The 72,089-nt window shown below is 33.3% G+C and overlaps 5 protein-coding genes and 6 long non-coding RNA genes across 18 annotated transcripts in view; 5 read left to right on the top strand and 6 right to left on the bottom strand.

The window, feature by feature from the left end:
• Positions 1 to 9,537: 9,537 nt before the first annotated feature.
• LOC121131295 (uncharacterized) lies at positions 9,538 to 23,250 on the bottom strand. 2 transcript variants are annotated; one of them, XR_011784018.1, is made up of 4 exons: positions 23,109 to 23,250; positions 10,782 to 23,040; positions 10,306 to 10,719; positions 9,538 to 10,242 (listed from the first exon to the last, which is right to left on the bottom strand). It is a non-coding gene; the product is annotated as an uncharacterized lncRNA (long non-coding RNA). The 2 variants fall into 2 exon arrangements; XR_005869003.2 differs by having other exon boundaries at positions 10,782 to 23,043; positions 23,109 to 23,249.
• LOC121131294 (uncharacterized) lies at positions 23,039 to 23,913 on the top strand. 2 transcript variants are annotated; one of them, XR_005869002.2, is made up of 3 exons: positions 23,039 to 23,175; positions 23,245 to 23,707; positions 23,776 to 23,913. It is a non-coding gene; the product is annotated as an uncharacterized lncRNA (long non-coding RNA). The 2 variants fall into 2 exon arrangements; XR_011784019.1 differs by lacking the exon at positions 23,039 to 23,175 and having other exon boundaries at positions 23,260 to 23,400; positions 23,461 to 23,707.
• Positions 23,914 to 24,408: 495 nt separating this feature from the next.
• LOC121131291 (proteasome subunit beta type-2) lies at positions 24,409 to 32,868 on the bottom strand. Of its 2 annotated transcripts, XM_040726787.2 has the most exons (5): positions 32,192 to 32,635; positions 27,936 to 32,135; positions 27,672 to 27,865; positions 27,448 to 27,613; positions 24,409 to 24,658 (listed from the first exon to the last, which is right to left on the bottom strand). In XM_040726787.2, the coding sequence occupies exons 2-5, from the start codon at positions 28,024 to 28,026 to the stop codon at positions 24,477 to 24,479; spliced, it is 633 nt and encodes a 210-aa protein (XP_040582721.1). In that variant the 5' UTR covers positions 28,027 to 32,135; positions 32,192 to 32,635; the 3' UTR covers positions 24,409 to 24,476. The 2 variants fall into 2 exon arrangements, with proteins under 2 accessions (XP_040582721.1, XP_071749951.1); XM_071893850.1 differs by lacking the exons at positions 24,409 to 24,658; positions 27,448 to 27,613; positions 27,672 to 27,865 and having other exon boundaries at positions 28,609 to 32,135; positions 32,192 to 32,868.
• On the top strand, positions 28,719 to 29,198 carry LOC121131292 (cilia- and flagella-associated protein 20). The gene is made up of 2 exons (XM_040726788.2): positions 28,719 to 28,994; positions 29,058 to 29,198. The coding sequence occupies exons 1-2, from the start codon at positions 28,719 to 28,721 to the stop codon at positions 29,196 to 29,198; spliced, it is 417 nt and encodes a 138-aa protein (XP_040582722.1).
• Positions 32,869 to 34,977: 2,109 nt separating the features above from the next.
• LOC139907418 (uncharacterized) lies at positions 34,978 to 36,635 on the top strand. The gene is made up of 3 exons (XR_011784015.1): positions 34,978 to 36,057; positions 36,110 to 36,248; positions 36,311 to 36,635. It is a non-coding gene; the product is annotated as an uncharacterized lncRNA (long non-coding RNA).
• A 3,170-nt stretch (positions 36,636 to 39,805) lies between these two features.
• Positions 39,806 to 41,853, top strand: LOC121131298 (uncharacterized). Its single transcript, XR_005869006.2, has 2 exons — positions 39,806 to 39,973; positions 40,072 to 41,853. It is a non-coding gene; the product is annotated as an uncharacterized lncRNA (long non-coding RNA).
• LOC121131297 (PHD finger protein 14) lies at positions 40,274 to 43,929 on the bottom strand. The gene is made up of 2 exons (XM_071893836.1): positions 42,322 to 43,929; positions 40,274 to 41,738 (listed from the first exon to the last, which is right to left on the bottom strand). Exons 1-2 carry the CDS (start codon positions 43,408 to 43,410, stop codon positions 40,545 to 40,547), a joined length of 2,283 nt encoding a protein of 760 aa, XP_071749937.1. The 5' UTR covers positions 43,411 to 43,929; the 3' UTR covers positions 40,274 to 40,544.
• Positions 43,930 to 45,485: 1,556 nt separating this feature from the next.
• On the bottom strand, positions 45,486 to 46,502 carry LOC139907409 (uncharacterized). Its single transcript, XR_011783996.1, has 2 exons — positions 46,335 to 46,502; positions 45,486 to 46,275 (listed from the first exon to the last, which is right to left on the bottom strand). It is a non-coding gene; the product is annotated as an uncharacterized lncRNA (long non-coding RNA).
• Positions 46,503 to 46,629: 127 nt separating this feature from the next.
• On the top strand, positions 46,630 to 49,138 carry LOC139907408 (uncharacterized). Its single transcript, XR_011783995.1, has 3 exons — positions 46,630 to 48,221; positions 48,275 to 48,410; positions 48,473 to 49,138. It is a non-coding gene; the product is annotated as an uncharacterized lncRNA (long non-coding RNA).
• A 13,835-nt stretch (positions 49,139 to 62,973) lies between these two features.
• Positions 62,974 to 66,876, bottom strand: LOC121131305 (uncharacterized). 3 transcript variants are annotated; one of them, XM_071893848.1, is made up of 4 exons: positions 65,910 to 66,876; positions 65,649 to 65,839; positions 63,842 to 64,105; positions 62,974 to 63,735 (listed from the first exon to the last, which is right to left on the bottom strand). In XM_071893848.1, the coding sequence occupies exons 1-2, from the start codon at positions 66,529 to 66,531 to the stop codon at positions 65,778 to 65,780; spliced, it is 684 nt and encodes a 227-aa protein (XP_071749949.1). In that variant the 5' UTR covers positions 66,532 to 66,876; the 3' UTR covers positions 62,974 to 63,735; positions 63,842 to 64,105; positions 65,649 to 65,777. The 3 variants fall into 3 exon arrangements, with proteins under 3 accessions (XP_071749949.1, XP_071749948.1, XP_071749947.1); XM_071893847.1 differs by having other exon boundaries at positions 63,842 to 65,077; XM_071893846.1 differs by having other exon boundaries at positions 63,842 to 65,839; positions 65,910 to 66,875.
• A 4,816-nt stretch (positions 66,877 to 71,692) lies between these two features.
• LOC121131300 (two pore potassium channel protein sup-9-like) overlaps positions 71,693 to 72,089 on the bottom strand; it is a 194,708-nt gene continuing 194,311 nt past the window's right edge. The window contains exons 3-4 of one of the 3 annotated variants that reach the window (XR_011784001.1): positions 71,923 to 72,089; positions 71,693 to 71,853 (exon numbers count right to left, since the gene is read on the bottom strand). The exon at positions 71,923 to 72,089 is cut by the window's right edge and continues 2,947 nt beyond it. The gene's annotated coding sequence lies outside the window, so the exon portion shown is untranslated. Of the gene's footprint in view, positions 71,872 to 71,922 lie in introns of all 3 variants that reach the window. The other 2 variants (XR_011784000.1, XR_011783999.1) reach the window with 2 other exon arrangements.

Here is a 72,089-nt window from a genome sequence, read left to right on the forward strand (position 1 = left end):
AAAGAGATTTTTTCTCTTTTTAAAATTCTAGAATGTTTTTATGCTGATATCATATTACAACATAAACACTTCACATACCACCTTCTTTTCTCTACAAGTTCAATTTCTTGTTTGTCAATTGTGAGCCCTTTTGCAAGACGGACATCCATGTCCTTCCTTGTTGTCATGTTAGCATTATGCTCCTGGCTATCCTCATGGACCTTCATTTGCATAAAAAAGAAGCCATTGAAGTGTTTTAACGAGAGAAAAATCCACTTTTTATCCACTTCATTCTGTACTGGCTGCTACTGACTCTGATGCAGGTCAGTTCCAGAAATTATATTGGTAAAATTATATTTTAAATAATTAATCTCTTATCTAGGGAGGGGTACAGTTCAATTGAATTTTTCTGGATTCAATTTATTTAATGTGCCAATTTAAAAAAATATTTACAAATTATTTTTATAAATCCAAATTAACATTTATTGATACTGATGTGGGTTTGTTTGAATAGAAATGTGATTCGTGTCATATCTGGGAAAAGGGTCCAGTTCATTTAATTTATCTGTGTTCAATTGACTAAATTTGAATATTTACACTAAATATTTGCAAATCAATTGTATACAATCCTAATTGACTGCTATTGACTCTGATTTTTCTCTTTTTAAATAGAAATGTGAGTCGAGTATTATCTCAGGAAGGGTCCAGTTAATTTAATTTTTCTGGGTGCAATTTATTTCATTTGCGTATTTTATTAAATATTTGCAAATTATTTTTGACTATGTTTAGGTCAGTTCGTGGAGTTATATATGGTTAACTTAACTTTTGAATAATAAATTGTACACTAAATTAATTTAGTAAAATATTGCTAATATTTGTAAACTATATGGCAATTTAATTAAAGATGACTGTATAATATTGGTACAATTTACATATATACTTTTGACTAAATTAATTTAGGATGCCTAATTATTGGCATGAAGGCCCTTATTGGCTGCTAGTCCTATATAAAATAAAAATAGTTTTGTTTCGTTAACCAAAGTTTGTTGTCGATAGACTCCAAAACCGGCAGAGTTACACCTATAGAGTGGACCATAAACAGGAGTATAGTCTGGGCTATGTATTTTTCCAGAAACCTTATACCAAGGTCTGGAGAGACACTTTCTAAAAAAACAGATACAGCCAAATTGAAATAAATCAAACTTCGCATTCATCGATTTCAAAAATTCCAAAAATGATAAAAGTTGGTATATGTGTTGGCTAACTTTTGTTATAAGCATATGTTTGATCAAACCCGCCATTCAACCCCACCTTTTGGGGTTTAAAGGTAAAAAAAGCAGAGTCATTTTTGACCCAAAATCCGGGTATCTCAAAAAAAATACTAACAATTTGGAATTCTTATTAATTTATTCTAACTTTAGTCTTCTAAAAAAATGATTTATTTTCCGTATATCTTATGCTAGGGTCTGGATATATCTGTTACAAAAAAAATGATACAATTTCCTCCACACATTTTTTTAATCAGCAAATTCATACATCAATCCTAAACTTACTAAAATTTTCAAAAAAAGACCACAAGGAGATGTTTATTGGACAAAAAAAATGCAAAAAAAAAGACTTGAGCTATTTTCAAGCCAGCCCACTACTTTTTTAATTTTACAGAATGCTATGAGTCTACAGATGAGCCTATACAAGATGCATTTCCAAAAATGGAAACTGCATTTTTTAATGTTATCGTGGAGACTGTAATGTCGTCACTTGATGAGAGATTTCAGAGGCTTGGAGAGGTGAATAACACTTGCTTTACTCCACGAATTCACCAACTTAGGAAGAGAGGACCTGCTACAGAAGTGCCAAACCCTAAGTGCTGCTTTTATCAATGATAGTCAACTGGACATTGATGGCATTGCACTAACCAAGTCATTGAGTATTTCCCATCATTGCTATCAAACAACATGACGAGCTTGGAAATCTTGGCCTCCCTGCATGCAAACAAGCTCACAGAAATTTAACCAAACATGTGAGTTGCTTTACGAATCTTAGCCACCCTTCCCATTACAGTGGCTGCTGAGAGAAACTTCTCAAAGCTCTAGTTAATAAAAACATACTTGAGATCAACAATTCATCAGAACCCTAACCTGGATACTAAATAAAGGCGATCTGTTCCACAAAACAAGAGATTGACATTTTTAAGCATAGTTTCTATTACAGATCTATTATTATTTGGATCCAAATACATTTTTGCTTTCGCCAGGGAAGTGAAGCTGACCTCAAGCGATTTTTAGTAAATTCTTTTTTTTGTGTGACACTTGTTTTTGTTTTTTTCCTCTGCACAGTCACGTTTTTTTATGTTTTTGTCTTTTATATTTTGATATTTGTATTATAAATGCATCACTATTATTAAGTATGATAATTTTTATATTTTATAAAATAAGTAGACCTTTATATGCTTTGTTTATCGCCGCTGGTCGAAATAAATAAATAAATTAGACAATTGTTCACATATTGTGTAAAACAAATATAACAACAAATTTTCTATAATTTTTGATATTATTAATGTATTTAAACAAGTAATCAAATAAAATTAAATTATGAAAATATTGAATTACAAAACGTACACTAAGAAAAGTAAGCACTAAACGGATTTTTTTTAAAGACTTAAATGCCTTGTGAACAAAGTATTAATGAGCGGCACTCTTTTGAGCGCCGCTCTTGAGCCAGAGCAGGAGTGCACTCATTGTTTTGAATAACGAACGAGAGTGAGCGCGCACTCACCATTTTAAAAGAGCGAAAATATCGCTCGATTTTTCGCTCATTTATATAAATTTGTATTACTTTTTCATTTTTCTTCATCTTATGCGATAAACACACACGTAACACATTACGTTAGAAGATAAATCTTTCTTTTTTTGTAAACGAATTTTCCTAACTGAAATACGATTTTCTAATATTTTTATGTTGTAAAGTAACATAACATCTCAAAATCTCACGCAAGCCTTACTTAAAAACCTTGAGAACCCTTTGTTTAATCTCAAACTAATTATCAGCCTTAACTGGAGGAAAATGCACTTTGGGAATAAAAGAGACAATTAATTAAAATGGCTGTACACCAATTCATCAGAAAGAACAAATACAATATTATCCTTTCCCAAAGACGGCAAAAAAATCATCAAGACTGTTCTATTGTACAAATGAAGTACTTTTTAAAAAGGGAAGAATAATTACCAATAAATATGCTAAAATTCAACTAAAGCCGTAAAAGAAAAAACACAATAATAAATTATGGATAATTATTCTTCCCTGTTACAAAATACTTCATTAATGGAACAGATCAATCTAGAACAAAATTAAACGAGGGTGTGATCGATTTTAACATTAATAACACGCCCTTAGCGAAAAAAAACTAATGTTTCACTTCTGAAAGTACACTCGTCTATATAGTTAAATTTTGGTATTAATTAGAAATAATTAGAGGACATTTTGAAAAAATTGTGATAAAATCTATTGAAAATGGAAGCAGAAAAATAATGTTTTTAATGTGATTGGAACTTGGAACCCTGTTTTTCTTTTTTACGCGTTGAAAAAAAAAAAAGTTTAAAAAGTGGTAACTGCGACTGAAAGATCGAAATTCAATTTACTACGTCATTTAGAGTCTCGCCATGGTACAGAAGTACTTGAAAAATTCGAAAAAATCATTCAATCTGTAATGTTCTACGAACACCACCACACAGACGGAAGCAACGGACCGGAGTAAAGTCAATAAGAACACCTTCGGATTGGGGATACAATCATACACTAAAACATATATTCTGTAAGGGATTACATTTAAAAGGATGTACATACATTTGACTATTAAAATATACAAACTCGTAAAACACAAGGTACCTACCTATCTATTTAAAACAAATCCCTACGTCATGATTTAAAAGTAAATAAAAGACAATACATAACACAATCTGATAAAGTGAAGAAATAGTTGAAAGTATATTCACAATCTCAAGCCTGAATCCAATCTGGTTTTGAAACTAAATGTTCATGTTCTGGAGCTCACATTTCTCTATTTAAATTTGTTCATATCAGAATTTATCATTAAATATAAGTAGTCTCAGCCGTCAATTTTGGTGAGGCATGAACATTTCAAAAGACTCATTCAAGAAATTTGTTTAGGCTTAAAGGTCCTTTCTTATCATGCACTCATGAAAAATATTGATCATCAATTTATTAACATGAAGGAAAAATGAAACAAACTTTCTCAAATATTAACTGTTTCTGTTTGACAGCAGATTGTTGGTCAGCTGCAATGCGTTGCTATATTGGATTGCCATTGGATAAAACCGGATTTTTCTCGTGGCTAAGCAGTATTAGCATGCTCTAGAATAAAAGGCAGCCACACTCACGATAAAATTGTCGAAGCCATAAAAACCATTATTTTCGACTGTGGCTTGCAAAATAAATGTGATGGAGGAATCATTACCGAATTTAATTAAGTGTTTTGAAAATTATGGAATCCAAGATGATGAAAAAGAAGAAGAAGAAAAGGATTTTCTGGATGAAGATATTCAATTTTTTGAATTGATACCTCTCTTTATAAAAGATTCAGAATTTCGCCCACCAAATCATTTCAGATATCCTGCTCACTCTATGAATTTGATTGCACGGAAAGATATAGATGCAGCTTTCCAAGATTCTGTGTTTAAAGGATTATTTTACAAAACTTTTGGAAAATGTAAATCACTTTAGAACAAGCAAAGTCTTAGTATTATTGCAGCTGAAACTATTAAAGATATTGTTGGGAAACTTCTGAGAGTCCCAAATGAGACGAGGCGGAATGGAAAATTTGATGGTGTTTTGGACATTTCCAGAGCTCTTGAAAAAAGTAGTGATGAACTTCATGAGTTATTTGACAATCTTGGATTGATGTATTTAACCTAAGCATAGATTAAATTAAAATGCAGACTTAATTAATGAATACATTTTGTGTTTTAAGGATTTTGCAGTTGCCCTAGATGTCTTGCAAGGTGAGATGAATATGTTTCTTGGCTACATTTTGCCTTCACTTTTACTGCTAAAGAAAAAACTCAAAATTGTAATGCCCAGTCTTAAAAGTCTTAAGGCTCTAGTAGAGGTTTTATTAGCTGGAATCGAAAAAAGATTTGGGCACCTTTTTAAACATAAGATCCACTTGTTAGCTACAGCTCCACATCCCTTATTTAAAGATTTTGAATGTTTTAGTGACTCTCCAGAATTACAAGAATATATGAAAAAAGTCTTAGTGGATGAAGTTAGCCTTCTTGATCAAACTGAGATTGTTTCTGACAATCCTGAAGATTTGGTAGCAATTGAGTCAACATCAAGCTTTTTTCCAATGAAGAAAAAATTCAAAAGAAATCAAAACACCGCTGAAATTGAAGAAAATATTATTAATTTAGAAGACACCTCTTTAGATCTTTTAAAATCTTTCACAAAAACTCAAAAAATATTTCAACAAAATAATACAACACTTCCGTCGTCAGCGGCCGTTGAGAGAGTGCTTTCAAAAGGTGGTCAAATATTTAAACGTGTAATATAAAAACGAGCATGTGTATTTTATAAGAACTAAGTGATATTCATTTCCTTATTAGTAGTTACTAATATAATTTATTTCTATATTACTTGATGCTAAATGTATACCTATTCTATTCATTAATTATTGTCATTATCCATTCACTGTTCATAAACCAGAATTTTGTTCGTATTGATCACCAAATAAACTGAATAATATTTTCTTCACTTCACTTAAATGTATTGAATGTAACTAAAGATAACAGCACACTCTCTCAATAGGTTGTGTGTATTTGCTACATAAAGAGTTGTCAAGCTGAAATACGAGCGAAAAAATGAGTGCCACTCATTTTTCATTGAGCGAGTGCGGGCTCATTGCTTTAAAAAACGAGCGGGAGCGCGCTCAGGATTTTTTGAGCGGATTAACGCTCTGCTTGTAAATACTTGTCTATAGCATTCTCGAACGAACCTTTGAACACAATATCGATGGATTGCAATACAAAGACACCTTTCACCAATGGGAATAGTAAAAAAAAAATCTTACATTTTTACTACATACCAAGATATTTAGAAGTATATCATTGTAATAATCTTAAATCGTGGTTAATTAATTATGAAATATATTATAAATCTAAACAATTAATACAAAATAAAATAAAAACGTAAATCTATGAAGCACATATATAAATATATATTTATATATGTGTATTATATCAGTATTTACAATTAATAAATAAGAAAATAATTTTAAGTGTTAATGTTATATTAATATGCTTAATAATTGTCAAGGATTTATAATAGATGATGCAGAAATAATTGTTCTTATATACAGTTTTGTCACATTGTAAGTATTTAGTGTAACCCGTAATTTATTTATTAAATATTGATGGGAAGATTCTAAATCCCCACGAGAGTGATATTTAAGTATGATGACAAGTAATTTAGTATGTAATTCAGAAAATGACTCCCGACTCAATAACTTTTGAAATATGTTAAGCAAAATTCAAATTTTTCAATATAAGTTTACTGAAGTTAAAAATATCTTTTATTAAATATGAGTTACCATGAACAATTTAAAAATATATGTGCGTAATAGGAGAGTTAAATATGTTTGGCCGCTTTGCTGATAAAGATATCTGGAAAAGAAGACCAAATAAATTCATTGTGCAGGATCGTCTTCTACTTTTTTGAAATGGCAGAAGAGACCCACAAGTGATAATGGAATCGGAAACGAGGATGAAGCGTTAATAATTAGGGGGAGAGTGTTACAAAAAATCAATTTTTTTTTAACTGTCATAAGTTTTACAATTTTAAAGATAATTCAACGCCCGGGCAACATGACCTAAGACAAATAATTCCAAAGTATTTTTGATGTAGTGCAATAATTATAGCCATTTATTGGTGTTTACAAAACTAACCAAAAGTAGGATACTTGATACACCAGGAGGAGCCATGAAACATGATTATAGTTGATAATATTGTAGAGAAAAACGCGTGCAAGGAGGAGGGGGGAAAAAAGACATACGGTATCATTGTTTAAAATACTGATGTGATTATCATCTGCCTGCTTTATTATGATTTTTGAGGGTATAACGAATGTATTTATTAGCAAAATGTTTAATGAAGATATACTACGTATAATTGACTTCGACGTTTTTTATCCGTTACAGTAGATTTGAAAACGTCACACTACATGAAATTATAATTCATTATTAACCTTATTCTCAGAATAATAGCTAATGAAACGACAAAGTAGAGTATTTGAAATATATTTTAAGCTCAAAGTTTAAAAAAGAAGGCTTTAATTAAATATAATCTACATACTAAAAAATAAACCATTAAACATTTAAGTTAAATATACAAAATTAAACAATTAAAATCATATAACTATTAATAATAATAAATTATAAATACAGAATATTGAAATAATAGATTGATCCAGATAATTTTTTCTTGTTTTAACATCGGAATTCAGTTAAATATGTCATAACTTTAGGTTGCAATACACAAGCGAGACGTGGAGTTTAATCAAAAAGATAATCACCCCTCTTCTTCATGTGGAAGTTGCTATATACAATTGTGCACAGGATAGATATATCTCTACTGATGAGATCTAACTAATTATTAATAATAAAGTAAATGTCAAAATCATAAAATTAGACAATAAATATATTAATAAAAAAATGTTAGAAATAAATTCATCGTAAAGATTTAGAGCAAAAGCTAATTATGTAGTAATGTCCGGCGATATTACTCCCTATTAAGAGCATCAAAAAAGATTTCCTCCCGTTATTTAGGTATGCTTATATAAGAACATACTATTATCATGAAGGATATACACAATTGTTAATTATAATTCATGATATAGAGGAGACAAAGGTACAGGGTGAGATTAGATATGTTACCACAGGAGGAAACATGTTAAAACTGCAATTTGTTATATTGAAGCATATATTTTACTTTTTATGTTTGTCAGCATTAAGTAAATACTTACAATTACATAGGTATATAAGATAATAAAATATAACATTTACAGAAATAAAGCATAGTTAATAATAAAATTTAAGATTTTTTTTTTAATATTTACTGTGATTGATAATTAAAGCAGGACATGAAATTACACAAATAAAATATAACTAAAATCTCATGTTTTATTATAGAAATATATCTCAAGAAACACTTACCTAAAATGTTTACTTTTTGTGTCAAAAATTTCAATGTCGAAATTTTCTATAACTGTAAGCATTAGGCAACCCGGGTTTTATGTTGATTTGATAAACAAAGGATATTGATACTTTTTGTATAAGAACATGATTGTTAGATAACTTTACATTTTAAAGTTATTGGCTATGTAACATGTTTCCTCCGTAACTAGTATCCTCACTCTCCCCTACATATCTAAATAATACAACCTTATATATGGATTCAGTGTCATAGATATGAGTTATTTGTTTGTTATGTACATCAATGACACTTAATGACTCGAATCAATGAAAGAGTTTTCCGAGAATATTAGAAGTTTCAATGGAAGAGCTGCAGATGAAGGATGAGAGTTCCTCTCTGTACATTTCATTCCAGTATTATTCATCTTTATTAAACAGATCCTCAGTTTTTAGAGAAGTATACAATGATTCCATAAGATCTAGTGTACCTATTTGAAGCAATGGGTGATGAAGTAACAAATTTTGACGATAAAGGGCATCTACACAATCAATGATACTTCCATTAAATTAGATGTCATCCACCGAGTCAGGCACAAAAACCAATTAACGTAGTATATTTTTTATAAAAAATTAAAAATGATTTTTTTATAGGTATTGCCTTTGCCTTTATTAGGAGCTCAAAAGAAATTATTCCTCCATTGAAATTATCTGACTTTCACCCAATCCAATCCTCATTTAAAACGATAAGACTTATTCACTTTATTCATGAGTAATTCCTTGGTCACTATGGAAACATATTCCGAGGGTTGAACTTCTTTTACATTACCATTTAAGTGAAGATAGCCAGTCGAATCTCATTCCCTTATATAAATTATCTTACTTTCGTCCAATCCAATCCTCATTCAAAACGATAAAACTAATTCCTCGGTCACTAAGGAAACATATTCCGAGGGTTGAACTTCTTTTACAATATCATTTATGTGAAGATGAGAAGAGCCAGTCGAAACTCATCAGGGAACTCTTTCGGAAGTAACAGGAAAACTAAAGCAAGCACATAAATAGATGAAGTCCTCGTCCTACCTCATCATCATCAAGAGTTAAAGAAACGTGCTTCAATTGTATTGGGTTTTCCTTTTATAAATGATATTTAAATAAAAATTGGAAAATGTAGAGGTTGTAAATTTTGCATAAACAAACATTTAAAACAGTCGCGTAAAAAATAATCTGTAAAAACATTAATAAATAGTTGAATCACTGTTATCTTGATCCTGATGTTTTTTTATTTCTAAAAATTTCTAAATTGTATTTCATTATGAACCTTATTCGCAGAATAATACCTAATGAAACGACAAAGTAGAATATTTCGAAATATATTTGAAGTTCCAAGTTTAAAAAAGAAGGCTTTAATTAAATATAATCTACATAATAAAAAATATACCATCATACATTTATGTTAAATATACAAAATTAAACAATTGGAATCATATAACTAATAACAATAACATATATTAGAATATATATAAATAATAACATATAATATACAGAATATTGAAATAATAGATTGATCCAAATAATATTTTCTTGTTCTGACACCGGAATCCAGTTAAATATGTCATAACTTTAGGTTGCAAAACACAAGCGAGACGTGGAGTTTAATCAAAAAGATAATCACCCCTCTTCTTCATGTGGAAGTTGATATATACAATTGTGCACATGATCGATATATCTCAACGGATGAGATCTAAATAATTATTAATAATAAAATAAATGTCAAAATAATAAAATTAGACAATAAATATACTAATGATAAAAATGTTAGAAATAAATCCATCTTAAAGATTTAGAGCAAAAGCTAATTATGTAGTAATGTCCGGCGATATTACTTCTTATTAAGGGCATCAAAAAAGATCCCCCCCCCGTTATTTATGCTTGTATAAGAGTATACTATTATCATGAAGGATACGCACAATTGCTACACCTAATGGAACTACCCCTGTTGTTGTGACCATTTAAGCAGTTGTTTTTGCCTTTTCTTGGAGCTTATCAACCATAGCTAAGCCTTAAAAGATAAAAAAAGTAATATTTATTGACTATGTAATATTGGAAAACCTAATGATCATACCCAAGTCTTTAAGTGAAGAAACTAGTCTCAGACAAGCTAGTTGCGAACCATCCAAAGCTACTACCCCCGTTGTTGTGACCATTTAAGCACTTTTTTTTGCCATTGAATGAGTTGTGTATCATAATTCTTGATAAAATCATATTTTAGGGTTAGATTTAAAAAAAAATTGAATACTTAATGTTAGAGAGTACAAAATTCAGAGTTCCATTTCGAAATTAGTAAATATTTTATACTTTTTACTGATAACTTGATCGTCATTTGGTGTGGATGACTCAAAACATTTTTATATGTATTTCTATAAATGACATCAGTACCAACATCCTCCATTAATTTAATGATGGTTCCTCGGGAAGGGATAGGTTTACCCGTGTATTTCTCCATAAATTTCTTGGAGCCTATCAACCATAGCTAAGCCTTAAGTGATAAAAAAGTAATATTTATTGACTATGTAATATTGGAAACCCTAATGATCATACCCAAGTCTTTAAGTGAAGAAACTAATGTCAGACAAACTAGTTGCGAACCATCCAAATATACTAATTTACTACTCCCGTTGTTGTGACCATTTAAGCACTTGTTTTTGCCATTTAATGAGTTGTGTATCATAATTCTTGATAATTTTAGCTAAAATAGAATCATCTTTTATGAATAGATTTAAAAAAATGAATACTTTCTGTTAGATGGTACAAAATTCAGAGTTCCATTTTGTAATTTGGTGTGGATGCCTCTATACATGCTGAAAACTATCTTAAATTCACAATTTACAATGGGGGTATTTCTATAAATGAGATCATTACCAGTATCCTCCATTAATTAATGATGGTTCCTCGGGAAAGGAATTTACCCGTGTATTTCTCAATAAATGTTTTGAACGTAGGATGATTAGCAATGGATAAGGTTATATTACATGCAATAAGCAAATTTGTGATATCAAAGTTAAAGTCTGACTTGATGACATCGTTAACTTGATTTTATAGACGAATATCCATACTCATGATATGAGGATAATGAGTGGCGTGTTATTATAGAGAGGGGACTAAAGGCACATTTATATCGACAAATCCGACAAGCCATCTGTTTCTCATCCGGTAAGTATTTTCCAAATTCCTGGGCCTCCATTTTCAGAAATCCAGACAGAAGACGACGTTATTTTAGGCATTTTATTCAGTTCTCTATCCACTGTCGGCATCTAATATTATATTAATATTGAATAATAAAAGTGGGAATGATAACGTTCTTGATACAAGAAGATGTATGTTATTTAATCAATGATGCCATTAGTATTTCTTCCCTTCTCTTCACACGCTTTCGTATTCTTACCTAAATTATCAACCTTGTCTATATTTCAAATTGGAAATTCTAGCAATAGTGACGTCATAGTGCTTGGCGTGTTTTGTCAAAATCAGCCTATTTTGTCAAGCAATTGGTGTAAATTATAGTACCGACTGCCGGGGAAAAAAAACAGATTTTGTCAAAACACATAACCACTCATCTACTATGACTTCAATATTAAAAGCGTAGTGGAAGTCAAACATCAGTCGTATACGCGTTATGGACCATAAGGTTATACCATAACTTATGGTATAACCTTGCTTCAAGCGTCATTTCTAGCAAAGAACTAGAAAGGGTTGGAATTGAGAGAGGCCTTAAAACCTCTCAGAAGGAAAACGTGTCTGCCGAATGAAAGGAGAGAACAACATAAAAAAAGTAATTTATTACTTATTTAAAAAATATAATTTATTCTATAATTTATTGCAGTAGTAAAGGGTTGAAATTTATGTATTCAACTTTTTTTTATTTCGTTATAAATTTTGAGAAAGAGGACGTATTAACATTTTTATTAATTATTGTTTTGTAATCTATGATATTATTATTCAATGATTATGTACTGCTTTTAATTTATAATATTTATTTTACGTAAATAAAATTTAAGTTTTTAATCTGATTAATGAAATTATTATAATTATTGTCCTCGGAGGACAATGTGGGATTTACAGGGTCCACAAAAAGTTATGTTTAATGTTTATTAAAGTACTAATGATATAACTAATTACATAATTTGCATATAATTATAGACATAGGTCGACTCAAGTAGTAGTGGAGCCTATCCGAGTCGAAGAAATCAGAGCTATTCTGATTGCAGCCGTAGCTTAATATTCTGCCTTCTCCGTTAGGATTCCAAGGGCGCATCAGTCTTCATGGAACTATACTGTGGACATAGTACACTCATTGTCAGATAAAACTTCGAATTCTTGCACTGCTTAATCCACAATTATAGAAAATTTAGGAGCTATTCTGGATCTACAGAATAATTATTGTTTTATCCTTTTATTTAAATATTATGTAACTATTGCTTTATCTTTTTATGAAATTTTTAGCTATTTGGTGGCTTTGGATTGTTTATTTATTTACTGCCGAATTTTATATAAGGAATCTTTTGTTGAAAATGGATTGTTAACAAACATCATCTATAGCAATTTTTCAGGATATCTGACATTTGTTTAGGGAATTAACTTTAAACTAAAATGTTTAGTTACATATATATATATATTTGCATGTAACTTCTCTAAATAAATAATGTAATAAAAAAAATAAAAAACTACTCTGACAAGTCCCATGCAGCCACTATGGAGGACTTCAGTGAGTCCACATTTGAGTGTGAGGTCCAGTTGGTTTCCCTCTCCAATGTGCCACATATAGAAAAGTCCAGTGGATTCAAACCTGGTGAGGAAGGGGCCATATCTCTTTGGACCAGAATCGAGCCACGTTATCTGTGCAGAACTTTTGGTACTTGGCGTACGTTTGAGAGAGGGCACCGTCCTGAGTCCACAAGTAGTTACTCTCCGGGTAGTTGGTCTTCAGCCATGGCAAGATGGTGTACCTAAGCACCTTATAGTAGGCCTCCTGGCTCACTAGCACTGCCAGAGAGATCCAATGGCTTCGGAGGAGATAGGCTATTACTATTTGAAACCATATTCGATAGAATAATAGATATATATAGAACAATTCCAATACACCGTTAATTCGCTATTTTTTTATTTTTTTTTCGTTTTACTCCCGACACTATGTGTAGTCTTGTTTTACTTAATACTAACTAACTTTATTATATAATTTACACGTGTACTACAAACATTTGAGACGCCGATAAACAAACAGCAAAAGCATAAACAGACATAAATAAATACATACATAACATTATAAGTTATAGAGTGTTTTCGCTAACGTAATAAATGGTATCAGAATTAGAGTGAGACGCTATCTTTGGGATATAGTTGATATGTTTATTACATAAAAATGGATATTTGAATGAAATCAAAATAATATGTAGAGTCCCTAAAAATGGCTGGATTTTACAATTATTATTTTTCGATCGATTAGGGACGAAAAAAGTAGGATATAATTAAGAGAAAATATCTTATTCTATCCATTGTAAAAGTTAATTTTTATCTAGAACGATGTAACTTTTCATATACATTTTAGAGTCTGATATATAATAAAACTAGGTGATTGAGGGATAGAGAGTAAAGGTTTAAGTCCTTTTATTTGTTGGTTCTATTTTTACATTCACAGCTTTCCTTAATATTAATGAAAAGAGGGATTTTAGTGTTATAAGTTTGGTTGTTTAGGCTTCCCAAGTGGCCAACATCAACAATGCTCACTTCACATGAAAGCTCTCTATAAACAATGTTCTCTAAAAGTCCACGTTATGTACAGGGTTCGGAAGCAAAACATGGACTGTTAATAAATGCAAATTATGTAATTAACTAGAGAGGTTTTGTGATTTTTTCATGCATGTTTCGAATCACCTGTCGTTTCTACACAAGTAAACAATAATAAACATTTCTCAAATCTTTAATCATGAGTGAGCAAGAAGCAAAAAGGCAAAGGATCTCAGACCTTCTGTATGCCAAAATTGAGGTGACAGAGATTATGGACATTTTAAAGTGCTCCAGTAGCCTCATTTTCATGGTGGCCAAGATGAAAAAGGATGGAAAAGACCTCTCAACGAAAGAAGGAAGTGGGGGACACAACTTGAACAGGGATTCTGAGTTTCTGGGCGACCTAAAGAAGACGATCAAGGAGGACCCCAAGAAATCCATGAGTCGCCTCTCTAACGAGTTTGACGTGGACATGGGGACAATCAGGAGGGTTGTGAAGGAGGACTTGGAGTTGTCCTCTTACACAAGGACCCCACGCCACCTGTTGACGGACACTCTGAAGGAAAGGACTGTTGAGGTGCAAGAAAGTTGGTGCATGGATCAACACAAATGTATCCACAGTAAAAATTTTCTCTGACGAGAAGATTTTCATCGTGGACCAGGTCTACAACCGTCAGAATGACCGTTGGCTAGGGGGATCACCATAGGAGGTCAAGGGAGTGTTCCGTACAAAACATCCGGCCCAAAAATGGTCTGGGGGGGTCGTGGCGTCCGACAGAAAGAAGATGCCTCCCTTCTTTTTAAGGCTGGGAAGAAAATCGGCCAGTAGGCCTACTACAAGGTGTTGAGATTCACCATACTACCATAGCTCAAGGCCACCTACCCAGAGGACAACTATGTGTGGACCCAAGATGGATGGTGCACCCTCACACATATCGGCCAAATGTCAGAAGTTCTGCGCCGACAACATAGCTAATTTTTGGTTCAAGGACATGTGGCCATCATCTTTGCCGGATTTGAACCCGTTGGACTTTGGAGAGGGGGACTAACCGGACATTTCACCCGAACGTGAACTCCCTGAAGGCTGCCATTGTGAAGGAGTGGAACAACTTGTCCGAGAAGTTCATCATCAGCTCCTGCAAGGCTTTCTGCCGCCGTGTGGAGGCTGTGATTGCTGCTGAGGCGGCCATATTGAGTGAAAATGTTCACAAAGTTTTGTTAAAAAAAATTTCAAAATTATTTATCAAAAAATAAAATTATTGACATTTTCCTAAAATAAGTAATTCAGTCCATGTTTTGCTTCGAACCCTGTATGTACATATACTATATTTAAAGTTATGTCAAACATTTTAGACTCTGTGTAGAATGTAGACATTGATGGGAGCTATGCTATATATTGTATGAAGTGAGGAATTTGTTTGTTTTTACCATATATTATTCTCGGTTTCAATATTTTGTAAAACTTTTAGGTTCATTATACAATACATAAAAACTAAATAGAAATAATGAGGAAATATTTGAGAAATTGCATTTGTGGGTTGATGTTGCTTCAATTCTTTTAAAACGCACTATTCATTGTTTTCTTATTTGATTTTGGAATATATGCCTTTTTGTTCAAACTTCTGTCAAATTCGGTTGATTGCTGGTTCATCCGTTTATCAATGAAAAATTTCCTTTGATACGTTTATTTAAAAAAATGTCGATCATATGATCATATTTTTTTCAAAAAATCGTTGGCTACGAAAATAAAATATTCCTTGATAGCAGATAGCAATTTAGAGGTGTTACAGCTGACGGCACTTATTCATTTGAATTTTTTCTTCCCATGACTGGATTCACTTTGTTAATTCAATGGGGGCATGCGTGTTGTTTACTTATATTCATTTCTATACAAAGCGACACAGAGTGGCGTTTCTTGTGGCAAAATAATAAAACTCCCTGAATGATAATAAAAATTTAATATAAAATATGGGTGTATGTACATGCAGGGTGCTGTGAATATTCTTCCGGGCATGCGCCAACAACAAGCTTGGTGGGGATAATATAAATGCATATTTTAGTTTCCTTATGCTCGAAGTATTGTGTTGATCCCTATTTAATACTGCAGTCCTGTCCCAAACAGTTCAGTCCCACATTTCAGTCCTTAAAGAAGGTAAATGGGAAATGGTACCCTAATTGCAGGTGATCTCAACGTCACCTTCAAACCAGATAGAGATGCTCGTGGATAAAAGGGGTCAAATAATAAAGCCAATACCTAAAATCCGGAAAAGATAATTAAAACTCTGAATTTGTACCATCTGGGTTCGACCACGGAAACAGACTCTCCTCTAATGACGTTCCACAAAAAGACCGACCAAGTCTGGAAGGGATATATATGGACGACTTGATTATATTTTTTCATCATATAGAGCATCAAAACTTCTTTAAAATTTTAAAGTTCTTCCATCCTACATTTGGGGACACCACCCAGTGTCTATATCATTTGGTTACCCACCTGGATCCTATCAATCTATTATTTCAATATTCTGTATTTATAATTTATTGTTATTATTAGTTATATGATACTAATTGTTTAATTTTGTATATTTAACTTAAATGTATGGTGGTTTATTTTTTAGTATGTAGATTATATTTAATTTAAGCCTTCTATTTTAAACTTGGAACTTCAAATATATTTCGAAATACTCTTACTTTTTCTTTTTATTAATTATTTTTCTGATAATATAGTTCTTCATGAATTACAATTTCATGGAGTGTGACGTTTTCAAATCTACTGTAACGGATAAAAACCGTCTAAGTTAATTATACGTAGTATATCTTTATTTAACATTTTGCCAATAAATACTTACGTTATACCCTCAAAAATCATAATAAAGCAGGCAACTGATAAATACTGATGTGATTATCAGTAAGAATCACTTCAGTATTTTTAACAATACCGCACACGTTTTTCTCTACAATATTATCAATTATATGTATCATATTAATATCTCTTATTTTATTCATTTAGAATTGTAGTGTCTGGAAAAGGAAGTATGACTTGAATTCACTAATTCAACATTTATATTTTATCTACTAAAAATATATATTATTACAGTTGTATGTTTGTATGTCACGCGGATTAGTAAGTATTTTTAGTATCTACTATAATATAATATTATTGTACGTGATAGTATATCCACAGATTAGCAAGTATTCTTAGTATGTGCATAATAAAATAATATGGCCAAGTCGTTTAGTTTATATATACAGTTATCTTACTTCAACTGACTTTATTGGAGTCCTTCTATGAGACATATTATTGGTATAAACAAGACGAGCTCTAAGAGGTCCTTCAGTGCTCTTGGAAGATTCTACGCCAAACTAAAATCAACCAATCAATTATAAGCATTAATAAATGAGAACATGCAAAAAAATAAAAATATAAATGAGTGCATTTAAATAAAATCATAAATTGAGAAAATAGAAATAAAAGCGTAAAATGAATGATAAAATCCTTGGTGCAGGATCTAAAATAAGTTTTAAAAAGCAGGGAGAATGCTCTAAACACCAAAAGCAGGCTTCAAACGGTCGACCAATACAATGTCGCACCGATGACCCAAGTCAATTTTGAAAGTCCTGTCGGATTTAGACAATACATTGAATGGACCAAGGTACGTAGAAGATGAAGCTGGCTTGATCGGCCTGTTTTTAATAAAAATTTGACTCGCCTTTTTGAGTGCATCTAGAGAAAACTGGACTCGGCTTGAAGGTTGAGAAATAATTCGCGGCAGAATATGTTTCCGATTTATCACTGCCGAAAAGGTTCCTGTCCTTCGGAGCATCAGATGAATCTGCCAACGACATAGGTAAGCGGGGAGCTGATCCCAACAAATGGTGCAATAGCGAAAATGAGGCTCCCGGTAAAGATAGGATGGATGCCTTGCATAAATCCACCTTACTGAACACTTTGGATCCTCCAAGGCCTTAAGAGTCCCTCATATTGGGAAGGGAATAGTGATCCAGCTCAGACATGCGACCGAAGTAATTATCAAGTGTTTCACCGAGTACCGAACAGTTGTGTGAGAATCCCAGGAAGAGAAGAGCAAAGGGAACTGTTCCATGAACTCGTCCTCACGTGTGATTTTGTTGAGGTGAAGGCATGTCGGTCTTTTAAAAAGAGAGCTACTCATGACGTCAGTGCTTAAATTGTGACGTCGTAAAAAATCAACTCCCAAAATTGGAGGAACCTTGTCTACTACATAAAAAATCCAAGATAAGTTCTTCCCGTCAAGGACGATATCCAGGGACGACGTCCCCAAAGGAACAACTCTTTGTCCTCCGAAGGCGACCAAGGACCGTACCTTAGTCTTTCTAAAACCTTAAAGTGCCAATTTTTTGGGTAAAACAGAGACTTGAGCTCCTGAATCCATAAGGAACTTAATTTTGTTTTTAGTGTCGATCGTGTAAATTAGATACTTGTCTGGGTTTAATACTCCAAAGAGCTGAGGACTACTTAGTTTTTGGAGATGAGAGAAAAGAGGGGACAGGGGTGCGGAGCACGTCTTTGCCTCAGCGCCGTATGTCCTGTGCTTATAGCAAATGGAAATTTGCTTCTTCTTTTCTTTCCAATTCACATCTCTTTTCCTTCTCGCCATAGACGTTTAAATATTTCACGCGGGCTTGAGTAAGGAGAATAAAAGACGGTATCCCAACCGTAGCGGATTTCTTTAAACCATCACAAATTCTTCGGACTTTGTTTGTCTGTGCATGGGCCATGGGTCTGTGTGAGTCCGGGACGGATCGTATCACCATCTCCCTGCATAAGGAATCCCTCAAGTCATGTACGAATGCCGGGTCGAGGAGTTGGCGAACCTTCGCCATTATCTAGCTCAGGGAAAGAGATTCGTCCTTTAGAACATCCAGGACACTCCGAATCCGTTATTGGGGAGAAGTGCCGTACTTCTTAATAAAGCAATCCTTGATCTCCGCGTAAGAACCCCCCAAATCTTCGGGTGGAAAGTTTCTGAGGATATGGCAGGGTAGCTATTTGTCTTCTCTTCGTCTTCTACAATCCCGTATCTCCTGAAGATTGAATCCACTCTAGCGAACCAGATTTCAAAGTCCTCTTCATCGAAGTGAGGAAGTCGTACCTCTGTGATTCGAGATCGTACCGACACCGGTACATCTGGGACGGACCGCGTTGGAGGATTTGAAGCATTTGCCTCCTCCACAGTAGAGAGCTCTGAAGGAGGTTCCTTTGACCTAGTGATTGGCATTGTGTTCAAATGTTGGGGGGTCACCAAAGAAGAAGCCTACACATGTTGGTTATCTTACTTCACTGACTTTATTAGAGTCTTTCTATGAGACATATTATTGGTATAAACAAGAAGAGCTCTAAGAGGTCCTTCATATTTAATAAAAGTAAAATTTGTGGATCTGGTAGTAACTTTGTGGCTAATGAACGCCGATACTAGTAGGTGTACGCATATAGTCCATAAAATAAAAGTTGTAGATCATGAAAAGGTGTAATTTATCGGCCAGTTGTTTTTTTTTTTGGTTTTTTCAATAACCTATATGCCAAGGAATAGAGAAATCTGTTATAAAAAAACAGGGATGGCAAGAACGAAATAAATCCAACTTTATAAAATTAATTCGTAAACTTTACAACGTTAAAAAAGTTTCCTCTATGTATTACCTAACTTTTTGTATAGAAAAAAGTTTGCACAATTTCCCCGTATAATCCATTTTTTACTTTTGAAGGTAAAAATAAACGGTCAACATTTTGGTCGAAATTAGGGTTTCTCCGAATAATCACTAACAATTTCGAAGTTTGCATGGAAAAGAAAAGTTATGCCCTGTCCTTAAATTTTTTTTAAGCTTTTAAAACATGCAAATATTTTGAAAACTATGAATTTTCTTGATGATACAAAAATCCAGGGGAAAAAAAAGAAAATGTAGCTCTCCTGTGCGTCATCCTTTTATTTTTTTTCCCGTCTCTAGCAAATAAAATATTTTTAGGCTTAATAAAATTGTATTTTTTCTACTTTCTTTAAAAATGACCTTGCAACGAAAATTTGTAATGAAGTAAAAAATTGTAGACAAGGATTTAAAGTTTTTGTTGCATGCAAATTTGTAACATAAAATTTTATGTGTCACTGAAATATACTTCATTTTCTGAATAATTTTTTTTTCCATATTTTTTTTCAAACGTCAATTTTCAGTTTTTTAAGAAAAAATACCATAAGAAGATGCTTTTTGCACAAATAAATGCCGTCGCAATTTATTAAGCAGAGTATTTTCCATTTCCAGACACTTTTCTAAATAATATTTGCAAAACTGAACCAGTTAAAGCGGCTTATAATTTTCGACAGCATTATCCACCAAGCTTTTTTTGTTTTTGCAGGTTAGAAAAAAACAGAGGTAGGAAATTGTTTTTCTTTTAAATGCAAATAAATGGTACTGATTTTTTTGGAAAATTTGCAAATTTATGTTTTTTTTAAAATTTTCTTTGCGAATTTCGATATGGGAATTTTTTTGTAAAAAAAAGAGAATTATCTTCCAGACAATTATTCTGATTTATATATGTTAGTATGCTATTTGAAGTTTAAAACACAATATAATTTTTAAAAACATTGAAATCCCTTTTTCTCGGAAAAATGAACAACAATTGGTAAATTCAGCATAAATATAAAAGTTGACTCATGTCCTAAATATTTTATATAGTTTTAAAAAATTCAAATATCTTTAGAAATAATAATTTTATGGCAGATACAAATATCAAATTCCCCCCTTCCACCAATTCTCTTCTTCCCCCTCCTCTATATATATGTGGCGATATCATTAAAACAAGCTGGGATACTTTTTCTCAATATTGCGACAGTATGATTAACATATCCGTAGATATGAATGATTAGGAGCCGCGGTTTTTAAGGTTAACTGAACCTGATAAAAATCGGCTATTTGGTAACATTGACCATAAAAGATGCTGAGACGTAATGACGTGAAAATTATTTTTAAAGACGAGTGTTAAAAAAACAAGAAAAGGATTAGCTGGTTAAGCCTCACCAACTGAAATTGATAATATGAAAATTTGATTTAAAGTTCAAATACTGCGCGAACAAATTGATTGAACTTGTATATAATATGTTCATGTAAAAATTGAAACAAATATCTATAATATTAATAACTTGCTGGATAACTTTTCAGTGCTTAAATATTGTATTTGACACTTTAAAAAACCCTTTTCCATTTTTCATTGAAGTAAAAAAACTTATTATGCTTTTTTCTCTGTTTCATCATAAAAATCATAGCTTGCTTTTATCTTATCGCCACAAATATATGTATTTTAATGTATTATTATAATAGAATAAATAACAACGCAAATATCAAGGTAATTCAAAAATTTCTTCACAAAACATCATCAAATGTTCCCTACTACATTTCATATAATTAAAACATTTTTCCAATTTTTTTTTTTTTTTATGACAAAAAAATACCCGTGGTTTTTTTTTAAACATTTTTTTCGCATATTTCTTAAAACTTCTAAATACAGACATTTTAAATGGAATACAATAAGGTGATAACCTTGTTTATATATTTTATTAAATTTTTTACCTCCTAAATTTAATGGAAACCAAAATATTTACACATTTTGGTCCAAACTTCAAAGCATAAAACATTAAAAACTAAAATTGTATAATATAACTAATATTTGCAAATTATTTGTATAAAATCCTTAATCGCTGCTATTGACTCTGATGTGGGGAAGGTGTCAGTTCGTTTAATTTTTTTAGCTTAAATGACTTAATTTACATATTTTGGTTAAATATTTGGAAATTGGCTAATATTGACTCTAATGTGTGTCATGTTTTGAAATGATATCTGGTTAAATAAATTGTTAACTAAATTAATTTAGGATTGCAAGTTATTTTGCGATTTAATTAAAGATGGCGCCACTTATTAGCTACTAGTCATATATATAATAAAAGTAAAATCTGTTTCTGTGTTAGAAAACGTAACTGAAAATATGTTGTTACTAGACTCTGAAACCGGCAGAGTAACGCCTATGGACCATAAAATAAAAGTTGTAGACAATGGGAAGGAGTATCCAATGGAATGGATTGTCTTCCGGTAACCGTATGCCAAGGTGTGGAGAAACCCGTTCCAACAAAAAATTGGCAAAAACGAAATAAATCAAACTTCGTAGTTATCCATTCGAAAAAATTTTAACCATAAGTTTCCTCTATGTTTTGGCTAACTTTTTGCATAAAAAAGAGCATGCAAAATTTTGCCGTTTAACCCACTTTTTTACATTTGAAGCTAAAAAAAAAAGGTCACAATTTCGGGTTTCTCGGAATAATCACTAACAATTTGTAAATTTGCATTAATATGAAAAGTTGCGCCCTGTCCATTAGTTTTTTTTAAGCTTTAAAAAAATATCAAATATCTTTAAAACCAAGAATTTCATAGATGTTACAAAAATCCAGGTAAAAAATTATTCTTCAAGGATTAGTTTTGCTCTTACTCTCCACCAATCTATTAATTGTACGTAATTGAACATCCTTGAAGCGGTCTTCAATAACAAAAATACATTGTCGAGTTAACAACTCTTTCTCACGGATTGCATCTAGAATTTCGTTCAACAGAAATGTAGCTGCAGCTACCTTCAACTTTGCCTGACGAAGTTCCCAATTTTTTTTTTCACGGTCATGGCTTTTGTCTAATAGTGATTGCAAATTATCACATTTGATTTTCGCCAAATTTATATCAGATGGTCTATGCTTATTATTCTATTGTAATCGATCTCATTTTTGGTTTCCATTGGAATAATGAGAATATTACTATCAACCAAATGATCCTCATCCTCAGTTCGGCAAGTTGAAAGTCGACGCTTTATCCCCCGGTGTTGATTAGTAGTATTTGAACCGTCATTAAATTTGGTAGTAACGCTGTTGTATTTTAATTTCCTTATGGCTCTCAGAGACATGGTTGCTTAAATAGTCCTCCAGCAAATAGTGATCAGAGCATTATACAGAATGAGAGGATTGTGTGAAGTCTTTTCGACGGACAGCCTTAACCCATTTATCCCGAATCTCTACTATCATACAGGAAAACGAAATGTAAAATTGAATCGGGAGATATGATTTTCAATCTAAGCTTTACCTGGATCTCTAAGAAACCTATGGAATCTACGTCCAGATGAAGGACCCTTATCCAAATTGGAGCAACCGTAAGCAGAACAATATTTAACCATTTTTGTAAAATTTTCCTCTACAACTATCTTTTTTACGAATTACAGAATATGTCTTAGAAATTACACTCACATGAATCAATTAATAATTCTAATCTATAAGTTATAACTATGGCATTAAAAATGAATTACATTTGAATAAAATAATTCTTAGATTAAGAGGTTAAGAATCTCATTTTTTTTAAATCTACAATACCAACTTGAGTAATTATATTCAAATCTGACGACATAAAAAAAGTTGACCTATCAGTTTATTTCTTTTAGCTGACGTTGAAAATAACATACCCCCCCCCCCTCATTCATTCCTGAAAACCGAAGATTTTAATCTACTACTGCCTTACTATGCCAAACTGCCAATAGAAATTCCTTGTCGCCTCTATGTATTTCTTTCTCTATGGAGTTACCCATTTGAAGCCATAAATGGCCTTCGTTTTTGTGTGGATGCCGTAAAGTCATTAATTATTTTTATTATCTGTTTTAGAGAAGAGGGTGTCAATAGATCAAACTATAGGTCTAGCCAAACTAGAACTTTAATATCTAAAATAAATAGTATCTTTAAATTATATTTTATTTTTGCAGATTAAACATTGGAGCAACGTCGAATGGGCCCACGGTATCGAATTACATGACTCAACGTATCGATTAGCTGCTGCTGCGATTTTTGTCAATATACATGTTATAGTTATTCGTCTCAAAATAAAAGATAATTTTAATTAATTAATCTCTTTTTTAAGTTCCGGTACTATAATTTTGATATACCTATCGAATACGACGCTAGATGATTACTACTAGAATTGTATTTATGTAATCAGGGAACACCACCCTCCCTCAATTATCCCTACAACGATAAATAATGTGCCCCCTTCTCCAATGTATTTGAGCTTACGAAGTCAAAGCATTCGTTAGATTTAGAGGAATAGAAATTGTAAGAACAGGGTCTTTCTTATACTGGATCCCTCAAATTCTGAAACCAGCACAGCTCAAAAAAATCAATGATCGTACGATAGTGACTAATTTTGTTATCAACATAACCGCTATTTTTAATAAAATATAATCCACTGTGATCGTTTATAAGCTACCCTATTTATATTATTACAATATACATCTTTCAATAATGTGCATATGATACCAATAATTAATTAATCGCTGTTTCGACATAAAAATGAGCTAGTCATTTTTATATGCTCTTGACAAAGCAAAAAGAAAAAAAAATCAAACTCATAACATTGTATTTTTTAAATATTATAAATATTCTTAAGGGACAATTTAATTAAAAGTATTCAAAATGATAATTTATTTCCCTTTTGGAAAGACACTCTTTCGAGCATAATGGGTTTTAGACTTTTTGTACCCTCCTTGTTGATGATTTGGACGCTAAAGTTGGGTAAATTAATAATCAAACGCTTTTGAACTTCAGCAACGCAGGTCGTAATAAGATCATAGCCTTCTTCAACTGTCATATCTGGAAGTGAACCAAAAAGATAATGGGTGAGTAAAATGTATAAGTATAAGAGTCTATTCAATTGAATATATCTATGTGGTACGTCAAAATAAAAACAATCTTGCACAAACATCAAGAAAAGGAAAAAAAACCAAAATAATTATTACAACTGCATGAATTATGCTTGATTAAGTGCCCAACCCGTTAAAGCACAGAGCATTTTTTTTACCATAGTGCAGCTGACGATATGCAATTTATAAATTTCCGCTCTGCACTGCCATATGCTTATGTTAAAAATTTGTCTTGAAAATTACTGCTAGCTATTTTTTGAGGGGTTTATATAATAGGTTGTGGGGAAAGTAATTTCACATTTCCTGGCCCTTTTTTTAACTAAGTATATCTTGATCATTATTGGTAACATTGGATCATACGACAAGGCGTTGTAAAGGTATGAGCCTATACTACAAACTACAATATTGCACTTGGCGGGTTCAGTCGTAAATTATCGTGAGTCGAAGATAGAGTTCTTAAAGAAAGAAATTCGCCATATTTTACATTTTTACTACCTGAAAGGAAAAAACACGTCAAAAGCGATCAAGAAAATTTGCGATGTATACGGGGCCGATACTCTTTTGGTTCGTGTTACACAACAGTAGTTCGAACGATTCCCCCCTCAATTCTGTCCTCTACAGTGAACAACTCGACCGTTTGAAGCTGGCGATCGAACAGAAGCGGCCAGCATTAGTGACAACGCCGGACCACAAATATATTTAATGACGCGTCAGAAGCTCGGATGATAAGTTCTTATGTATTCTCACTACAGTCCGGACCTACAACCTGTTCCTGCCTATGACCAACGCGCTTGGGGGTTCAAATTTGGCCTCAATAGAGACCTGTGAAAATTGGTTGTGAGTTATTTGTCAATAGGGACAAGGGCATTAAGAAGTTGGATTTTCGTTGGTAAAAAATTATCGAACAGAACTCATCATAAATCGGATGAGTGTAACACTTCTTATAAAACATTGAAATGAAGCGAAAAATATGAAATCACTTTATCCACAACCAAATATTAAACACTTCATGTAATAGGCATAAAATTAACATTTTTGGAATTAATGTTTTAGTTCATCCTTACACGAATTTTGAAAATATTTGGATAAAAGTGGACCAAGCTGTTGATATTTAAGTGAGAATATAGTCAAATTTCGGATTTTTATAAATATAATTGATTTTGCCAAATTTAGACACCCATATCTCTAGAACCAATTTATCTCAAATTTTTTCATACCCAATGGTATTTACATTCAGGTAAAAAATTAGCTAATTCTGAACATGTGGCACCTCTCGTTGTCGTTTTAGCGTGGAATGGTCCGTTTGATCAATTGTCGCTTTTATATTAAATTCTTTTGAATGGCTTGAGGTACCCCAAGAAAGTTACGAGTCATTAAACAAAAATACTTATCATAGGAATAGTAATATTAAAAAAAGTGGAATCAGTTGGCGAGAAAACCGTATGCGGACTGGAAATGGCTGATCCCGGGCTATGAGCCTTTTTTTGGCCCCAATATAACATATAAAATATGTATAATTTACTTTTTTATTTTTCTTTAATTGTGAATGGCAATTTTTACGACTTCTTTGAAGAGTCGATTATAATCATGTGATAAGAAATAGAATATAATTATAACTTAATTAAAAAAAATGTAAACCAGACTCCTACTTCTGAGCTAACAGTCCATATGTCATAATGTAGGGTGATATCTAGGACCAAAAATTGGAAAATTGATATTAGTCAAAATATCTAACATCTGCATTGTACCGGAGAAAATTCTTAAAAATTTCGATATTTTATGACACAAAGTAGGGAATGGAAAATAAATTGTTGTATCCAAGGAATCCTTAATACACATAGTACTCACACTTAGATGAATGAATGCATCTGTTATGTACTTCTTAAAAGAGTATGACACAAAATTTGCATCCCTGGACATTATATCAGGTACAAAATACAAATAAGATTTCTTTAATTACAAAGTCAAGTTTGTTCACCATAAAAATCTATTTTTTTAATTATTGCTAATATTACGTAACTGGGATCAAATTGATGGATCCCTACTTTAATATTCTATTAATTTTTTTATTCAAATAAACTTGTCTCTTACGAGTCAGCCAAGTAAATGCTGTCAAGATGGTTCACGACATTAGTACCTTAGGGCTCTGTCCATGTTCCTAGCCACCAACTCCATATCTCTTTTTAGCTAGACAAGCTCCCTACTCAAGAGGCTGAGGCCCAGGTACTTGTAGAAGGAGTTTTAATTGTAAGGAGTAACATCCGTTTTGTTTACTGAGCTTGCAGACTTTGTGTCTACAAAAAAGCTACGGATGTGGGTGGGTGGAGACCCTTATGTACATGAAACCGCACTTTTTGGGGCTGGGATTCAGACCTACCCCATGGCACTCAAATATGAAAATATTTACTTATTTTTGAAGTAGGTCCAGGGAATTTGACAAATGAGCCCTCTCATCGGGAAAAAGCTAATGTGACAATTTGGTTTTCTTGATTTTAAATCCGGGAATATCCATCCCTTTTTCTTCTGTAATTGATATATATTATATTCTCATGGGTGACTAGTGACTATATATCTCCAGGGCTACGAGATATCAGGTCACTGCAGAGATAGTAACAATGAATCTGTTGTTGGGAAAGGGAGGAGGAAAGAAAAGAAGTGCTTTCGGGGATATCATTATCATTTCTACAACTGCGGATAGGGACATAATTGGATGCGAGGCCATGTATTGACGTTTGTTACCTGGTCTGTAGTTGCGATCCAGAATCCCACTGGAGAAGATACCCCCATAGCCGTGGCTTGCATGCTCCGTCTGTACCATTCCGGCTAAATAGTCCACGGTATAAAGCTCCGTTTTATTGCTCTTTTTGTCGTAGCCAGCAATGAGAAGATTGACGTGGAAAGGGGTCTGTAAATACAAAAAGAGCAAGAGATGATGTGAGAGCCGCGATTCAAAAGTAACTAACGCGACTCCTGAGGTAATCCGCAAGGTTCCTTCGTGTGAAATTAGCAGCTTCCGAAGGGGACATTTCGTAGGCATTTCTCATCTTGTAGAGCTGAATATTCTTGGCCATAAACTCTGCAAACTGTGTCGTGTCTCCAGACTCTCCGAGGGCGCTCATGAGCAAATGATTCGTCAAGGGATACGTTTTCTCACAGGCTAATAGACGTAGTAGGATTTATTTATTATTAATTAAAGAAAGGCCGCCATGATTTAATTGAACACTCACTATCCTTCAACATCAAAATAGATTGGGCGCAGGTTTGATCCGTGGCGACCATGACAAAGTCATGAAAAGCGATTCCGATAGAGGTTTCCATGATTCCAGTGAGAAGCTTCGCAGTTTCGAGTTGACTAACTAATACTATTGAAAAAAAGTGTACGAGGATGATTGTTGAAAAAAGAAATGAAGCGCCCTCTGCTCACATGAATATAATTATTATATTGCTACGTTACAAACATAGAGAACGCAACAATACAATTATCAATAAAGAGACTAAAAAGGAAAGGGAGACAAGATGGTTGAAATAAAAAGTGAACATAAACAAAATATATGAATTATGTTCAGAATTCACGTAACCTCGATCAAAAAATATAGATTATTTTTTTATCTATGGTTGAAGTATATACTTAGTACACATCAGTGAACACACCTTTATTGTTCTGCTTTCTTTTATTCGATTATATCCACGGAATTACTTGTGTCCTTATGGCTATAAAGTGATTACTTATAATGGATTTATTTATTTCCTTTAAACGTTAAGGTTTCACGTAAAAATGCAAGATTGCTTTCATCGAAAGGTTGCGTGATTTTGTTTGTTTTGTGTTAATACAAATATTATTTACACTTATTATTCCCAATGCTGGGACTGTCCCAGGCCAATGTTACTAGAACCAAGATATTTGACTAGAACAACAATGGTGTGAGATGTCCCGGAGAATCTTCAACATTTCATATTCATCGACTAAATAATTACAAAAATATTAAGTACTTTCAAATCCTGAGACTCCAATGTTCAAAAACACATTTCAAAGTGGATTCCTGAGTATACTTTACTCCTTAGGGAGCAAACCTCTTCAAATATGGAATAAAAGGGTACGAAATGGTCATATTAAGCGAATAACAGATGGGGATATCCAAAGTTTTGTACTTGAAATCGTGGGAACGAATGTGAGTACGACTTATGTAACATGTCCAGCGGATCCTCGGAAGACTCTAGGTATCAAATTACCCTATTTGGTCATGATTGTGAAGAACATGAAGAAATACTTTACATTTGAAGTGCAGGTAAAATGTTGAACTTGTTGAAAAAGAATATTCATATTGTATTGTCATTCCCCTTTTTTGTAGGTATTAGACGATAAAAACGTTCGACGACGATTCCGTGCCTCAAATTACCAGTCTACAACGAGAGTAAAGCCATTTATCTGCACAATGCCAATGAGATTAGACGATGGTTGGAATCAAATACAGTTTAATCTAAAACCTTAAAGTGCCAATTTTTTGGGTAAAACAGAGACTTGAGCTCCTGAATCCATAAGGAACTTAATTTTGTTTTTAGTGTCGATCGTGTAAATTAGATACTTGTCTGGGTTTAATACTCCAAAGAGCTGAGGACTACTTAGTTTTTGGAGATGAGAGAAAAGAGGGGACAGGGGGTGCGGAGCACGTCTTTGCCTCAGCGCCGTATGTCCTGTGCTTATAGCAAATGGAAATTTGCTTCTTCTTTTCTTTCCAATTCACATCTCTTTTCCTTCTCGCCATAGACGTTTAAATATTTCACGCGGGCTTGAGTAAGGAGAATAAAAGACGGTATCCCAACCGTAGCGGATTTCTTTAAACCATCACAAATTCTTCGGACTTTGTTTGTCTGTGCATGGGCCATGGGTCTGTGTGAGTCCGGGACGGATCGTATCACCATCTCCCTGCATAAGGAATCCCTCAAGTCATGTACGAATGCCGGGTCGAGGAGTTGGCGAACCTTCGCCATTATCTAGCTCAGGGAAAGAGATTCGTCCTTTAGAACATCCAGGACACTCCGAATCCGTTATTGGGGAGAAGTGCCGTACTTCTTAATAAAGCAATCCTTGATCTCCGCGTAAGAACCCCCCAAATCTTCGGGTGGAAAGTTTCTGAGGATATGGCAGGGTAGCTATTTGTCTTCTCTTCGTCTTCTACAATCCCGTATCTCCTGAAGATTGAATCCACTCTAGCGAACCAGATTTCAAAGTCCTCTTCATCGAAGTGAGGAAGTCGTACCTCTGTGATTCGAGATCGTACCGACACCGGTACATCTGGGACGGACCGCGTTGGAGGATTTGAAGCATTTGCCTCCTCCACAGTAGAGAGCTCTGAAGGAGGTTCCTTTGACCTAGTGATTGGCATTGTGTTCAAATGTTGGGGGGTCACCAAAGAAGAAGCCTACACATGTTGGTTATCTTACTTCACTGACTTTATTAGAGTCTTTCTATGAGACATATTATTGGTATAAACAAGAAGAGCTCTAAGAGGTCCTTCATATTTAATAAAAGTAAAATTTGTGGATCTGGTAGTAACTTTGTGGCTAATGAACGCCGATACTAGCAGGTGTACGCATATAGTCCATAAAATAAAAGTTGTAGATCATGAAAAGGTGTAATTAATTTGGATGGGCCTTTCTGACCTTAAAATTCATCAAGGAGGGTTAAAATAATCTATGTAGCTGGATACATTTCAGGATCATTAGTGCACGAGTTTTCCTAATTTACATACTACAACGTCTACATAAAGGATTATTTCTACGGTATCTTATTAAATGATCAAACACGGTTTTTTTTTCGAGGAAGAGTTATCAGCATAAGCGTACGAAGATATTTCATATTTAGCCTTATTTCCCGGTGGTCCGGCGGGATGATTTCTCTGGCCACAAATGCAATAAGCCTGTCAATGACTCCTCCTAAGTCATTTCCCATATCCTATTCATTCTAAACCTTACTTTCATCCTTTGGCCATGACTCACAAAAACTTTTAAAACGCAACGTTCATATGGCAACTCCTTTAGTCGTTTCCTTTACCCATCATTGACTAGACATTGACAATGATCGATAATCTATAAATTTGACATTTCAACTTTTTCAAATAGTATAGAATTAAAGCTTAAGGAAAAACGAAATATCTATTGCTGAAGGTTATCAGATTATGGTATTTGTGAGCTTCTTAATTTGAAGTATTGTATTAAGATGATCGGAACAACGGGATAGAGTCCAATTAAATGAAACGTATAGTCATTTTGAAAGCGTTAATATTATATTAATTCAACTATAAACCTACTAATTACATATTCTGTTCTTAATAGTCTCTAATTATTTGATTTTAAACCGCAAAACCTGACCAAAGAGGAAAATTTGTGTATAATACAGTGATTATTATTTTTTATACTTACATAATACAATTTTTAAAAACTGAAATATATTGTTAAAATTTCTTGTTGGTTATGTTTGATAGTTATTGTATAATAAAGTGTTTTTTAATAATTTTATTTTTAATATTATAATATAAAACAATACCTTGACATAACCCTCCGTCAAACGAAACCTGATTGGTTGGGCTATCGAAGGTTATTGAGTCCATAGGTGTGTCTCTGATGACCAGTGCCGTATGTCAGGAAGATTTTTCGGTCCGCTTTACAAGGGTGAACGGTTGATTTTCAGAGGTGAACGTGGGATATTTAAACAGGGCAAATGCTACAGCATAGATTAAATCTTGCAAGAATATCGTCCAATGGATTGTCTGACCATTATTTTCTTCAGGCAAACATTGGGAAAAATAAAATGAAAAGGAAAAACTCTAGACGGAAAGTCAATGCCGACCTATTCATAAAGGAAGGAGTATAATGGAGTATAAAATGCACGGTGCAAGAATGAGATAAAATTTTTGAACTATACAATTAAGTCAAACAATTTAAACCTCCTTAAATATTTTTAAAATAATAACGAATGAAGATAATGAACGATATTATAATATACCATGAAACGGTTACATCGACAGAAAATAAATTATGTTCACAAGTCTTGATGTTCTTAACTCGCATGTATGCATGGTGATGTGTTTGAAAAAAATGCATGTATTCTTTATCATGATTAGAAGAAGAAGTTTTTCCTCTCTTTCCTTGACGCAAAGGTGTCAATCAAACTGTCCATGTCTTCATGGAGCACCTTGTCCATGTTCAAGAGGGTGAGGGAGGAGAGCCTCTCCTGGTCCATGGTGGTCCTCATGTGGTTCTTGAGCCTTCTGAGACAGGAGAATGACCGCTCCACCTCACAGCTGCTGATGGGCATTGAGACCAGGATAACGATCACCTTGTATAGCTCCAGCATCAGGCGGAACACTCCCGAGCTTATTAACTCCGCAGCAATTTGTGACGAAACTGTCTTCTGTGTCAATATCTGCCTAGAAAAACATAAATTTTAAACATATAATGCAAAATGAAACATTATAATATTAACCTTGAATTGCTGGAAGATTGCATGGTCTGACTGGAGCTGCTCGAGTTCAAGTCTGTAGTGCTTGGCGAGACGCTCAATGACACAGGTCTCCACTTCACTGTCATTGACGATTGCAATGAGATCCATTGTGATGTTTGTATCGTCGGTGGCAAATCTGCTCTCAAGCTCTAATAAAATCTTATTGATTGCAACATCGAAATGTGTTTCACAGAAGTAGGATTCAGTTGTTCCTTTCCACTTTATTCTCCTTGGAATCTTAGCCTCCTTGAATTCCAAATCAATTGAGTCCTCCTGGTCAAATACTGATTTCATCTCAGACGACTTCAACTCAGCAAGTTTCCAGATTGATTCAAAGATTTTCTCATTCTTAAGATCTTCAAGAGTCCTAATCACTAGGTTGACGTGTTTCCGGGCCTTTGTTAGGTCAACCTTTCTGCCTTGCAGTTCATCTGACAAGCTAGATGTGTGTCTGAGGAGTGTCTTCAACAGTTCAATGCCGAAAACAAATTCGTGACTAAAGATGCTGTTGAGCAGAGAAGTTGCTGTTGAACTCGACAATGTATCTTTATCTTTTCTCATTATTATGAGGGTCTTCATGATTCTGACCATCCCTAGAGATACAGCGTGTACAGCATCGTAGCGGAGACTCCAGCGGGTAGCAGACTGGTTCTTCAGGGTCATCACCTTTGCATGCTCCTCATCTTTACTTGTTATCTTCACCGACTTGTAGATTGCTGACCTCTTTAGTGACCCTTCAATGAAGTTGTATAAAATTTGTACTGTCCCCATTGTATTTCTCAACAGGGTTATATCTGAGAGAAGATCCTTGACTACAAGATTGAGGACATGGGCGTAGCAGTGGATGTAGACACACAGTGGGGCTGCTTCCTTCCACTTGGCGGCAAGACCCTTCTTGATGCCAGATATGTTGGAGGCACCGTCCGCGGCCAGGGAGACAGTGCGGGCGGGGTTAAGGCCGAGATCCTTGACAGCCTCGTGAAGCTTCTCAAACAAATATTTGCCGTCAGTCTGGGTAACTTTTACAAACTTGAGGAAGCTCTCTTTCTTGATGCCTTCACTCGTCAGATATCCCAGTGACAGACTGAACTGCTCCGTGTTTGACATATCTGATGTCTCATCAACAATCACAGAGAACCAGTAGTCATCATCGCCGGCACAAGTCTTGACATCTTCAATTATATTTTCCGTCACTTTGGATGCTATAATCTCTATCAGCTCATTTTGGATGTCAGGTGAAGTCCATTTGGCAAAACCTGCCCCAGCTGAACCAAATTTTTAGACTTCGGCCTCCAGTTTATCTTTGAGAATATGATTGTCGTGTGAACGCAGGGACAAAAGCTTCCTCAGCATGTTGAGACTGAACATGGCCGAGAACCAAGGTATTCTTTCTCTTTGATGTGAGAAAATTGATCCACTTTTCCATCGACAGTTTGTGTTTTTTGTTGTTAGAATGAACTTTCAACGAGGAACTGTTTTTCCATCTTTTGAACTCAAATTTCCCAAGGTTGGAAATGGAAAATTTGGAACAGGCAAAACACTTGGCTGACTTTTCAACCTCGTCATATTCTAGCCACGGGAACTTACGGAACCAATCATATTGAAAGTCTCTGGAGTATTTGTCATCTATTTGAGGACTGTATGTTTGTAACTTGGGCTGTAGAGGATGATCTCTCTCGACTTTAGGCACAGTTTCCCGCTCAGTCTCCACTCTGGTTCTGGTCTGGATGTCCTTCCGCTTTGGCTCCCGCCCGGTAAGTATCGGGTCACCCAGCTGGCTCGTGAAAACGACAGGGTACTCTGGGCCTCCGTCCACAATCTTCATCTCCTCAGTCTTGATCTCCTCACCTCCCTGGACATTGTCGCTAGTCTCAGAGTCCTCTGCAGAGGGAATATTGTTGTTGTTGACTACAGAGAGCTGCTCGGGAGAGAAGATTGGTCCGATATCGAGATTAAGAAGTCTTATTCCATGAGAAATCCATCCGCTGGGGTAATTTGATGAGTCGCCATTATTTTCTGTGTCTGCAGTAACTTTCTCTTCAGCAGAAACGGACTTTTCAGATCTTGGTTCAGGCAGTAAGGCCTCAACTGGAGCAGGGTCATTGGGACAGGAGGAGGCAGTGACTGAGGATGAGGATGTAGCAGAGGAAGTTTTCTTAACAGCAAAGTTCAATGTTATCTGCTTCTTATGATCAATTTTCACTTGATACTTGCAGCTGGGGTCATTCTTATGGAGTTTAACTTTGTGATCATTAAAGTTGTCCTTCTGTATTTCCTTCTGACAGATGGAACAAATCACCAACTCTCTGTTAAAATGGGTTTTCCGCTTCCCGTGATACATTTTCTGATAATTAATAAATTACTGCAACAATCCACTCTAAAAAGTACATAACTATTATTTATGTCCCTTTTAAGCAGTAATAATTTAATTTATCTTGTATTCAATGAAACAAATTCTCACGCTCTTAAATATTTCAAGAGTACTCCATACGAAAAATGTTGTGTGCGTCTTTTTTTTTTTTTTTTGGCTGTAAAGTACTTCACATTTGCAACCAGTAACGTTAAACGTAATATCTAACTCAAATATCCACTCAATGTGAAGTACTTTAAATCCATACGAAAAATGTTGTGTGCGTCTTTGTTTTTTATTTTTGGCTGTAAAGTACTCTTGAAATAATTGCAGTAATTTATTAATTACCAGAAATGTATCACGGGAAGCGGAAAACGCGTTTTATATTAAAAGGTTCAATCATTTATATTTATAAAATGACAGGCAATATTTGAAAGAGATATTACGGTAAATTACAGGATTTGAATTCAAATTTCTGCGATGAATTGAGATACCCGAGAGTGTTAACTGTAGTTTAAAACCTCCGTTTTATATATCTGACTTAATTTGGCCCCAATATTGTCTTAGAGATATAATTTATTAATTTACTAATTCTATAAATGTGCCGGTGAATTTTTGCTACTTTAAGTACAATTTGTGGTGCCTCCAAAGGATTAATCAGAATCATTTTTTCATTTAAATGAACTATAATTTGTTGGAAAATGTATTCCATGTTCAATTTTGAGAAAAATTATCTAGCTTCCTTTTGGGTGGACGTGCTACAAATATGTAATTTTATTATAATGACTCAGTACTATTATGAGTTGGTCATAAGCAAGGGTGATAATTTTGGTAAGAATAGAAAAGCGTGCGAGGAGAAAAGAAGAATTACTTATGGCATCATTGATTTAACAATATACATCTTTAACTATCAATCATGAACGTTATCATTCCCGCCTTTATTATTCAATATTAATATAATATGAGATGGTGATAGTCGATAGAGAACTGAATAAAATCCACAAAATGACGTTGCCTTCTGTCTGGATTTATGAAAATGGAGGCCCAGGAATTTGGAAAATACTTACCGGATGAGAAACAGATGGTTTATCGGATTTGTCGATATAAATGTGCCTTTAGTCCCCTGTCTAGAATTACACGCCACTCATTATCCTCATCTCATAACAAGAGTATGGATATTCATCTATAAAATCAATTTGACGATGAATACATCAAGTCAGACTTTAACTTTGATCTCACAACGATGCTTATTGCATGTAATATAACCTTATCCATTGCTAATCATCTACGTTCAAAAAATTTATGGAGAAATACAAGGGTAAACATATTGGTCCCCGAGGAACCATCATTAAATTAATGGAGGATGTTGGTACTGATGTCATTTATAGAAATACATATAAAAATGTTTTGAGTCATCCACACCAAATGATGATCAAGTTATCAGTAAAAAGTATTTACGAATATCGAAATGGAACTCTGAATTTTGTACTATCTCACAGTAAGTATTCAATTTTTTTAAAATCTAACCATAAAATATGATTCTATTTTAGCTAAACATATCAAGAATTATGATACACAACTCAGTAAAGGGCAAAAGCAACTGCTTAAATGGTCACAACAACGGGGTAGTAGCTTTGGATGGTTTGCAACTAGTTTGTCTGAGACTACTTACTTCGCTTTAATACTTGGGTATGATAATTAGGTCTTCCAATATTACATAGTCAATAAATATTACTTTTTTATCACTAAAGGCTTAGCTATGGTTGATGGGCTCCAAGAAATGGTGTTCAGAAAACTCATAAAAGGCAAAAACAACTGTTTAAATGGTCACAACAACGAGGGTAGTTACATTGGGTGTTGCATTATAATTAACAATTGTGTATATCCATCATGATAATAGTATGTTGTTATATAAGCATACCTAAATAACGGAGGGAAATATTTTTTGATGCTCTTAATAAGGAGTAATATCGCCGGACATTACTACATAATTAGCTTTTGCTCTAAATCTTTACGATGAATTTATTTATAACATTTTTTTATTAGTATATTTATTGTCTAATTTTATGATTTTGACATTTACTTTATTATTAATAATTAGTTAGGTCTCATCGGTAGAGATATATCTATTCTGTGCACAATTGTATATAGCAACTTCCACATGAAGAAGAGGGGTGATTATCTTTTTGATTAAACTCCACGTCTCGCTTGTGTATTGCAACCTAAAGTTATGACATATTTAACTGAATTCCGATGGTAAAAGAAGAAAAAAATCTATTATTTCAATATTCTGTATTTATAATTTATTATTATTAATAGTTATATGATTTTAATTGTTTAATTTTGTCTATTTAACTTAAATGTTTAATGGTTTATTTTTTAGTATGTAGATTATATTTAATTACAGCCTTCTTTTTTAAACTTTGAGCTTCAAATATATTTCAAATACTCTACTTTGTCGTTTCATTAGCTATTATTCCGAGAATAAGGTTCATAATGAATTACAATTTCATGGAGTGTGACGTTATAAAATCTACTGTAACGGATAAAAAACGTCGAAGAAAGACTTATGGTATCATTGTTTAAAATACTGATGTGATTATCATCTGCCTGCTTTATTATGATTTTTGAAGGTATAACGAAAGTATTTAGTAGCAAAATGTTTAATGAAGATATAATACATATAATTAGACGTTTTTTATCTATTACAGTAGATTTGAAAACGTCACACTCCATGAAATTGTAATTCATTATTAACCATATTAACAGAATAATAGCTAATGAAACGACAAAGTAGAGTATTTCGAAATATATTTGAAGTTCCAAGTTTAAAAAGAAAGCTTAAATTAAATATAATCTACATACTAAAAAATAAACCATAATACATTGATGTTAAATATACAAAATTGAACAATTGGAATCATATAACTAATAACAATAAATTATATGTACATACAGAATATTGAAATAATAGATTGATCCAAATAATATTTTCTTGTTCTGACATGAATTCAGTTAAATATATATTATCTTTAAGTTGCTAAACACAAGCAAGACGTGGAGTTTAATCAAAAAGATAATCACCCCTCTTCTTCATATGGAAGTTGCTATATACAATTGTGCACAGGATAGATATATCTCTACCGATGAGATCTAACTAATTATTAATAATAAAGTAAATGTCAAATCATAAAATTAGACAATAAATATACTAATAAAAAAAATGTTAGAAATAAATCCATCTTAAAAATTTAGAGCAAAAGCTAATTAAGTAGTAATGTCCGGCGATATTACTCCTTATTAAGGGCATCAAAAAAGATTTCCCCCCGTTATTTATGCTTGTATAACAGCATACTATTATAATGAAGGATACGCACAATTGCTAATTATAATGCTACACCAAATATTAACTACCCCCGTTGTTGTGACCATTTAAGCAGTTGTTTTTGCCTTTTATGAGTTTTCTGAACACCATTTCTTGGGGCTTATCAACCATAGCTAATCCTTAAGTGATAAAAAAGTACTATTTATTGACTATGTAATATTGGAAACCCTAATGATCATACCCAAGTCTTTAAGTGAAGAAACTAATGTCAGACAAAATAGTTGCGAACCTTCCAAATATACTAATTTACTACTCCCGTTGTTGTGACCATTTAAGCACTTGTTTTTGCCATTTAATGAGTTGTGTATCATAATTCTTGATAATTTTAGCTAAAATAGAATAATATTTTATGATTAAATTTTAAAAAAAATGAATACTTTCTGTTAGATGGTACAAAATTCAGAGTTCCACTTCGTAATTTGGTGTGGATGACTCTAATCAGGATGAAAATTATCTGAACTTCACAATTTACAACGGAGGTATTTCTATAAATGACATCATTACCAACATCCTCCATTAATTAATGATGGTTCCTCGGGAAGGGAAAAATTTACCCGTGTATTTCTCCATAAATTTTTTGAACGTAGATGATTAGCAATGGATAACGGTATATTACATGTAATTAGCATCTTTGTGAGATCAGAGTTAAAGTATGACTTGATGTATTCATCATTTACTTGATTTTTTAGATGAATATCCATGCTCTTGATATGAGATGAGGATAATGAGTGGCGTATAATTCTAGAAAGGAGACTAAGGCACATTTATTTCGACAAATCCGACAAACCATCTGTTTCTCATCTGGTAAGTAATTCCCAAATTCCTAGTCCTCCATTTTCAGAAATCCAAACTGAAGGCGACGTTATTTTAGGCCTTTTATTCAGTTTTCTATCGACTATCAGCATCTAATATAATATTAATATTGAATAATAAAGGCGGGAATGATAACGTTCTTGATTGATAGAAGAAGATGTATATTATTTAATCAATGATGCCATAAGTATTTCTTCTCTTCTCCTCGCACGCTTTTGTATTCTTACCAAAATTATCACCCTTATTTATATCTAAAGTTGATAATTCTGTAGAGAAAAACGCGTGCAAGGAGAAGGGGGGAGAAAGACTTATGGTATCATTGTTTGAAATACTGATGTGATTATCAGCTGCCTGCTTTATTATGATTTTTTGAGAGTATTTATAAGCAAAATGTTTAATGAAGATATACAACGTATTGACTTAGACGTTTTTTATCCGTAGAAAGTTTTTAAAGTTATAACATATTTAACTGAATTCATGTCAGAACAAGAAAATATTATTTGGATCAATCTATTATTTATATGATTCCAATTGTTCAATTTTGTATATTTAACATAAATGTATTATGGTTTATTTTTTAGTATGTAGATTATATTTAATTTAAGCTTTCTTTTTAAACTTGGAACTTCAAATATATTTCGAAATACTCTACTTTGTCGTTTCATTAGCTATTCTGAGAATAAGGTTCATAATGAATTACAATTTCATGGAGTGTGACGTTTCCAAATCTACTGTAACGGATAAAAATCGTCTAAGTCAACTATACGTAGTATATCTTCATTAAACATTTTGCTAATAAATACTTTCGTTATACCCTCAAAAATCATAATAAAGCAGGCAGATGATAATCACATCAGTATTTCAAACAATGATATCATAAGTCTTTCTCCCTCCCCCTTCTCCTTGCACGCGTTTTTCACAACAGAATTATCAACTTAGGTTATACCATAATGTAAAAGGACTTGCAAGAATTTTAAATTCCATGTATCGTACAGACTGCAAGGCAAGACAAACAGATTTTGTCAAAACACGCAACCAATCATACTCTACGACGTCACTATTAAAACCGTGGTTGATGTCAAACATCAGTCGTACACGCGTTATAGTCTGTATAACCTTGATTTTTATATTATTCAATGAGTGAAGAATAGCTATAAAGGTAGCTAAGACCGTAAGACTAAAAGACCGACGTATCGATTCTTAGGACCGTTGAATGGTAAAAAAAGATTGGATCGATAAAAAAAAAAAAAAAAAAGACTGGAAGGATCCAACACTAATAGCAACGCAATAATATACTTTAATTTTCTTTTTTAGGTCAGCCCACACAAATGGAGAGATGATCCTTATCAGCTGCTTAAGGAATACTGGGACTGACTATATTTGCGCTGAGCTTTAAATCTATGAGTCGGAAATTCCTTAGATGACATCAAACTTGTCAAAATTCGTGGGGTAAAACTTTTTTATAAATGTCGTTCTAAATTAATTCATTTTAGTGCATTCATATTATACTTCAGTATTACTAGAAATTCATATATATTTTTTTTAATTGACAGTACATATCATTATCATTCATTAAAAGAGTAAAAATTACGTCGACATTCATTTTTATCCATATTATATCGTGTACTAGAAAGAAGAGGAGGGGGACCACATATAAAAATACACGGTAACGATAATAACTGGGGCATTGAGGGGATCTTTCAATGCAATCTAGAAATTGATTCATAAGGAATTAAATAAATACATTGTTTGGAAAAGAAATGAATATTTTTTTAGGGTAAGGATACTTAATCAAGATGCCAGTCAGAGTCTACATCCGAGGGATCACATTCATTACAATGCCATCCATAGCCAGCCACCTTAGGAGTTTTTTTGACTGGAGGAAACAAACAGGAAAAATGGTAGCATTTTTGACATTCGTCACACCTAACTAAGTTGGAATTACTTCCTGAAGCTTCACACTTGTTACAGAATGTCCTTACATCTTTTGCATCCGCGGAAAGGCGTTTTTTCTTGTTGTTTTTAGGGAGCAAGGGATGATCAGGTTCTGCCACGGGAATGGTTTTGTTTTCGTAAATATTACGTATCTTTATTTTTATGGGTTTGTGGTGTTTGATCTCTAAAGGAGTAGTATTAGTAGAAGCTGACTGATTGTTTTCGCCTTTCAGTACCTCAACCTCATCAGAAGAGTATCCTCCTGCTACAATAGATGGAACTAATTTTTGCATTTTTCGTTTTTTCTTTTCTCTTTTACGCTCTTTTTTCAATCTTTTCTTTTCAGCTTTTGCAGAAACAAGGGAAGCAGCTACAACTTCTGGATTTTCTACGGGAAGGAGATGCGATGATCCATTCACCACCTTCTTCTCTTCTACCACGTCAGAGAAAGATTTATTAAAATCAATCTCCATTGGTCCATCCTCTTCGGAACTGAAATTCCCTCCTCCCTGATTGAAGGATGTTTTTTTATACCGATGCCGACGAGGTCTCGATACATCCACTTGATTACCTACATCTCCAGAAGATAACTTATCACACTCTGAGCACTGCCACTTGTACAATTTGGACCGTTTGAGCATTCGGGTCAATGGAGGATTAAGACAACCCAAATGATAGTGTAATATGCAAGTGTCACAGGGAATTATTAAGTGTTGGTCGTTGATTCCCAAGCAAACACCACATTTGCTCAGATTTAGCAATTCACTTGAATTACCAACACGTCCGCTTACGGAGTCTATATAACTTGATTGCTTACTTGCATGCACTTCATTTCCATTTGAAACTCCCTCAACCTGGGAACGAGGAAGAATTGAATGTTCAGGAGGTATTGTCATGCCCATGGCGGTAAGCGTAATGGTATAAAATTGAATATTTTCTGTAAGTGAACTATTGATTTTCATGTGAGCATCCCTTTCTTCATTTGCCTTTTCATAAAGCTGTTGAATTTGTGACTGCCGTGTCCGCAATAAGGAAGCAGACTTCATCTAAAAAGAAAAAAAACATAATAGAACTTTAAGAACTTGCGCTATTTTGTATGTTCATTTCTTTGTATGTAAATTAATTGATTTAAAAAAATAAATAGCTATACATATATATATATATGCGGTGCATGAACATAAAAACAATATGAATCAAGAATAGGAGAAAATCCCAATGTATTTTCTTACTTCACACATACATTGAGGTCATTCTGGTACATATTTAAGTCATTTATAGGCGTATTTTTTTTTTTTTTTTGTGGGATGACTTGAGACATCCAATAATTTTAACTATAATTTAAAACCTTTATTTTTATTAAGAATACATAATTTGACCCCGATACGTCCCTTACAAATAAAATCTATCATTCTTTTATTGTAACAATCATTTTTTGTTACCTGGAGTGCAATCTTCTACACACTCAAAGGGTTTATAAGAATAATTTGTAGATATAAATTGACGATAGTTCGTCGAAGAATACTAATGTAATTCACACTCAATTGGGATAAAAATGATTATAGTTTGTTTTTGTGTTGACGGGGAACATATGATATTTATAGCTTTGAAATATTATGTAAAATGACATACCTCCTCTGACAGCATAGTTTTTAAGTTTAACAAACGGCTTTGACGATCATGGAAATATGCAACAAACTCTACATTGAATGAAGGAGTCAAGTTCCACTTTTTTTGTATTTCCTGAATAGCCATGTACTGGGCTTCTTTGGCCTTTTGTCGATCAGAACTTAAGCCGGTTACACACTCTGTCAGTCTCTGAGTTTTACGAATGGCTGATGCCGAGGAAGAAAGAAATCGGGGGGTCTTCTTAAATGGAAGAGGAAGTTCATTCTTTTTACTAGAGTGGAATCGAGATTGTCTTCTATTCAGCTTCCTTAAGATTCTTTGAGCTGGAGTTTCGTTAGGAAGAGCCAGGGAAGAAGTTGAACTGATATTCTGTCCTTCCCGAGACTCTAAAATTAAACTTTTCCTTCGTTCCGCCTGCCTTTTAGAAATGGCATAAAGGCGCTTTTTGGACTTAATCACAGACTTATCAGAATGGAGACGACAATGTGCTATATAAGGATCTGTTTCCGTATATACGGGTTCGGCTAAAAGCCCATGTGCTTGACCACAAGAAGCATGAAAAGAAGATCTACACATCCCTGCATCACATTGAATACAAATCCCTGTCCTTGAGAAGGGACTTTGTTCACACAATCCACATGCTTTCCTTCCCCAATTGGAGTAGTTTATCTCAAATATTGTGATAGCACTAAGTTTATCAATATCCCCGAAAGCAACTCCATTAACGTAAAGAGCGCAGATCAAATGAACCCATCTACCCACATCCGTTTCTTTATACACACCCCCAATAGCGGGACACAGTTCACAAATCGGACTTGTCGTTATTCCTGCTTGGCAAGGATCACAAAACCAAGGCTCTGTGGATGCTTCAGATATATTTGAAGCTACTGAGCCGGATTCAGTGATGCCATAGCAAGTTTCATGAACGGATATGCCACATCCATCGCACTCCACGATTTCATTAGCATCATTGGAGGATGTTCCGAGGCAACAGGCACAGACTTTAAATTTGAACAAAAGGGCGTCTTCATCCCCTGGGAAACACGTTTCCTGTTTGGAGATGCCAAGTAAATCCGATGTGGTGAGTCGCATTTCCCGAACTCCTTTCGCATTAGCGAGTTCTTCTTCCAATTCATCATCCTCTTCTTCATCTCCGGAGTCGGAATCGGAAGTTCTTTCTTCGTCCAAGTCCTCGTGATCCGTATCTGTAGTTGTTGAGACAATTTATTAATGAGGTACAAATAGATTGTAAATGACATTAGTAATAACTCATTGCAGGCCAAAAACACGTAATAAAGCAAAGCAAAAAAAAATCATTTCAATCATAAAAATTGAAATCAAACTAAAAAACTCGAGAATGAAGAAACCGGCTCAAAAAAATGAACATCCCTATTTTAAAGTCTGAATCCTCGGAGCTCTCCTGAGCATAAGTATCCTCTAGGTACTGGATATCCTGTGAAGGCTTGATTTGTCTTTTTCCTTGACTCCTCGATTTGAATAAGAACTCCATTGATTCGTTTAAATCCCGTAGTTGCCGCACTCCTTTGGGTGAAGAACACTAATAATCATTTTTTTTCTCCTTTTCTCTTTCTTTCTCTCTCTCACTCTTTCCTAGCTCGACTTCTTTTCTCTTTTTCTAGCTATTTAATTACTAAGTTGACATCATTATCTTCAGTGTATCACGCAACCTTTCCTTATAAATAGGAAAAAATGCCCGAAATCATCTGGTAGTTAGTTAAATAAGTCAATCACACCAACTACAATTTATCTATGACGTGACTACTAAAAGTGTGGTGGAATAGATAAAGAAATATATAGAGGTGACAAGGCATGGAAATGGCTGTTTCATTGCCTTCAGCTGTTCACGTTTGTCGTATAATAATAAATATAGGAATATATTCGATATCTTATTTGAACTCGGGGATTTAAAAGAAATAGAGATACAACATTTTGAAAAGAACTCATATTCTGAGTTTTTAGAGTTGTGAGGATTTAGGACATTCAATAACCAAGAATGATAATAAGTGGACAGTAATAACTTACTAATTAAAAATAAGATGCGAAATAATAACAACAGACGTGAGTATATTTTAAGCTCTATATTTAGATTAAATGGAATAATTAAAAGAACAGAAAAAAACCTCATTTTAGAATGGAAAAAACATTTAAATATAATCAGGGTGGCCAACAGCTGATTACATGGCCAGATATGCATAAGACTCTGTGTCAGGAAAAAGGGCAACGGGAAAAATGGAAAGATTATTTTAAACTGATATAATATCTATCACCAATAAAATATATAATAAAGAGAAAAGAATAATAAACACACACGACAGCGGTTCCAATGGAAGGAATGCTAATCACTTAATTCTCCGTTATTAATTACAATATTATTAGACATGATGGACTATTCATTTTGGAGTCGATTCTTCTTTTTTGAGGTTTAGCTTGGTTTTCTTCTTCAGATAAAGTTTCAATCTGCCATCACTCCCGTAGAAATTGAAATTCATGCATCTCCTGTTGAGGATAAACTATTTTTGTACTAATTGATTTTGTAATTAATGAAGATCGATCTAAGCGTATGAAAAACACTTCTAAATTAAAAATGTGTCACTTCATTTATCCAATTGTTTGTGTGTATTATGTTTGATATGTTTCAACATTAAAATAATAACTAATATATCATATTCATGCTGTCATAATCATAAGTAAACATATTTATTTTATCATAAATTGATAGATGTAACTTTTATGATTTTTTCCCATGGAATAAGATCTAAATTACTTGAAAGTTACGCATTTTTTAAACATCCATAAGCCGAACATAACGATTGAAATTACTAATTCAATATATTTTATTCATAGAACTAACTTTTTAAGGGCCATTGAAAAAATATTAGTGTATTTATGATCAAAAGAAGTGGACTAATACCCACCATGATCAAAAGAAATAAAAAAGACTGTATTTCTCTGGAATTGAAAGGTAAACCTGAGTTAAATAGACACAACAATTTCACAAATGCCAAACTTTTAAAAATAAAATAGTTAAGAGAAATATAAGGCACCTGAAATCTTTGAGGGCCTGAAACCTTCCCATAGAGTTGGCTCTAACTATACATACCTAAATTAGATAATTACATGAGTGTCGAATAAATTTTTTAGAGTCGTTTCTGTCGCCATAAAATATGTATTTACATTTGTTCAATAAATTAATTAATTGATGGAATTAACCATTGACAAAGGAATTTACATTAATATTTGTTTTACAAGTTAATGAAGTTGGAGCTGGATTCTCATTCTAAATTGAAATGAATGAATATACAGAGTTATAATATTCATATTCTTTGATAAATATCACCGAAGACCATTATTATTTATGACAAACGTAGTTACATATTCAAATGTCATTGTATCATACTAGAAAAATACACTTAAAAATTCGTTGAAAGAGCCTATAAGTCACTTTTTATGGTTCTCATACTTGGCTTGATACATTGGGAGTATGAATTCACAGTCCTAGATAAACAACTTCGAGAATTCGAGTCTTTAGATAACTACGTAATGCAGCCGTTTCGTTCTCTTTGGGCGAGAAAGAAGGTTTATGAAAAGACAAAGACCATGGTTCTATTGCAATTTCAGATTGCTCCAACTGTACTGAGCTTTACAGTTTTCCTCGCACTCTCCAATAACTCTACCTTTGACTACCTGCCCGAATCCACTCAGTGGTTTGTCGCTCCACAGCCAACCACCTCTTCTTCTGACACATCCTGGATCATAACAAAGTGGAAATTGCTGCTCTTGCATAGTATTTTGCAAATGCTTGTCCGTCAGTCCAAGAGTTTTGTCCAATATGAATAGTCCATCATGTCTAATGATATTGTAATTAATAACGGAGATTTAAGTGATTAGCACTCCTTCCAGTGGAACCGCTGTTGTGTTTGTTTATTTCTCTTTTCTCTTATTATATTGGTGATAGATATTATTATATGATTTATATCAGTTTAAAAGAATCTTACCATTATTTCCATTTAGATACTTTTCCTTTTTTTTTATCTTGCCATTTTTTCCTAAAATCCGTTATTTATATGTATGGAGAGAAAAGGAGATTTTATTCTTTACACTTATATGTTTGGGCTAAAGCTTTTAATGCTTTAGTTTGGGCTAATAATAGCTCTATAGGATTCATATTTAATTTGTATATCAATGGGCAAGTGCGTTGTTTACTTAAATTCGTATGTAAACACACCACCAGTGAGTAGCTCCATATTGCGGAAAAATAATAAACCTCACTTAATAATAATTATGATTATCCGGCCAAAGAATACTAGCTAGAGAAAGACTTGAGACGAAGTTGAGTCACCTGTTGACATAAGCCCTTTAATTTTATTACACATGGTTATTACTTATTTGAGACTTTATGAATGTGATTTTAATTTTTATTAAGTGATAATTAAATTAAAAGTATTCTTGAGTCAAAGTGGTTTTCCAAAGATGAGTTGAACAACCCAAGAAGTTAATTTCAAGAATCTATTCTTTTCAAGAAATAAGAAAAGTATGAAGTCCTTCTCGCTAGTAGTCATTGAATTACAATTTGGATTTAAATCCAATAAAACTAATCCATTTATTCGTCAATGTTACTATTACAAAGTTAGACAACAAGAAAATGCCCTTTTTTTCTTAGGAGATAGTTTTTAGACGAGTATGGACTGCCTCTCCTCATTTCGATGCTAATGTCAAATAAGTTCAATCTTCGGAATCTGTTTCTTTAGTGAGCAAGGACTGACTCACCAAGATAACGAAGAGCTATCATCCTTTTGGATCAGGATCTTTCAAGATAATACGAATATAGTTCATTCATGAATTACTCATTCTTATGAAGCTGAGAAAAGGGACCAACATTTCTTCTCATGAAAGTTAATATAATTCTTATTGAACATCTATTAAGAATTTATCTTCATACAATTGATAGAAATCTAAATATTAGTATGTTTATCGGAGCCCTTTGATCTCTTATGCAATGGAAAGAAATAACTATGTTTTAATATTTTGTTGTAAATTTTCTAGCATTTTTTAATTAGATACTCAGGACTGATACTTATCACTTCGATTTTTCTTTTTTTATGTTAATATGTAATGATTATATCTGTGAGGATTTTAGGCCTCTCTCGAATACCTCAAGGATTGATAATAAGTGGACTGTAATAACTTACTAATATATAAGGGTGATATTTTGGTAAGAATAGAAAAGCGTGCGAGGAGAAGAGAAGAAATACTTATGGCATCATTGATTAAATAATATGCATCTTCTTCTATCAATCATGAACGTTATCCTTCCCGCCTTTATTATTCTGTATTAATATAATAATATGAGATGGGGATAGTCGATAGAGAACTGAATAAAATGCAAAAAATAACGTCGCCTTCTGTCTGGATTTCTGAAAATGGAGGCCTAGGAATTTGGAAAATACTTACCGGATGAGAAACAGATGGTTTGTCGGATTTGTCGATATAAATGTGCCTTTAGTCCCCTGTCTAGAATTACACGCCACTCATTATCCTCATCTCATAATAAGAGTATCGATATTCATCTATAAAATCAATTTAACGATGAATACATCGAGTCAGACTTTAACTCTGATCTCACAACGATGCGTATTGCATGTAATATAACCTTATCCATTGCTAATCATCTACGTTCAAAAAATTTATGGAGAAATACAAGGGTAAACATATCCCTTCCCGAGGAACCATCATTAAATTAATGGAGGATGTTGTTACTGATGTCATTTATAGAAATACATATAAAAATGTTTTGAGTCATCCACAACAAATGACTATCAAGTTATCAGTAAAAAGTATTTACGAATATCGAAATGGAACTCTGAATTTTGTATTATCTCACAGTAAGTATTCAATTTTTTTTTAAATCTAACCATAAAATATGATTCTATTTTAGCTAAACATATCAAGAATTATGATACACAACTCAGTAAAGGGCAAAAACAACTGCTTAAATGGTCACAACAACGGGGGTAGTAGCTTTGGATGGTTTGCAACAAGTTTGTCTGAGACTACTTCGTTTTAAGACTTGGGTATGATAATTAGGTTTTCCAATATTACATAGTCATTAAATATTACTTTTTTATCACTTAAGGCTTAGCTATGGTTGATGGGCTCCAAGAAATGGTGTTCAGAAAACTCATAAAAGGCAAAAACAACTGTTTAAATGGTCACAACAACGAGGGTAGTTACATTGGGTGTTGCATTATAATTAACAATTGTGTATATCCATCATGATAATAGTATGTTGTTATATAAGCATACCTAAATAACGGAGGGAAATATTTTTTGATGCTCTTAATAAGGAGTAATATCGCCGGACATTACTACATAATTAGCTTTTGCTCTAAATCTTTAAGATGAATTTATTTCTAACATTTTTTTTATTAATATATTTATTATCTAATTTTATGATTTTGACATTTACTTTATTATTAATAATTAGTTAGATCTCATCGGTAGAGATATATCTATCCTGTGCACAATTGTATATAGCAACTTCCACATGAAGAAGAGGGGTGATTATCTTTTTGATTAAACTCCACGTCTCGCTTGTGTATTGCAACCTAAAGTTATGACATATTTAACTGAATTCCGATGTTAGAACAAGAAAAAATTATCTGGATCAATCTATTATTTCAATATTCTGTATTTATAATTTATTATTATAAATAGTTCTATGATTTTAATTGTTTGATTTTGTATATTTAACTTAAATGTTTAATGGTTATTTTTTAGTGTGTAGATTATATTTAATTAAAGCCTTCTTTTTTAAACTTTGAGCTTCAAATATATTTCAAATACTCTACTTTGTCGTTTCATTAGGTATTATTCTGAGAATAAGGTTCATAATGAATTACAATTTCATGGAGTGTGACGTTTTCAAATCTACTGTAACGGATAAAAAACGTAAATTAGTAATATAATATATAACGCAGAATAATAACAACGGACGTGTGTATATTTGAAGATGTATATTTCAAGTGCTCAACTTAATAATAACTTATTATTAAGTATATTATTAATAATAAGGAAAAAAGTTAATTTCCCTTCAAAAGCATGTATGTAAAAAACCCTCCTACGTGAGGTAGGGGAAACAAAGGGAAAAAACCTCCACGCGAAGCGAGGTGGGAAAAATCCACCTGTAAGAAGAACAATAGAAAAACCCGCTCTTTTGTTGGCGGGAAAACTATGTGCATGAATCATTCATATTCTTGATCCTATGCATGATTGGATATGTGAGGGATCCAGATTCCGACATACCCCCCAGAAAATGGCATTTCTGAAGGAATACGACATTTTCTGCCTCTGGTGATCTTGCATATCCTACTCAATTTCGACCGGAATTAACAAACTCCCAGGTTGTAAGGCTGCAAGTCCTCCCAAGAAGCCTCACTAGTTGAGAGAAGTGTGACTTCGAGAAACAATATGATTTATTGATATTGTCAAACTATGTCCTGGCGATGTTTTTTATATATATTTGTAACGGCTAATGATTATTTTCTTGCCAGGATGTCTAAGTTACTTTCCCTTCACATTTTTTTTCAGTACTCGTAACTCGGATTTGGTAAGGAAAGATAGGTTGTAAGGCTATCCGCCCCCCACGACAGTTTTACCATGTTATTATTTCTGACTTTACTTTATTGGTATTTTTTATTTTATTTCATTATATTACCATGCATGGGCTTGAGATGCTTTATAGATCGTCTTTTTTCATATTTTTGTAACTTCCCATACGTCGTCTTCTCTTCCTTAATTCATATGGATGAGCCTCAAAAGCATCTCTATTTGGACACTCATCCGAATTAATAGGAACTGGTTCCACAGACATGGTAGCTGCTTTCCCAGGGACAACTTCCTCTTCCTCGAACTTATCTCTGTGGCAGGGACGGTCATTCACAGGAGATCGGCACACCTGTCCTGATTGTACACCCAAGACAGGGACTTTCAACGTCTGATCCTGACTTCCAGCGTGTCCACATTTATCTGCTGATTCAGATTTCATCATCTCTCTTTCAGCAACACTTGCCTCTCATAATGCAATTTGTCTAATAGACCTTAATATTTTCTGGCCGTTTGGCAAGCTCAATGTTACTGAAGTGACGACATTGCCTTTATTCTTATTTATTTGTGTAATTCTTGCCAGTTTCCATACGTTCTTTTCAAACGTGTCTGGTTTCAAAATTACTACATCTCCTTTATTTAGGATATTAGTATAAGGTGTAGACCACTTTTTGTTAATACTAAGCTCGCTCAGATATTTTAATGGCCCTTACCTCTCTGTATTCGTTGTAGGTTTAATAAAGAATCGGTAAAATAAAAGACATTTTTACTTGTGATTGTTCCTTTATAAGTATTTAGGAAATAAAGAACGACTCTAACAGCCATTAATAGTGCTATTAATTCTGCCCTTGCAATAGTGAGTGCATCTTCAATTTTTGCACCTTTTCGCAGATTTTTGGGCATTATGGATGTCTTAGAGAATGCTAGTTGGGATGTTAAAGTATTTGTAACAGACTTCGATATTATATAAGTTGCAACTCCCATCCCTTTTTTACTCGCATCTCCGAATATGGCAATAAACTTTATTGTACCCCCTCCATCTTGGGAACGTGAGCTCTTTGAGTTTTGGTATTTGTTAAATCCAATCTTTGAAGAGCTGTACAGCTTCTTGAGCGACTGGATCTGGGATGAGTTTCCCGTCATCATTTTTTATTGTCTTTGTTAATAGGTTATCATCCCAAGTGGTCTTATTGTGCCATAGCATCGGTATTGTTTGTTTAAATTTCATAATGAAAGGTGAAACATAACTTTGAGTATCGAATACTTGACTCGCTAGAGATACTATGTCTCTACAAGTAATCTTTGTTGTATTGCGATCAAATTGTTTGAATTTGTTATCTAGATCAAATTTATATTCATTTGTTCTTTGATCGAGTTTAAGACCTAATATGGATACGACCTCTGATGAGTCTACTTTTTCTTTGTCAATAGCATTTAATATATTTATACTATTGGCTGTAATTTTATGACTTTTGAATCCTCCACTATCAATAATTAAGAGGATTTCTTGTATTAGGTCAATTACCTCTTGCTCCAAATCAGCCCCAATGAGGATGTCGTCCATGTATGTTTTTGTTAATATTATGTTTACAGCTTTTGGATATTTTTTAATCCATTTCTTGAAGACAATAGCTTGCGATAAATGGACTTCATATACATCCAAATGGGATTCTTGTAAATCGAAACATTTGAGGAGGAGATTTATCTGAGTCACTCCAGATAAATCTTAACATATTCATGTCTGATTTATTCTTTAATCGTATAGATAAAAACATTTTAGTTATATCTATCGTACCAATATACTTATACAATTTTGAATGTAGTATTAACTCAGTGATTTGAGGTAGCATGTTACGTCCTGATAATAAAAGTTTATTTAGGGTCGTTTTTTATTTTTCTGATCAGGCATTGATGCATTAATTTCAATTCTACACTTTGTTGTATCAAGTTTAAGCACCGGACGACTACTAAGCACATAGGTTGGGTGATTTGTATTTTGCAGAGATTACGTAGGAATTTTCTCTGCATATCCATTTATAATAAAATCTTTATAAGCTTCATCTACTAAGGGAAGATGTTCTTTTTTAACTGTAGTTAGAACCTTTTTCCACATAGCATATGCTCTATTGAAGTTATTCGTCATTTTTTGCCTTTTGGATCTTTGTTTCTCCATGGCAGTTCGACGTACCAACACTTTTGAATTTCGCTATATATAGCTGTGTCTCGCATGTGTTCCTCTGCTTGGAACTCCATAGCTGACATTGACTTATCGTCAGGTTCATGTGCACTTATTCCCACATTTTCTCCTGACCAAAATTTATTAAAATCGAAACATTCATAATTATTCAAATGAATTGAATCTATTTCATAATTATTAAGGTCTGAGTCGTGAGAATACTTTATATTTATTTTTGATATTGATTCTCTACCCGTTGCTCCTCTCGTCACCCACCCTAATTTTGTTTTCTTTGCTGATGGAATCGATATCTCCGGAAAAACTCTTTGATTCGTTTCCATCAGTTGTGAATAAAAGGGTTCTCCTACAAAGAGATGAAATGGTCTATGTACTTTTATAGGATATCTTTCTGTAAATGTGATTTCTTTCAAGTGATTATGATTATTTAGGTTGATGAGTATAGGTTACAACGGATCACCAATATCTTTAATAGTTGTTGCCGTTATTTCTTTTGACACAAACGTGCGATCAATACTCATTATATAGAATACTACTTCTGATTCTTTTAAAGTAATGTTTTGACCACTCGTTACATTCATATTTAAAATGATGGGATTACCATCGAGATTCAATTTTTCCGCAACTCCTCTTTGAATAAGTGTTGTATTTGAGCCAGAATCTAATAATGCTCTTACTTTTTGAATTTTTTCATTGTATGGATTAATTATATAACACAAGACTGTACCAGATATACCTCTATATTTAATAATGTTAACACTATGGGTTTGATTAGAGGAAAAAGAATTAAACACAAGATCTTTACTAGAATATTTTTTTTGCTGTTATATTTCTTATACATATAGTTAAATTGTTATTTAAATTATCCTTAACATCTTGACATTTTGTATTTCTTAACATATTCTCTTTTTTTCCAATCGACCTATTTGTTTTTCTTGTGCTTTTAGGATTAATCGTAGATGTAATAGATTGGCTTATTTGTTCTCCCATTATCTTGGCTATTTTGGCAAAGTCATTTTCTTTACTTATTGCTTGTCTTTTGACGGCCTTAAATGGGATGTTTTTGCTATTCGTTGACCTAAGCTGCAAAGGCTTAGTGCGAAATTTATTCTTAGGGCATGTCAACGGTTAATGGTTGGACTGATAAAACGGTCCTTGACACCATCTACATTGAATTAAGCATGAGTGATCTTTGAATGAGGTTTTCAGACATCGGACGCAAATGCCTTTAGAGACACACCATTCCTTCAGGGTTAGGAAAGACATCCCTAAGGCTTTTGGGCATCTTGATGTTAAATGATCATCATTGAACAATAAACAAGTGTTTGCTTTTATTGATACACTAAATGTACTAGTTGCTGTTGATGGAGAATCCGCCGCTTTTGAGTTCGGAATTCGTACTTTGTACAGCTTTAACCATGAACTGAAAGAGCTAAGATTTTCTACTCTCCCAGCAGTCCAAGCTTCCATACATTCCTCCGACTTATTCTATCTTTCGAATTCATGGAGGTAATCTAGTTTACACTTGTATTTATGACCATCCCAATCTGCCTTCATTTTAGGGGGCATGGCCCCCTAAGAACGCATGCATAAGCGCGAATTCATACATATCGATTTTTTGATTTATGAGGTCGTCTTTTAGTACTTGTAAGGCTTGGGAAGATTTTAAGATAGAATCGGCCATTGTAGCTTCATCTTAATTAGGATCTGTTGCTTTTAAAAGGTATGAGTTTGCCAGTTTCATTGGGTCCTCATACGATTCCGTGAGGCATTTCATGGCTCACGGTATGCCGACGGAGAGCAAGATGCAAACACAGACACTAATGACAGTGCTGGTTCTTCTAGACATTTCTTTAATTTCTGGAATAGTATGGCTTCCTTGAAACCCGGCATTTCTTTCATATCTATAACAAGATTTTCCCAGGCAGTTTTCCAATTGGAGAAGGACATTTTCGTCTTCAGGATCTCCTTTGAACTTATTGATTAAGCTTCGTACATTGAACTGCACAATGGATAAATAAGTTTAACATATGGTAAATTTATTATTAACCAATTATAAGAAATTTATAGAAAGTTATGTTATATAATGTGATAATTTATTTAATTTTCGGCCAATTTCTTTTTTTTGTTGCACATTTAGACTATTATTTAGTTCCTTAATTATAATAAAGGTTCTGATTCGAGCATATTTTATTATGACATCCTGAAGGAAATTTGGAGCTGACACCTGGAGAACAGATATTAATGACTCAATAACTTAAGGTTGATTTGTAATTTTTGGTCCATGATAAGCCTCAAAGATTGCCTCGAATTGTTTTATTTGAGTAAAAAAATGAACTTTCTGGCTTAGTCAACCCTCCTCTGGATAAAGTTGATATCCATAGTGTTAAATCTGCAGTACAAGAAGGATGATCTTGTGTCCTGCATCCATATTCAGGGTATTTAGCTTAAACTTTTTAGCCAGGTATGTAACCAAGTCCTTAAATACCACAGTCCAAGGAAGAAAAGGAAGAATTTGTTGATACTTTGTGTTCCAAATTAGGATGTAAGGCTAATTCAGCTGCTAATAGTAAAGCATCATCATATTCTTCCTAATCTATTTTTGGCTCATTCACTTCTTGTTCCAAGTCCTTCATTAAACAACCAAAGAAGTTATTCCATTATTCCAAAATTCCATGCTGGAAAGGAAAAAAAGGATTTTTCTTTACTAATTCCCCAGATATTCTTTATTGTTTCCTTCATCTTATTGAGGACCTCTTTTTGTTCATCCAAATGGATGCCAAATCCACAAGAATTTGTCTTATCATCAATGAGCTTCATACTATTGAAGACATCAATCCATGAATCTACAGTTTTAATAAACTCAGCTTGTGACTTCTTTGCTGGAAAAAGATATTCAAATGCTGAGGCAATTGTATGGCTTAACAATGGTGTGGCCAGAAAAACATCCTTGATCTTGTGTGCGAGTTTTACCTCTTGACAATCTCTTGCTGTCAATTCTATAAAATCATTATTTGTGATTTGGGGTCCATCAGGTAACTGGTACCCTTTATCCAAAAGATGGTTTCTCAGGAGTATAATTAGGTGAGACACATCATGAAAGACGTAAATCTTCTTTGATGTGTCCGGTGGATTCCAAAAATCCTCAGTGATTCCTAATGTGTTACGCAGTCCCACATTTGATGGACCCATATCGGAGATCATAGCCACTACACAAATCCCTCTCTAATCTATTTCTTTTATGATATTGAATAGATTTTCAATAGACATGGCAGTGTCGAAATCAAAGTAAACAGACATTTTCCAGTATTTGCAAAGTCCACGTATCAATGCAACCTGAATCTTCTTGTTTGGACCAAAAACTTGATCATAAGAAGGAGAGTAATCGTAACTTCATTTTTCATCCATTTAATCATAAGACAGCACTTCAAGATGCTTAAACTAATCATTCTTTAGAGAAAATTCTGGAAGAGAAAACCTTTTAAAATATTTACATATAAATATTTATGCAAATACTGCAATTGCAATGTAATTCTACATGCGCTTACCCTTCATTTTTTTCATCAAAATATCTAAAAGTTTATGCTGAATCCCAGGGGCACATTTAAATTTTGAAATCCATTTTCTCAAAGTTGATAAAGCTGGCAGGGGAGGGGAAATTTCTTCTAAAGATAATTATATGCATTTCCTCCAGTCATTGACCTCAAAATCAGAGAAATTGGAATGTCTTCTTCAGTCAAGTTTTTTGGCCTTGCATTCATATTTTTGTTAATTAACACATTGATTTGGCTTGATGAAAATCGCTGCTGTAACTTATATTTTAAGGCTTGTGATTCCTGTCTCTTTGATATTTTCTGCTTCTGATTTTTCTTTTTAAGAGAAATAACTCTTTTTTGAAGCCTACTTATTTTCAAAAGTAATTTTTTCTTCTCTTTCATCTAATGAAGATATTGTTCCCTCTTAATATTAGCCTGAACTAGCACATTTTTGTGTATTTTTTCTGATGAATGTTCAACTTCCATAGCCTATGGTAATGTGGATTCTTCAGAATGATCATTATCAAGACTCAAATCCAAGTTTTCTTTGCTGATGTTATTGATTAATTTATCAAGCATCTTTTTTGTATTTCTGGATAAGAGCCTTGAAAAATTACATTTAATTACAATAAACAAGTTATATTTACTCGATTTGAATTTGAAAGTATACCTTTCTTTTCTTCTAATTTTGGGTGTATCAGCCTCGATTATTCTTACAGGATTCTGGGGAACTAAGTGAAGGGTGAGAAACGCTTTGGGGTTTAAGCTTTTTCGAGCCTTGTTGCCCAAAACTTTCCATAGTTTGGCATTAGTTAAGCCTTGAAATTTCTTTCAAACCACTCATTCTCAAAATGTCAAGAACATATTATGGCGGTTGTAACATAAAATGAATCTTGCCTATGGCAGGCTTGAATCCATTTGCAACGAATATCGTCATTTTAAGGAAATCGATGGTAAGAATATTCCTGATCGGAATCAATGTTAGAGGAAAAGCAGATAGCCACAGCACAAGTCATAACATTTCTTTTACGAGTGAGAAATTCTGGAAGATTTTTCGAAGAGGAAAACGTGTGTATATCCAATTCTTTTTAAATTTATGTCATGTTATTTTGTAAAATATATAATTCTATGATCCAACAACGTCACACGTCAGCAGCTCCTCTCAACAACAAATCAAAAATTGTTCTGAAGATCATACCTTCTATTCTATATGCCTTGCGAAGGACCTTTCTCGACGTACTCTTTAAGCTTTTTGACAAGAAGACACTCCTCTATCACTTACAACGGATGCTTCCTTGACACGGATGGCTACTCTTCAACAATGGAAAGGGAGTGCGTAGTCACCACTAGCGTTCTGGTCCAAAGCTTTTACTCCAGCTGAGCAATAATACTGGGCTTATGACAGAGAACTCCTTGCAATTAGGGGAGCAGTTTCTCATTTCCATTGGTCGCTCGAAGGTATGGAATTCGTCATTTACTCGGATCATAAACCGTTGAGTTCTGCGTTGGAGTCAAGGAACCCGTCATGGACCTCGATGCAGTAACGAGTGTTTGCTTTTATTTCAGAGTTGCATTGTAAGATTGTGCACAAGTCTGCAAAATCAAACTTCGTTGCTGATACCTTATCAAGACTCGTGGGCTCTGTAAAGGCCGAATCCCTCCTTTTTTAGAATTGGTCATAAAAGATAAATCCTCTTCGGATCTGAGAAGCTTGAATTTTAAGACAAGGCACTTCACCACACAAAAACTCGAGCAAGCTACCCTGATTGGTTTCAGCTCGGGCCGCATTTTAGAGCCATTGTGTCTTCCGTGAAACTCCCCAAACAAATTTTTGACATGTCTCACTCCTTTTCACACCCGGATTCAAAGCAACACTTAGAGGTTTCTAAGTCTTTTGCATGGCCTGATCTTAGAAGGGATATAAATATGGACGGAGAGCTGCATAGCGTGTCAAAAATGCAAAGCGCCAATACACCTGAGGCCTTCGGGATCGACACCTTTTCAAAGTGACCCTCCTAGATTCGGTGTCTTACATGTAGACTTAAAGAGGACCTCTACCTTTATCTAGGGGATACATCCACCTTTTGACAGTGATAGATAGAGCTACGAGGTAGATAGAAGCCCTCCCTATAAGCGATACGGGAGCAGACACTGTGGATAAAACCTTCTTCTCATGATGGGTTTCGAGGTTCGGTGTTCTACCTTATATCCACTCAGACAGGGGAGCCCAATTTACTGATAAGCTTTGGAAGTGTTTGGGACATATTCTTGGTATGGGATTACCATAAGACCAATTAAATAATATAACGTAATCTTATGTAATTAATACGTATTTTATTCTCTAATTTCTCACGTGAACATCTCTTTTCTCATAACACAATAATAATACTCATGAATACTGATAGAATGTTCTAGTCATCGTCAGAGCGTCGTATAATTAGGGATGAGACGATAGCTCACGAGCCGAGCTCTTAACGTCTATCATCACACTTGGATCGACATGTTTGCTTACCACTGCTTATCATCCGCAGACTTATGGTATTTTGGAGAGACTTCACCGAACATTGAAAACTCTTCTGTCGTCGAGGATGGCTAGGGAAGGAGAGTCGTGGCTAGAGGCCCTCCCTTTTGCCCTTCTTGGCCTAATATCAGCTGTGTCTGAAACTACATTGTTGCTCTTGTTCCATTTGTTTTGTACAGCTCCTCGACTGCTGTCGTCTCTGGTGGAGTTCCCAAATCCTTATGGCAGCAAAAGCCTCTTCCGGAAGTTTAAATACATTAAACACTCTATCAGGAGCCTGCCGGAACCGCCGGTTAGGGCACAATCTGCGTTGGATCGGTTAAAGGAACCAAAATAGGTTTTGTTTTTTGAAAAATAAGCCAATAAGGCCAACCTAAATTCCGACATAAACGGGACCTTTCAAGGTCGTAGAAGAGGGCCAAGAGCGTTCAGAATTGATTTTGAACACCGCATGGATTTCGTGTCGGTTGACCGGCTGAAACCAGCTTATGGGATATACAATATTAATAGCATTTAAATTTTATTATTTTAAAACGCTGCTTCAGGAATTTTAGATTATACTGAAGGACTCTCGATTCTAATTTGTTTGTTTTAGTTGTTTTGTCTGATATTATCTTTTATTTATGCCGTGTACCTTTTTAACAATAACATAGTTAGTGTTTTAAGTTAACTCATTTGTGCAAGTTCTTCAAATATAACGCGTATATTATAGGTAGTTTAATTTTTTAAGCGTATTTATTCTGAGACACATTGGAACTACAATTTCAATATTACACACTGTTCTTATGAAGAGTTCTAACATGTTTTAAATATAAAACTGCACATATCAAGATAAAATAAATAAATTTTATTTTCTATCATTAAAAAACATTCATTTTCATTGTATATTTGTTATATATAATTTTAATTTGTTTTTCGTCAATAAGCAATGAGAAAAAGTAAAGATTTATGGCAAGGCTTCAAAATTTTTGTCACATGGCCTTTGTGGTTTCAGGATCCAAGCCTTCAGAAAATTAGCATTTCAAGAGCATAAGAAAAACTGTAGAGGCAAAATATTTGAAGCTTTATTATAATATAATAGAATCCAGTCCTGATGCTTCTAATTTTATGTCAGATATGAACCAAATCCATGTCTTGTAAAAATTATGAAACTTCATACTGTCAAATACATTCCTTCTCGCTACGCCATAACTAAGGGTGATAATTTTGGTAAGAATAGAAAAGCGTCCGAGGAGAAGAGAAGATATACTTATGGCATTATTGATTAAATAATACATCTTCTATCAATCAAGAACGTTATCATTCCCGCCTTTATTATTCAATATTAATATATTAGATGCTGATAGTCGATAGAGAACTGAATAAAATGCCTAAAATAACGTTGCCTTCTGTCTGGATTTCTGAAAATGGAGGCCCAGGAATTTGGAAAATACTTACCGGATGAGAAACAGATAGTTTGTCGGATTTGTCGATATAAATGTGCCTTTAGTCCCCTGTCTAGAATTACACGCCACTCATTATCCTCATCTCATAACTAGAGTATGGATATTCATCTATAAAATCAATTTAACGATGAATACATCAAGTCAGACTTTAACTCTGATCTCACAACGATGCTTATTGCATGTACCTTATCCATTGATAATTATCTACGCTCAAAAAAATTTATGGAGAAATACACGGGTAAACCTATCCCTTCCCGAGGAACCATCATTAAATTAATGGAGGATGTTGTTACTGATGTCATTTATAGAAATACATATAAAAATGTTTTGAGTCATCCACAACAAATGACTATCAAGTTATCAGTAAAAAGTATTTACTAATATCGAAATGGAACTCTGAATTTTGTACTATCTCACAGTAAGTATTCACTTTTTTTTTTAAATCTAACCATAAAATATGATTCTATTTTAGCTAAACATATCAAGAATTATGATACACAACTCATTAAATGGCAAAAGCAACTGCTTAAATGGTCACAACAACGGGGGTAGCATTATAATTAGCAATTGTGCGTATCCTTCATTATAATAGTATGCTGTTATACAAGCATAAATAACGGGGGGAAATCTTTGTTGATGCCCTTAATAAGGAGTAATATCGCCGGACATTACTACATAATTAGCTTTTGCTCTAAATCTTTAAGATGGATTTATTTCTAACATTTTTTTTATTAGTATATTTATTGTCAAATTTTATGATTTTGACAATTACTTTATTATTAATAATTAGTTAGATCTCATCGGTAGAGATATATCTATCCTATGTACAATTGTATATAGCAACTTCCAGATGAAGAAGAGGGGTGATTATCTTTTTGATTAAACCCTACGTCTCGCTTGTGTTTTGCAACCTAAAGTTATGACATATTTAACTGAATTTTAGTCATAACAAAAAAATATTATTTGGATCAATCTATTATTTCAATATTCTGTATTTATAATTTATTGTTATTATTAGTTATATGATTTCAATTGTTTAATTTTTGTATATTTAACATAAATGTATGATGTTTTATTTTTTTAGTATGTAGATTATATTTAATTTAAGCCTTCTTTTTAAACTTTGAGCTTCAAATATATTTCGAAATACTCTACTTTGTCGTTTCATTAGTCATTATTCCGAGAATATGGTTCATAATGAATTACAACTTCATGGAGTGTTACGTTTTCAAATCTACTGTAACGGATAAAAAACGTATATATACGTACAATATCTTCATTAAACATTTTGCTAATAAATACTTTCGTGATACCCTCAAAAATCATAATAAAGCAGGCAGCTGATAATCACATCAGTATTTTAAACAAGGATACCATAAGTCTTTCTCTCCCCCCCCCCTTCTCCTTGCACGCGTTTTTCTCTACAGAATTATCAACTTTATCTATAATAAAGCTGATATGATTTTTCAAATTAATGTGTTGATGATGTATTGCTTCTTCCAATATCTCAATGACATACTTTATTCTTGAAGCTAGTTTGGATTCATTCTGTTTACTTTTTAAATATGCTAAAATGTTATTGATATCCGAATAACGGCTCAGACTCTTTGATGAACATATATGATTCACTTCGACAATAGGTGTAGGAAGTCCTTTTGAAAAAATTGAGAAAGAGAGGTAATTATTCACTTTTAAACCAAACAAAATATAAGGAATAAGATCCTGTGATGATAGGGCGAAAAACATGACGATGTCTTTATTATATATTACATTAATGCCTTTGGGTAAACACGATTTATCCAGGTTTTTTTTCTTTTATATCCGTGAAATTATTTATCTCATCTTCTTGAAATAAACGTTCAATTTGAGAATTAACACGAAGTCTATCTTGCTCAAATCTGAAAAAATAACAATTAACTTTAAAATATTAATATGGCTTTTCTAAAGTAAAACCTTTTAGTAGAAGCAGATAATGTTGTCCTTTCAGGAAAAGTTTGTTTTCTCAAGTTTTTTGGAATATCCGGAAATACTGTTGGAACAGCATCAGATTTTAATTTATATCGCTTTATTGAACTATATATTTTTTGCCGAGTTGAATTAGTACCCATCCTTTCATGAATAAAAGTTGATATACACGATAAATTGGAACTATCTTAAAATTCAACCTGCTTGATAAAAATGGAATTTGGAGTGTATTTGTTAATATGAAAAAGTTAGACATGATATTAAACAATAAATTTATTCAACATGTCCTCCCTCAGCAGCCACCATCTTCTCCATCTTGCCCGTAAAGGATTTGCATGCCCTGATGACTTCCACGGAATCGACAGCATTCCACTCCCTCGTAATAAAGCCCGGGAACTTTGTGGTGAAGACCGCAGGGACCTCTTCTCTCTCCTTGGCAAGCCACCTGTCATTCTGGACGTTGTAGTTTCTGTCGACAGTCCAGTTCGGAGAAGCAGATGATTCTTCCTCTATGGCTCTTCAGATCATTGAGGAGACCCATACTGTTGGTGAACCTGGTGGCATTCATGGATACCGTGAGGATGTGTTGTTTGGCCATTCGGTATGACCTGTACCCGAGGTCCTCATTCACAGCCTTGGAGACCAGCTGCTTGCTCACTCCACAGTTCTTGGCAAACCTGGATAAGGAAGTCCCTGGCGAAGCCTTGATGGACTTCCGGAGGCCTTCAAGGAAGCGGGGAGTGCGGATTCGGTCACTTCTCATGTTGTGGGCCTTGCAGCAGACTTTCCCCTCAACCTCCCAGGCATTGAAGACCCGGTACGACGTGGTCTTGGGGTAGTTAAGAAGCTTGTAGATAGCAGAGGGCTTGTGTCCCGCGCGAACCAATTCGAGGATGGCGTCTTTCCTTGCTTGTTCCATGATGACTATTGTTTGTTGTCAAAACAATAGTGGTGGAAGTTATAGTGTATTGTTAACGCAACCTTTTATATTAGTATGATTTAACTCCGAATATCCACATTATGGATCTGGATGAAGTTTAAAGTAGTTCCAATTTATCGTGGACACCCTGTAGGAAAATGCTTGCTACAGATTCTTGAATATTGATTTGGCTCCTAGTTTTTTCTTCAGATGGAATTGACCCATACTTTAATAAGTTCCGGATCTTTTGGAAACTTATGAAGATAATGTTTTTCTTCGACAATTTCTTGCTCATTATGATTTTGATGAGTTTTTTTCTTAGGATAACCAATCCTACAACCTGGACAACAGCAAATCATTATGTCTAAAATAATAAATGCAAACTATCAATTTAGTAGTTGAAATTGTTAATAAATTCATTAAATAATTCCTGTGAAAATGTAATACATATATGTGATAGATATATCGTTTATTTCAAGATGAGATAAATAATTTCACGGATATAAAAGAAAAAAAACCCTGGATAAATCGTGTTTACCCAAAGGCATTAATGTAATATATAATAAAGACATGTTTTTCGCCCAATATAGATAGATCTTTTATATATAATTAAGGTCCCTAGAATGACAAACTGTATGTATATTATTGTAAAGATTTATAATTACCAAATAAAAGTAGATATATAACAATGACCAAATGTTGAAAACAAAAATACTTTAACCGCAAAACTAGAATAATCATTTAGAATGAATATATAAAAAATGAATTATTCATTTCTTCTCTGTAGTCTTGTAAAAAAAAAAAAAAAAAAAAAATGCGTTCCATATTAATTTTAGTGTTCCCAGCCCTAAGTAATGTAGTGTCGTCAAAGGTTACGAAATCCCAGTATCAATGGTACGGGAGAAAACAGTGATGCAATCAATAAATCAACTGCAATAACGTTATCCATTCACAACATATAAGATCTTTTTTATAGTAAAACTTGTAAACTTAAATATGAACTGATGAATGAGGCCTCTACAATTTTCGTTGAAGTTATCATCAATAAAAGCTACATAGCACAATCAATATAAGAAACCAAATATTAAGATATACTTTTAATATTATGCTCGTATCTACCTATAAGGTAAGATATCCTTTCCCACAAGTTCTTCCTTAATCTTTGATAACAGTAATTTACTTTTAGACTCTATTGACTTTATGATGGCATAGTGCTGAGGAAAAAAAAAGGATTAATAACAATAGCTTTGGTCAATAAAAGCATATATTAAGGAATGAAGCGTTCTCCCTGAATCAGGTAACAACTGCAAAAACCCGTACCCTCTTTTTAAGTAGCATTTTATGCAACTCTGTGAATACCCCATACTGTATCTCCTCTTGCACGCTTTCTCTTCTTTTAAGGTAAGTGTTCATTGGATAATGTAGTCTATTTGATAGTTCACCCCCCCTAAAAAATGGGATCAATAAATAAAAAATCAAATCGAACTAGTCCTTGGAGATGCATATTTTTTTACATGAAAGATGGATTATTTTTCTATAATATGTTACTCTTTATCACTATGAATGATGAATGATGTTTTCAGCCTAAAAATGAAAATATGTCGAGTTAATCAATAAAAACACTTTTATAATCATAAGAGACATTTTTACATCAGTTTTATTAGTCGTACTTCAATTTGGTGATTGTCTTAATGATGAAAAATGTCTCTGAACGATGATAGTATCGAATTACTATAATTTCATACATTTCTGAAACCTGACGACACAGAGAAAAACTGTTATCAGTTTTGGATTTTGCGCTCAAAAATAAATTATATTCTCGGCATAATTTCATTGATGGAAATTTTGACCCTCTAATTGTTCCCCTGTGTTATTGAACACCTTTAGAAAATACTCTCAACGGTAGCTGAGGACAGCAGTTTATAAATCAGAAGGTAACATTTGTGCTTGATTAGATCTAACGGTAATTCTGCCAAATATTCAAATATCTTTTTTGAATAACAATTATTAAATTGACAGAATTAACATAACCACATACAAATAAAATAATATTAAGTGCTAATGGGTAGTTTTTTTTAAACAGTGTGTATTGAGGCAAGTTCAAGTGTGTCGTACGATTTGTGACAACCATACATTATTTGCAATAGCTTATAATAATCCAAATAATTGATTTAATTAGAATAGGTGTGTCAATAAATTTTTATTTGTCTTTTAGTGAGACTTGGGCACAAAAAGTTAGGGAACCACTGTCTTAGGGGATATGTTATTAAGAGGTTTCGTGCATTATCATCCAGTTATGCCTGATAATTAGTTTGAGCTTGAACACAGGGTTCTCAAGTTTTAGAACTTATGTTTGCATGAGATTTTGGGATCTTGTCAATTTACTACATAAAAATATAAGAAAATCGTATTTCAGTTGGGAAAATTCTTATACAAAATCTTCCAAAGTAATCTCCACACACGAAGGAGCTGGCTATGTCTCTGAGGGAACTGATGGTCTTCTTAGATTGGCCAGTTACTTGAGAGGCAAACTCGACAACCAAAGACAACAGAGAGCTACAAATACAGCATATAAAAAAGATCATGGCTTATCTTGATACATAACTTTAACCATCTTTTCTTTCAATTTTTAAAATAATTATTTAACTCTTAAATTTTTTGATATTATCCCATAAGATGCAGAAACGGAAAAGGTAATACAAATTTATGTAAATGAGCAGAAATTTGAGCGATCTTATTGCTCTTCTAAAATGACGAGCGCGCTCCCACTCTTGCTCTATCTGCAAAACAGCTCTCGCTCAAGAATTTTGAGCGGCGCTTACTAATGATTTAAAGCAGGGTTATTAAATAAATCCTTGCCCACTCAAAAGAAAGTGCAGGAAGGCTTATATATTAAGATTTTATAGTTACGCCAAAAAATTGAAACATTGAGCAAGTGTTGCAGTTAAATAGAATACAAAAAGACGGCACCAAAACATATTAACGAAATTTTTGGTGTAAATGATTACAATGCACCAATAGGTACTTTTATAGTTTTACACTTTAAATAGTATATTAAGGGCAAAAAGTAGATCTCTGGTTCAAGATATTATGGATTTAGATATTAAAATTATCAAAACATTCAAACCTCTACAGTAGCCTGGCGTGCAATTGTCACAAAACAACTTGCACAAATGAATGCGCTGAGATTAGTTTGGTGGCGACCTAGCTCTTTCTTCTTCCAATATCACAAGCTCATTTACAGATACGCCTGTATTTACCATTTATCTTTCAGTTGCAACATTGGTTTTGAGTCGTGTGTGAAAAATGACCCAAAATCTAAGAAGAGGATATTAATTAAATATAAGCCCTTTGTTTTGACCACTACAATCGTCCAGTTTTGACAAACCTAAAGAAGTTAATTGTTGAGATTGATAAATTTTTTTTTCTAGCTGCGATATTTTTTGTTTGGTTGCTTGTTTTTGTCGCTCTAGCCCTGGAATTGTACGTTCTCTGACTTTCATTTCATCATAGAGATTCCCATTAAGCTCCTCCAATCTTTGTCCGTAACGGCTTTCCTGAGCAATTTCTCTTTTCTTTAAGTTAACAAAGGCCACATTTGAATTATGAAAATCTCTTTGTCTTAGAATATCTATTTGTGAGCGAAGTTTTGCTTCAAGATTGCATGATGAGGTCTTATATGAATTATTGAAATGAGGAGTGCGCAAAGAGGCAACAGCAGCATCTTTTAGATTTAGTTGCTGCTGTTGTATAGAATCCAGTCTTCTTTGCAGTTCTACCATTTGTTCTTCTCTTTTTCTACCTTCTAGCGAATAATCTCTTTCTGCGCCCACCAATTCATCGTTTAATCTTTCCAGTCTCTGATCTGATTGACGACACTTTCGGCAATATTCATCCTTATCGCGCTGAAGTTGACAAAGCGAAGCATTTTTGTCGTCCAGACTTACTTCGATTTTCTTTAACTGCAGTTTTAATTCACATAATCTTCTTTGATTTGAATCCTGATTCATGACTTTCCACCAATAAAAACAATAACATACTTAGTATACGCTAAATTATCAATTTTCCAATGAAGAATTATTTATATTTTAAAATGCTTTTAACTTGACGCAACTCAGCAACTATTCTCAGATTAAACACATGTTTTTTTACAACAGTCGAGGTTGAGCTGAGAGTAGATAAATGTTTATTTGTTTCCTCTTACGTCATCAATGTTTAATTTGTTTACTAACTACTTTTCTTTTGTTTTTGAGGCTACACATTCACAGCTCAAAATCAATGTTGATATTTTAGAATAGTTTTTCTAAAGTAAATCGTCAAAAAATAATTGAACTAATGATTTAAACGGATAAATTTGCCCTTCAAAAATAAAGTATCAACTTCATTCAAATGATATTATATTTATTTAATAGATATTAATCTTGTAATAATAAAATAATTCATTCATAAACAATTGTATTTATGTTGGGCGTCGGACTAAATCGATTTCCCAAATATTAAATTGATAAAATAAAATAATTTTAAATAATATATAATATCTTGTACAAACACGATATAAATAATTAGTTCAATTATTTTTTGACGATTTACTTTAGAAAACCTTTTAAAAAATATCTACATTGATTTTGAGCTGTGAATGTGTAGCCTCAAAAACAATTTTTGGGGATTTAAAATGCTAACCCAAAATGAAATAGTTAAATAAAACACCACGTGATGTTGTTAAAAAACTACAACAGCTAATTTTATAATTGGCTAAAGAGTTTACAAACAGGAATTTTGTCGTAAAAATTCTCTAAGAGTCTCTAAGTATCTTGGATGAGACTAGGTGGTTGAATAAAAAAATAAAAAGTAAATAAAAACTATGTATATGAATTATGTTCAGGATTCACGCAACCTCAATAAAAAAAATATAGAATATAAATGCCCTTCGTTTATGATTATGATACCATTCAATTAAGAAAGAGCTGTAGACAAGGATGTCCAGTCGCCCCCTTGCTATTTATATCTGTAATCGATGAACTAACAAGGACCATTTCGAAAAAGTATTTGGGATTTGGAGTCTCTTTTTGTGGGACTCCGCATCTAATTGACCTATATGCTGATGACATTAATGATTGAAACCAACTCGGAAATTCACCTTCAGTATAGGATCAAAGTTCTTTCGACTTTTTTTAACAAATTTAAGGTCAAGTCAGGATTGTAAATGAATAAATCGAAAACCGCCGTCCTTCCCCTTGTATCTTGCAAGCCGGATAGTTTTAGAATAATCGAAGCTGGTAGAGTTGTACAGAATGTTAAGATCTTAGGTATTGAATCGACAACCAATGGTGTATCAAGAGGTAATTGGGTCCGATTAATTATGATGGTTTATACAGATCAAATAATGACGTCATTTATCTCTACAAAAATGCATTGATTTATATAATATGCGAATTGTTCCTCTTGTATTATACAGATCTACCTCCGTTCCTTCTCTAGCAGAATCTGCAATGATGCAAGAAGATGCATGGTTTTGGGTCTTTTTCTTAAAATTATATTCCTGCTTTAAAGAGTCCAAAGAATGAATTAGGCGGTTGGCTCTGCCTTTTATCTTGCATAATCCCAAAATGTTATAAATAGGTTGTGAACGAAATAAGTGTTTACCCGTTGAGAGACTGGAGGGTGAATTTCATGTCCTTTAAATAATATGAATGGTTCCAAATGGGAAATGGGAATTATTTAACACTTCTAGTGTCTATTCAGAGAATTTTATGGAAAGAATGGCCTACTTATCATTCAGATTCAACAATTGATATAATTCACGAAAATAGGACTAAAATGCCTTTTGTTAATAAGTTTGGGAATCCGTTTTTATTAGAGAAGTCTGCTCTTCATTATAACATTTTAAGTTACCTTGACTTAAGCCCAGAATCTGTCTTTTGGGGAGGGAGATTCCGCCTTCCTCTTGAGAGGTCTCTTAAATATTTTACCCTTCGAAACTATGGTTTTTAAAAATGAGCTTTTACCAAAATTTGTCGGTGTCAGATAAATTTATGGTACTACTCGATTTTCCTCCTTCGTGGGAACAAAGAATTCACCGATCAATTTTCTGGAATTTCAGACAGGACCAAATTTACGGCACAATTCCAAATTTCTACTGACAATATCAAAATTTATTATCCGTGCAAGGACTGCGGTTTTATATACAACGCTTTTTTTGATTTCCCAGTTTTGAGAGTAGTCAAATATTTTATCCAATACAACGTTTGTGTGACAGAAGATATTTCTTCTAACTTAATAAAGGCAAATATATTATTTGGAGCTTATAAGAGAAATAAAAATACTTCTCCTGGTCACAAAGCTATTGAGTTTGCTTTATTAAATGTTAAATAATTGATTGCTAAAAAATTAACTATTGACTCTCCATTACATGTGAAAGAATTAAGAGCTATAATCATAAGCGCAGCTGCTCGATATTTATAACAAAATCCCTCTGTCATCATCTTCGTCGTGGGCATGGGCCGGAAATATTATCAAATTTGTTCCTTCGAGGTCCGTGCAATATTTTAATCTCATCAAGTCAATGATAAGAAGACATCTTCGTTTTTTAAAGCTTTAGCTGATGTTAAGACATTTTTAGAATATTATATCAGGTTATTTTACTACAGGATATGAAATATGCACTATAATGTTAATTTATGTTTTTTTAAACGTAATTGTCCTGTTGCTTTTTATTTATATGATTTTTATCTTTGTGTATTTATTATTTACACTGTTTGTATTGTAGAATATAAATAAATTATTTTAACAAAACAAAAAAGAAGAGGAAGAAGAACGTACTTTGGTGATTAAAACCAGTAAATATTACTAGGAATGTACATGATTAAAATAAGGGGTGTTTAAATAAAAAAGGTTTTATATAATTATTTGTAAAAACATGCAATTATAACAGTCAATTCCAAGGACTCCTCCAATGTCTGATTTACGATTACTCCCTCTTTCCCGTATTATAACACCAGCATAGGATCTCATGGAGAGTGCTATGTGCCTCAACAGTGACGTCATTAAATTTTCCTTCTTCTCTTGATAAGGAAAAAGACACAAGCGTAGAATTTCCTTGCTGCCTCACCTTTATATATAAAAGTTGATAATTTTGTAGAGAAAAACGCGTGCAAGGAGAAGGGGAGAAAGACTTATGGACTATAGTCTATAGCATATTCATAAAAATTTATGTCGTTACTATCGTATCATAAGTAAGGGTGATAAATTTGGTAAGAATAGAAAAGCGTGCGAGGAGAAAAGAAGAATTACTTATGGCATCATTGATTAAATAATATACATCTTCTTCTATCAATCATGAACATTATCATTCCCGCCTTTATTATTCAATATTAATATAATATGAGATGGTGATAGTCGATAGAGAACTGAATAAAATCCCCAAAATGACGTCGCCTTCTGTCTGGATTTATGAAAATGGAGGCCCAGGAATTTGGAAAATACTTACCGGATGAGAAACAGATGGTTTGTCGGATTTGTCGATATAAATGTGCCTTTAGTCCCCTGTCTAGAATTACACGCCACTCATTATCCTCATCTCATAACAAGAGTATGGATATTCATCTATAAAATCAATTTAACGATGAATACATCAAGTCAGACTTTAACTCTGATCTCACAACGATACTTATTGCATGTAATATAACCTTATCCATTGCTAATCATCTACGTTCAAAAAATTTATGAGAAATACAAGGGTAAACATATCCCTTCCCGAGGAACCATCATTAAATTAATGGAGGACGTTGGTACTGATGTCATATGTAGAAATACATATAAAATTGTTTTGAGTCATCCATACCAAATGACGATCATGTTATCACTAAAAAGTATTTACGAATATCGAAATGGAACTCTGAATTTTGTACTATCTCACAGTAAGTATTCAATTTTTTTTTTTAAAACCATAAAATATGATTCTATTTTAGCTAAACATATCAAGAATTATGATACACAACTCAGTAAAGGGCAAAAACAACTGCTTAAATGGTCACAACAACGGGGGTAGTAGCTTTGGATGGTTTGCAACAAGTTTGTCTGAGACTACTTACTTCGTTTTAAGACTTGGGTATGATAATTAGGTTTTCCAATATTACATAGTCATTAAATATTACTTTTTTATCCCTTAAGGCTTAGCTATGGTTGATGGGCTCCAAGAAATGGTGTTCAGAAAACTCATAAAAGGCAAAAATAACTGTTTAAATGGTCACAACAACGAGGGTAGTTACATTGGGTGTTGCAAAATAATTAACAATTGTGTATATCCTTCATGATAATAGTATGTTGTTATATAAGCATACCTTAATAACGGGCGAAAATATTTTTTGATGCTCTTAATAAGGAGTAATATCGCCGGACATTACTACATAATTAGCTTTTGCTCTAAATCTTTAAGATGAATTTATTTCTAACATTTTTTTATTAATATATTTATTGTCTAATTTTATGATTTTGACATTTACTTTATTATTAATAATTATTTAGATCTCATCGGTAGAGATATATCTATCCTGTGCACAATTGTATATAGCAACTTCCACATTAAGAAGAGGGGTGATTATCTTTTTGATTAAACTCCACGTCTTGCTTGTCTATTGCAACCTAAAGTTATGACATATTTAACTGAATTCCGATGTTAGAACAAGAAAAAATTATCTGGATCAATCTATTATTTCAATATTCTTTATTTATAATTTGTTATTATTAATAGTTATATGATTTTAATTGTTTAATTTTGTATATTTAACTTAAATGTTTAATGGTTTATTTTTTAGTATGTAGATTATATTTAATTAAAGCCTTCTTTTTTAAACTTTGAGCTTCAAATATATTTCAAATACTCTACTTTGTCGTTTCATTAGCTATTATTCTGAGAATAAGGTTCATAATGAATTACAATTTTATGGAGTGTGACGTTTTCAAATCTACTGTAACGGATAAAAACGTCGAAGTCAATTATACGTAGTATATCTTCATTAAACATTTTGCTAATAAATACATTCGTTATACCCTCAAAAATCATAATAAAGCAGGCAGATGATAATCACATCAGTATTTTAAACAATGATACCATATGTCTTTTTTCCCCCCTCCTCCTCGCACGCGTTTTTCTCTACAATATTATCAACTATAATCATAAGACATACGTCATAGGCTATTTGGCTATGACTCATAGCCAAATAAACAAACAATAACATGGAATAAAAACGATGAGAAGGTAGGTCGGAATTCCCAATCGAAAACCATCCAATTACTCCGTTACTATCGAATAAATATCTAAAATACGGGCATCACTGAAATCAAGAGAAAAGCTACATCAAATCTAAAATTTTTGAAAACCTAAATATTTATTAATTATTTACCTACTCAGCTGTTGCTTCATGAACGTATCCTAGCGGGAAAAATGCATCTCGTTTCCATTCAAATAATAAAAAATCATGAGGAAATAGTCTTTGATGCGCCACTTTCTTTTAATGCTTTAGTTCGATACATATCGTTATAGGGCTATTACTACTACCTTTAGGCAGGG

Source organism: Lepeophtheirus salmonis, chromosome W (genome assembly GCF_016086655.4).
Source record: "Lepeophtheirus salmonis chromosome W, UVic_Lsal_1.4, whole genome shotgun sequence".
NCBI classification, from domain to species: Eukaryota; Metazoa; Arthropoda; class Copepoda; order Siphonostomatoida; family Caligidae; genus Lepeophtheirus; species Lepeophtheirus salmonis.

Bases quoted from the DNA above. Each gene is read 5' to 3' on its own strand.
- LOC121131292 (XM_040726788.2), top strand. From the start codon at position 28,719: ATGTTCAAAAACACATTTCAAAGTGGATTCCTGAGTATACTTTACTCC. The intron at 28,995-29,057 runs GTAAAATGTTGA...CCTTTTTTGTAG, and splicing joins ACTTTACATTTGAAGTGCAG to GTATTAGACGATAAAAACGT.
- LOC121131291 (XM_071893850.1), bottom strand. From the start codon at position 32,800: ATGGTCAGAATCATGAAGACCCTCATAATAATGAGAAAAGATAAAGAT. The intron at 32,136-32,191 runs GTTAATATTATA...ATGTTTTTCTAG, and splicing joins CAATCTTCCAGCAATTCAAG to GCAGATATTGACACAGAAGA.
- LOC121131297 (XM_071893836.1), bottom strand. From the start codon at position 43,410: ATGCGACTCACCACATCGGATTTACTTGGCATCTCCAAACAGGAAACG. The intron at 41,739-42,321 runs GTATGTCATTTT...TTTTCTTTTTAG, and splicing joins AAACTATGCTGTCAGAGGAG to ATGAAGTCTGCTTCCTTATT.
- LOC121131305 (XM_071893848.1), bottom strand. From the start codon at position 66,531: ATGAATCAGGATTCAAATCAAAGAAGATTATGTGAATTAAAACTGCAG. The intron at 65,840-65,909 runs GTTTGTCAAAAC...TCCTCTTCTTAG, and splicing joins TCAACAATTAACTTCTTTAG to ATTTTGGGTCATTTTTCACA.